Raw genomic sequence first — 72,089 nt, forward strand, 5'->3', positions numbered from 1 at the left:
ATTAAGTGACTGAGGAGTTTGAACAGTAATGCAGCCTCATCTATTGTATGACCTGAAGTAGCCACTCTGCAGCAGTTCTGAATTAGGGTAAAATGGCACACTAGGAATTTTTTCACTCTGAGGGAGTGGTACAATACACCCCCCTATTAAAAATGTACAGAAATCGCTACTATGCACATATTGTTTCAAAATGTAGAACCTCATGTTTGTCTTTAGACAGGACCTGGCAACAAAAGAACTAAAATCCTTCATTTGGTTATTACTCTTAAACTGGCCAAACACCCTAATCCAGATCCACTCATGTGGCAATCTCTCTGCCTGATTTGGCTACCCACACACTGAGCCAAATCAGACTCTAGGACAGACGATTGCATCTTTACCATCTAAGAACAATTTGAAGTTGGTGTAAATTTGTTGGCATTATATCAAAAAAAGTTGAGTTGAATTTTTGAAAATGAGTTAATTGTGAACTTAGTGTTGGAAGTGAAGAAAAACATTTACTCTACTTTAACTTCAGTTTTGGGCCTACTAGAAAGAACTGAAAAAGAACAGAGTATCCGGTGGATTTAGCTCAGGGACTCCTTGTTATTGAACTGGCCTGTAGTTATGGTTAAATCCCTAGCTGCACAAGGCCTAAGGCTAATGTCACATGGAAATGTTCTAACTTGTAAAATAAGTCTCCGATAACATGGACTGCAAGAAATTGCTTCGTTGTTCCTGGAAAAAACAAAATCATGCCTCTGTAAGGCTGGTTACAAAAGGGTCTCATTGGCCATAAAAATCATGGAGAGTTGTTTCTTATTGGGTAAAATTGCAGGCTATAGATCAGATGTCCCTCTGCATAATTAAATGCCGTACAGGTTTTCCAGGATACCACCATAACCTATAAAGAGCCAGTACTACACATAAGAACTGCTTTCAGATAAGCTATTGTTTCTCCTACTCCAGTCATGATTGAGTGCTATTCTGATATCTACCACTTAAGCAAAACAGGTGTCAGTGAGCTGCTATCTTGCTACCTTCCCATTGTTGATTGGCTGCTGGGGGGAAAGGGGGGGGGGTGTTAATATCACTCTAACTTGCAGCACAGTAGTAAAGAGTGACTGAAGTCACAAGTGACATGGCTGTGGCACCCTGGGAAATGAACATGGCTAGCCCCATGAGTCTGCCAGAGACGCTCTATTAACTGATATGGGAAAATATATACATATTTTAAAAACATAACAGGGTTCCTTTAAGGTATGGAGATAAAATTACAGAAAGACCCCCTTATCCGGAAAACCTCAGGTCCCAAGTATTCCTGTAAAAATATTGCCGTTATCCTTTATCTTTTGTTGCAGTATACTTCATACTTATGAGACTGTTGGGCTGAGGAAAATGAAGACATCAAACTAAAAATACCTTCCATAGAGATTTTTTTTTCCCACTAGTTCAGTTCCCCACTCACCCAATACATTAAGCAGTGCAATGATCTACCTTTTGCCAGAAATCTAATGTAGATGTAGCTATGTGGTGCTTCTTGTAGTGCCCCTCAGATAGCCAACTTGAAGCCCTTTAGTTATTGAATCTCATCACTCAGTCCCACCTCCAACACACAGTAATGGAAGGTAAGGGAACATTAATTGATCTGAGTTATTATTAAGTTATATTTTGACTGTAGGAGAGCAACACTGGTGTCAGGAAGAACAAGAAAAACATGATGTTATGGGTTTTTACTTCAGTAGTTTAAAGGTAGAAAGCCTTGCCAAAAAGCCAATGCACGCTCAATATATATTTACCCATATGTAACAAAAGGTACTAATTTGCCCAGCAAAAGTAACCCATAGGAAACTGTTTCCTTTAAAACAGGTGACCAGTGAATTCTACCTGGTGATTAGTTACTGCTTCTTTGCAAATTAAGTGCCTTTTATTACATAACCCCATAGTTTACAACAGGAAAAACTTACAGGGGGAACAGTAATCTTTTATTGCCCTAAACACAACTGAAGCATCTGAGCTCAATGGATGTATTTTGCAAGATACCTGAATTGAGGTAAAACATGCTGAAATGCACATGAACATAATAAGTGGGTATAGACCATAACCCTGCTTAAAAACAGGCTATTGTACCATTTTATGCTTCACTGACTGTAACTGGCTAAAAAGACTAACATAGGCACTCCTACAGCGGTTCCCCCTGCCAGGGCTGGTACAGTTTTCATTGAACAGGAGCACCAACATAGAATCTCAGGTAAGTAGTTGGCACCCCCACTGATGATACCTTTACTTCTCCTAATCCTAAATGCATCCTAATGGAAATTACTTCAGCATTCACTGGTATAGTATTTTCAAGGGTTGCATCAAAGGGCTATCTCTCACATTCACCACTTGATAACTATGCCTGTAAAGTTCATGAACTGTATTTTCACTTTAAAATAAAATATTCCCCATATTGCATAAAACAGCCATGGAAAAGACTGCCTAAAATCCAAAAGAATCTCTCTTCTGTCTTTGTAGACATTAAAATATATAATTCCTTAATTATCAGTGTTCAAATCACTATTGAACAATAGCATTTATTATTTTATTATTTAAATACACCATACTAGAGCAAATGTCTCTGAAAATATCACAAATAAAAGATTTCTTCAATCAGCAAGTAGGTGAAAATTTCTACACAATAGCAGATTCTCTCCCCGCCCATTCCCTTTTTTTTTTTTTTTTGCTGTGGGAAGTAGCAACAAGACAAAAACAAACAAAAAAAATATAAAATAAAAAAATCCCACATACATGCATACATACATTGTATTTTACAGAGATACAATAAAAGTGTTTGTGATAGAGTACCACAAAAGTTACAGCTCTCCTTTATCTTATGTTCATTTGATTGAAACAGATTTCCTTACAACACGTAAATATACAAAGAGCAATTAGAATGTTGTCAAGATAGAACAGAGGGTGCAAACTCTGGTCAGTTATTGGTGAGAAGGGTAGAAAGTCTTCTTGTAATTAGCTTCATCAGTCATTTACCCCTCCCAAAGAAATCCTCTGGTGAATCTCTTATTTTATTCAAGAGTCTCTCCCATAAGCCCAGGTTTATGGCGTCCTTAATGTTCAACAGTCAATTTGAAACACCAAAAAATGTGTGTGGAGGGCAACGGAGAATAGAGAAGGTGCAATGGCATGAGGCTGGCACTAGTGCTAGCTACAAAGGTGACTTGTCTACTGCAGACACATGGGATCCATCTGCGATGAACAGAATCTGAGATGAAGGCACGCATTCTGTATTACTGGGACACTTTAACAGACCTGCAAATGAGAGAGAGAACATATTAAGTATACAAATCTGTAAGGTAACTAAAGCTAACATAATAATGCATCAACATGTGCAGCGAAACATTTAAACACATGTTTGAACAGAGTTGTGCTTCAGATATTAGCAGGTTTTTTTGTATTTAAGTCTAGCAGGAAAAGCAGAGTAAACTGCATAAACCTTAAATTTCTTAAAGGATATATTTACCATCCCTCATAAGTAATTACAGTTGCAATTTATATTCCCAAGCAACTGCCAAAAGTTCATTTTGTGCACCATATAAGGGTTGCCATACACGGGGCTATAAAAACTGCCGACAGGCAGAGTCGGCAGGCTTTCAGCCTATGCACTGTGCCCTCAGATGGTCTTGCCCTAGATTGGATCAGTCTGCCCACCTCAAGGATTCTTTGCTTGGTGTCTCAAATCTCACAGCTGTTTTCCTTTCCCTGATGGCATAAGTGGGGCCAAAGTTATCCGGTAAAGCTGGTCATGTACCTACATACTTGTCTCACTTCCCACCTTCTTGCCCTAAACTTTACCATTTCTGTTTTCTGAATGTAGGAGGGCAAACATAGGTGCACTTAACATCACACTGTTCTGCGCATATGTGCCTAAAGCCTTTATTTAACTGGATTCTAAGGAAGATGTTTCCTTTACCTCACATGTTGTATGCCAGCTCCCACACATTATTAAATACTTATATGGAAACTATCCTTTCTGTGGGTTAGAATAAACTAGGCATAGGCACAATACAAACTGAAAAATAAAAAAACTGATAACATTAGGGCCATAAGTTCAGTATACCTTAAAAATAATTGTTAGGGTGGCAGCTTCTCCAAGTAGTTCAACCTGTATGGAGCACTAAAGTGTACGGCCTTTTAGAAGAACATTGATTACGGTTTGCTTTGTTCTTAGCCTGTGTGTGTGTGTGTGTGTGTGTACGTGTGTAGGTGTGTACTTGCAAAATGAAAAACATACAAAACAAAAAGGGTAGTATAATGTTCTCCTTGTAGAAACAGCACAGAACAGAAAGTACGAGAAGCACAGACAGGACTAGTTATTATAGGTACTGGTCTTATTTCAAGAGATCTAATTAAAACATCTGTTTACCTTAATGTACAAATAGCCTTTTCATGGATTTCTTAAAGAGTTTTAAAATGACATTCTAAACTTCTAGGACACGAAGTTTAAAAAAGGCCTTATGTCGCGGAATAGGATCAACCCACCCCCACTTTCCAGCTAATTAAAGTGGTGGAGGATTGGAGGTTCAATTCCCAAGAGTTGACGCTCAGTGTGAGAAAGGTAATTTGGCTGTCCAGAACAAAGAGATTAGAGAGCAGCCAGTGAGCATATTTAATAAATGAGCATCAATTGTCCTCTACTATGGACACAGACAACTCCAATTATATAACAACCAGGGAATTGCTGAGTGATATGTAAACTAGAAGATATTCCTTCTTTAACCAATACAGTGAATAGCAAAGACAAGCATGTTAATGCAACCTGGAAAAGATAACATAATACACTACATGCTGATTGATTGTACAGGTGAGGCCATTTGCCTTAACACTCTGTACGGCTGCCCCCTTGCCAAACAAACTATAACAAAGAATTTAATTAGTAAGTAAACACTTAGAAATGCTATAGCCCTGGAGATAAATGGGCAGATATAGTGATGATATACCTGAGTGACAATATGCGCACACAATGCAATCTTAATGGATTAAAGAACAATAACAAATTTTATAATTTACTCACATGCTCTTAGTAAAGAGGGCAGAATTTAGAGGTAGATAACTGGCCTTGGATGATATGTATACACATTCACATATATCAGGCATATTATATATACTTTTTTCAGGAATCCACAAAACAAAACTTAAGACACTTACAATATTCTCACAACTCATATTAACTAGAAAAAAATACTTGTACATTCATTAATGAGTATGGTATATAATGAACCTCGAAAAGCAGAATCATTTACTTTAAAAACGTTCACACTACCACACACATATTAAAATACTTTAAAATCCACTTAACAAAAAGTTATTAATTTACACAAAAATAAATATCAGGAGGGGGATAGGCATATTAAGGAAGAGTCCAGCAGGTAATTTCCTCCTAACGCATTTCATGCTTAGGGCAAAATGCATCGAAGTAGAGGCCTTCTTGGTTCCTTCTGAACAGTGTTTTTGACACAAATTAGGCCAGTTATCAATTAAACCACATTTTTCAAAGGCCAGATTTTGTCTAAAGGTGGCCACACTCGTGGCAACTTGTGATCTTTCGTGCGACCATTGGTCGCACAAAAGATCGTTCAATCGGCCACTAACGTTCAGAACTGAAATGGCAGATAAAGAGGTAGAAACAATAGGATTTCTACCTCCTCCTGCCGATTCAGCCCTGAAGGCAGATTTTGCTCAGGCGCCTTCTATGGCGAGTCGACCGATATCAGCAGCCTCCTGCGATATCGGTTGACTCGCCTACTTGCCATACACGCACCGAAGGTTTCGTACGATATTATCAGTGCGTGTATGTTCAGCTTAAGACCATTAAAAACCTGCGGAGCCTGCAGCCCAAATTGGACAGCCCTGCTCTAGAATGAGTCTTTCCATTATGAGTGGTAACAGTAATAGTACTCGATTAGGATAGGAAAAGTAATACTAAAATTTGTTTTGAAAAAGCGTAAAAGTAAATTTGAAGCTACTCTTTCACCTCATAGTGAGTGCCTGCCACAACATGGTATATTATGCCATTACAGTAAATGTTTACATTTTCAATTTGTAGTTTCTAGCGATTTGCTGCCTGCAAGCTAAAATATATATGCATGTCAAAATGCATTGTTCGCCATTATCCTTGTGCATTATTTGAATTAACACTATGATGCCAAAATTATTAAGACAGCAAATCTGAATAGGTGCTGGTAGAAAAAAAACAAAAAACAGGATATCTTTTCCCACACTGGTGTTTGCACAGTGTGATTGAAAACATGGGATGGACTATCTGCCATATTCTGTTATAAACCCCCTCTGAGGCTATGCTAAAATGCCAGTTGTGGTTACAGGCTAGATGCCCAGTTAGGCAAAATGACAGCTGTATTTTTACAGCAACTGGTGTGTGTTACTGGTAAGATCCAGTCAGCTAGGTTTTGGAGTTAATGTAATGAAAGCCACTTGGATGTGTTTTGTTTTACAGCAAGGCTGAGCTCCATTTTTTTTGCACTACAACTCCCAACATCCATCTATAGATCATGGGCTAAAGCATAATGGCATACAAGCTATGGACTCAATAAGCCACATTATTACAAAGCAAGTGGCCTTATAAGCAACATATCTGAATAAGCCATACTGTGGAACACAGCTGCTTTCCCACCATTGCTTGCTATATTGTCAAACAGAATCCTTTTTTACATTTTAAAAACCATAAATGTGCAGTTATTAGGCCACAATACACGTACATTGTTTTTAATTCTACCATTTTTTTAAATTAGAAGCTACCGTATTCCACAAGAATGTTCTTCTCATACACACAGGCACAAAAAAAAAAAACACGCATACAATCTTCTTACATTAATGAAGTTTCTATTGCAAATCTATAGTATACCAGTAACTGAAGTATGCCCTATTTGTTAGAATGCTATAATTCAGTGCAGCATGATTGCTTGGGTTAATGATGAAAAAGTCAAATACGCTATCAGAGCTGATGGAAAAATCTATCACCAATTTGAAATTAAAATTCATACGTGGTCAATAAGATTTACTATCCATGCAAGTGGTGCTGTAAAGAGTAAATGAATCAATGTCATCAATACATAATCAGTATGAAAGATGATGTGAATAAAATTATGTGCAGGAGTTGAGCGATTTTTTCCCTTTCTGAACCAGTGTGGAATGAACAGACTTCACAGAAGGCTGTGACAGTAATTGTTACAAATTAGACACAGCAGTTATCAAAATGCACTCACTAGCATAGCAATAAGACTTATTAGGAAAATGAAAATAGATCTTAAACAATTTGGTGCTGGAGAGATTGTACAACTGTTGATCAGATTGTCTTGGTTTGAATGCATCCCATTCATTACTGAGAAATGAAAAAAAAAAAAAAAATATGTACATAGATGCAAATTTAGAAGCCTCACTGTAAGATTTATTGTACTTGAGCATAACCATTAGCAAGTACTACATTTTCATTATATTTGTAGACCACCATTCAATAAGCAAAGGTTGTTCAACAAGCACTATGGCATATTTTAGAGAGGAAAAAAAATATGACAAATGTTCTAGAGACTTTATATAAAAATATGCTCGGAAGGCAGCTAATGCCTATTACAGTAGTAGAAAAATCTATTGCTAGTTATAAACAAACTACTAATCCTAGCAATTATTTACATTCATTATAATCCTGTGAAAAATAAAAGGTTTATGTTTATCATTTATAATTTGAATCCATTCAGAGAAATGGAAGTTTAAGATGTAGATTTAAGGGGAATATAACCCCATTTCAGGGTAATAGCACATGGTACATTTTGTTATCCACGCTAAATATTCTCCAGTATGGACGACAAAACATCAGAAAATAGCTCTGCACAAAAGTCAGTATAATGCTCCAGTGCCAAAACACTTGAACTGCAAAATCAAACACTTTTTTGGACTGAAGTATATAAAACAAAACTGGCAGAGATCAAAGCGCACTACACAAAGTTAAGAGAAAACTATTCCCAATTGCTGGTTGATACCAGTCGACATCAAAACGTCAGTTAGTCACTCCCCTATAGACATTGATGGACAACCACAGTAAGTATGTAAGCAAGAGATTAGAATTTGCAGTGTCAGATTTCACTGGGCAGGTAGGTCAGTATGTTTTTACCTCACGAGTGGTGAAATGCAGGGAAGCATTCTTCCGCAGACAACTGATGGGAGCCACACTGACCCAGCCAGAGCAATGGTGGCTCAAGTAAGTATGGCTGGAAAACGTGGCAGTGATTATTTTGACTGATAATCATCTGAACAGTTTTGTCCAGCATTTTGCTGCCAGCGACCTAGAAACGGTGCGGGTGGCAAAATACATTGTGTGCAGTTACCTATTATTTAGACTGATGCAAGGTAGCAAAACCATTATGATTGCAAATCAGAATAGGTGCTGGTACAGAAAAAAAGTTTCTATCACAAATCTATAGCATGCCAGTAACTGAATGGTAACTTATTGAATTGCACAGGAAAATGTAGGAAAAATAATTTTCCCATGATTCAAATATTTTAGCACTAGAGATTCAAAATGAATTCTATTGCAAAGGCATTTTCTGAAGTGTTGTCACCTGCACTGGAGGATAATTAGCATGGAAGACAAAACATACTGTGTGCCATCACTCTAAAAGTAGGCTTTACATTTCCTCCTAGATGACAGTAAAAGGTTTATAGTATGGGCAGAACATACCATGTAGGTATACTACAGTTACATAGCAGCAGAAGCAGTGTGATTGCGTTAGTAGGCATTCTACATAAATATCACTGTAAAGCCACTGTCCTATAAATGTGCATGGAGGGTATTCATGCCAGGGCAAACATTGTAACACTGTATATCTACATAGTGTGCCCACAATAAGTTAAGATGCATAAAGGTGGCCATATAAGGGCAGATTGCAGCTGCTGATTCGGGTCCTTTAGACCAGTATGGCAGCTTATCTGCCCGTGTATGGGCACCCCCGACGAGCCTACCTTACCAACATCTGCCCTAATATTGGGCAGGTTCCAATCAGATTTTTAACTGCATCAGCTCGCTGATGCTGTCCAACAGCACCTATGCCCACCATTTTAATCTGTTTTGGATTCCTATGAAGAGGATATATCTTTACTTAAATTACGGTATAGTTTAATTACAAAATGCTGTGTATGTATCATGGAGTGTGTGTATGTTTGCATTTCTATTAGTTATTAGTTAGTTTATGGATCCATGCCATAATACATAACACACTTATTTAGACTTGCAAGGCAACTAAAAATTTAGTCAAAGAATAATAATTTTACAGGAAACTGTGGCAATCATGCTGTAAGTAGGCTTATTAACAACGTACAAAGCATTCACCTTCTGGTCTGGCAGTAGTGGATTGCTCTGAAGTGAATTCAAATGACCATTGATGAGAGCTGTAGGTCTATCATGCTCGCAGAATAAACTGCCATTGATATAGTGAAACCGGTCCCCGGGGACAAGGCGATTCCGACAGGTAGAACACGTGAAACACTGCAAGTTAGAAATGTTTTAAATGGTAAATTGGATGGGAAGCATCTATTATTTAAACAATTATATCAACATAGGTTTAAATAAAATAAAAAAAATAATTTGAAATTATATTAGAAGCTTATGTTTTACATAAATAGCTAATGTGTCAAACATATCCATGGGCAGTAAACTGACAGCCATATTGTGCTATGACCTACTACTTCCAGCACTAAAAATTTTTACCACTTAAGGAAAGTGCATGAATATTCAAATACCATTTAGTCACATGCCAGAAACTAAATCCCCCTACTCCCACCCTCAGAATTTGGTATTTTGGGAATAAAAAGGAAGAGAACATACTTTAAGATGATAAACATTTCCCTGTGCCCTCATGACCAATTCGCTGGCTGGAATGGACTGCCCACAAGCGCTGCAAGCTCCGCTATTTCCAAATAACCTGTAAAAAAAAAAAAAGAAGAAAAAACCTTTAAGTCTATGTTTACATTTTTGATTTTATGCCAAACTTATATATACAGAAAATAAACAGGCAACTATTTTTAAGTTTTCATAGAGGAATAGTAAAAAGAAATATATACGTTTCCTGTATCAAAGGAAAAATATGACCTTCCTTTTCCTCACTAGGAGCCAGGAGAGTTTAATCAGAAAAATAGTGACTTATACCTCAAGAAAAATACAAAACAATTCTGTTCTACACACATTTGATCAGATTTATCAGGTTCATCATAAAAAAAAAAAAAAGATACAATTCATGACTGTGGTTTAAATGCATTGTGTCCTTGAAATTATATGAAGAACTCTTTTTGTACTTTAATCATATCTAGTGATATGAGTCATCAAAAGGGTTAAGAGGATTTGATTGTATATCTAAGAAGACATCATGCTCTGTGTATTGAAACGCCAGCAAACCTCCATCAGAGCCTAGTTTCCATTAGAAACTCACTGCTATCCAGGTTGATATATAATGTGTATGGGTTAACCTTTTCAATCATGGTGTCAACACTCCAGGTTTAGCTCTGCTCATCTCTTTCATCCTAACCTTCTCTCTCTCTCTTGATAATGAAATACTTGCTCTGACTTCCCTCTATCTGCTCCTCAGTCCACAATTTAGATTACTTCATCTCTGCTAGCAACAAACTGAATGAAATTTCGATTTGAGCAGAAAGTAATTTACCGGGATCTGGATCCATTTGTCATCATATCTCTCTGGGTGTTTGCTGTATCACTGCAGTTTTCCTATGCAATCAAATGAGACCACAACATCTGCCATAGGAGGGGCGGCTGGTGAAGGACTAAATGGGGGAAATGTGTATACATTTTTTTTTTTTTAACACATTAAACAAAACAATGGGATCTTTTATCGGGAGCCATTTTTGTTTGTATCTGGGGAAGATGCTTTAGCATCATGATAATGCAGAATAACCATAATATATAATACACAGGGAGGGACCATTAATATTAACTCACACCCTCAGTGCAAGATTAATTAAAGAAACTCCTTAACCTCAATTCTATTCTAGATAAGAGTAACTAAGAAGGAAACCGCCAAAGTCAAAGACGTGGGGAAGCTCAGCTGTGTGTCATTATCACCTTCCTAGATACATCACTAATAAGGGGGTGTTAATTCCAACAGGAATATAATAATGCTACATATGCATAAGGAGGGTGGAATGAGAGAATTCTTCCCTTCACTGGTTATGCAGAGCTGGCATTAACAGACAAGAAAATAATTCAATTGCAGAAGTCTGGGGAACATTCCACTCCACAAATACTTCTGCAACCTATTAATAAAGTCCAATGAAGTCACTGGCTTATTGGGGAAGATAGTTTAAAGGCTTTTCTCTGTGTGTAATGACTGTATCAAGGCTTTCAGGGGATGATGGGCAGTGTAGTTTGCAATACCTGAAGGGCTGCAGTTACCCAGATAAACAAGGGCTGAACTAACTTACTGCAGCACTGGAATGCCTAGATAGAGCTCCACTTATTGTTTGAAGGCAGTAACAGGCCAATCCCACTACAATCTTCCTGTTTGGTCTGCAAAATAAATGAGTGGTTGTACATAATGTGACACCACCACACATGGATGGCCAACTGCGCTGCCTGCTCATTCCCTGTTCCCAGTCAGATAAATAAGCATTTTGCAAAGCGCCTGTAGAAAGGTGCTGGCTCCTGCCATTTCCTTGCTCAGCCGATGACCTGTCAAACAGGCTTATGAGACAGACCTAGGTGATCCAACCAGCAGTTAGCAAGTGTTATTTGGACAAAAGGATGAACTTCATAGACACATATTCTTTCAAACCTAAGTTGCTATGTCATTTCAGAGAGAAGTTGGTTGAAGCAGGTACCAAACATCCTTCCCACATGGGCCTAAGTTACACAAAAAAAAACAATGCTTTGTTACCCAATATGGGGTAAATGTATAAATCCGCAGGGTCTGAACTGCAACCCTGCAGCTAAAATGCCCAGCACTCCTGATCAGCAAAAGAAAGCAGTATTTCACAAAGAATGAAGGCCTTCAGGTTGAACACTCCTTACTAACACCTGTAATGTTATCCCCATGGGCCCCAATATGTGAGGCTGAGAAGCCAGGAACATACCCTCTGCCCTGCACTAAAACCAAGATGGCCAATAAACAAACAGTGGTTGGGCAATTTGCTTGCAAATAGCTAAAGCTGGCCACAGACGTGGCGATTTTTGATCTTTCATATGACTATCAGTCGCACGAAAGATCGTTCCAACCCTCCACTGAGATTCAGGGCTGAATCGTCAGATATGGAGGTAGAAACAATAGGATTTCTACCTCCTTCAGTCGATTTAGCCCTGAAGGCAGATTTTGCTCAGGCGCCTTCAATGGCGCCCGATCAGAATCTTTTAACCGGCCCGATCGGCGAGTCGACCGATATCAGCAGCCTTCTGTGATATTGGTTGCCTTGCCGAGTTGCCATACACGCACCAAATATCATACAAAACTAGGTTTTGTACGATATTATCGGTGTCTGCCTGGCCAGATTAACTCGCCTGCAGAGATCTGGGATACATGTGCTTATCTGTTTAATTTGCACTAGAGAAATCAAAGTTAATTACCCCAAAAGGTGAGAAAGAAATATTAAAGGTAGAAAAGAGAGTCAAAATTCAGTGTCCCATTCCCTAGCTCTAATCACATGTGCTTAACAAGGGCCCCAAGGCTGGATTTTTTGCACTGCCCTTGGTGGCCAATGTAGCCAAAATCCCCACCCCCATTCCATAGACTCCACAGCCTGGATACAAAGCAGCACTGCAGGGGTTACTGTTCTTGCTTGTTCCCATTCTCCCTGCTTCCTCTGTAAGTCGTTTGGTGAACAAACTAATTGCCCGGAGTTTTCTGCATCTGATCTTGCAGGAGGCTTGTCATGTTCAAGCTACTAATTTGCTGTCGCCACTTTATTGAAAATAGCCTGTAAGTTGTTATTAAATGTATCGACTGAACGACAGGGAGAGTAGTAAAAACTGCCCCTTAAGATGGCTTTTAATAGGAAGCCCGAGAAACAAATTTTGCAGCGGCATCGATTTGGAGAGTTCAATCAAAACTCCATTTCAAAACTAATTAGTGTGAGGCCCGGGATCGCACGCTGACACGCTCCTGCAGAGCGCACTGGGGGGCGCTGGGGGGAGAGCTCGGCGCTGCTGCTCTGCACTCAGGCACGAAGGGTGTTACAGCTGCTGGGCCTGCACCAAGGATTGGGGGGACAAAAAGGGCCAGTGATTCTATTTGCAGGGGCCGCCGCCACAAATTAGAAATAGAACTGTGTATAATTTACAATAAAGATGTACCCAAGCTCGATACCAGCCCTGCATAGAACAGCCTCCTTCACCCTTTTCCCCAGCCCTACAGCTATCAGGTTGTCGCTGGCAGCAGCGCTTACATTACAAATACAAGGGGAACACTGTTGGAAAGAGCAATGGATTATGGGCAAATTTGGATTGTGGGTACTTTCAGCTTCATTCCAGAATCAACGCTGCCCCCGCTGTAATATACCTACAATGACTGCAGCTCCATAGCAGCTCTTACATCCAAGTGCTAACTCGCCAAACAAAAAGGCGGGAAAATCCTCTGTGCAGTATTTAATAGCGGCATGGGAGGGGGTTTTAGCCATTTTTTTAATAAAGATTTAATAATTGTTCTACCTGGTCTGCAGCCTGGATCTATGCTAATGGTATGATATGTACTAATGGCTGCATGTGTAGCCATTTAGTCCAGTTATCTCTGGTGCCAGGCAGGAGTGATTTGCATTTGCTCCACCTACAACTAAAAAAAAAAGTCTGTTTTTAATTGTTAATGGTAACACCAATGGTCATTTAATTTGCAACCACATGATTTTGTCTGTATACACACACCACACACTGGTCTAGCAGGCACAGCACTCCAGCCCCTATTATCTGCTGAGCGGGTTATAAATACAGGGGATATACTTTATAGTGAGGTGCAAGCATGTTCTCAAGGCAGCTATATTCAATGCTGGGCTGCCAGTCAGTATATCACAATGATGTCCACTGTTAAGCTGGCCATACATGTGGCGATCTGACGATGTTTCGCACGAAACATAGTCAGATCCGCCACACACAGTCAGGGCTGAAACAGCAGATAAGGAGGTAGAAACAATAGGATTTCTACCTCCTTCTGCCGATTCAGCCCTGACGGCAGATTTTGGTCAGGCGCCTTCTATGGCGCCCGATCAAAATTTTCTAACCTGGCCGATCGGCGAGTTGTCCGATATCAGCAGCTTCCTGCGATATCGGTCGACTCGCCGACATGCCATACACGCACCGAATATCGTACGAAACGAGGTTTCGTACGATAGTATCGGTGCGTGTATGGCCAGCTTTAAGTATTTGCACCTAATTTGCTCTCTGCTTCTTATACAAACTACACAGGTAGGGCTCATTTGCAAACACAATGCTGTGCAGAGCGGAATGTTTCCAACTACACAGCATTTTCACCTAGATATCCAGCATCTTTGAGGGCTTGCTACATTCCAAATTCCTTCCACATGAGCCACAGACTGAGGAAAACAAAATCACAAACTTTTATTGTTGAAGGCTGATGTGACAGATTTTACTTGTAATGACTTGTATTTAAAGTGAGAATATTAGAAGTTAAATCAATATCCATAGATAAGCAAATACAGTAAGTATACTTCTGCCAGGCAGCTGAGGCCCAAACATTAACAGGTGCAGTAATGCAGTAAATTCTTTACTTTGTTTTGATCCAACAGTCCTGTTAATTATTTATAAACGGAGTTTGAAATAACTGTCTCTACTCCCCCTTATAATCATAATACCTTGGATTATGCAGAAGTATAATATTAATTGTCATGCTGGGATGAGCACCGTTGTATGGTCACTTATTGCAGGCCTGGGATGCTCTTAGCTAGTTATTTATTTGCTTTAAAGGCTACAACATCCCACTGTGCTCAGTTTATGAAATGCAAGGCCCTGTAAAGTAACAGCTGTGTGTTCCACAGAGGGAGATGCCATGTTTCCTAACCTACAGGTTCCTGGGCACCCTACAATACTAGAAGGAAAAGAAACCCTTTCTGCAAATAGATTACAAAAGGGCAGCAGCACAATTAATTGTGCTGTTGCTCACTGTTACAGATTAATGGAATTCTGTATGGTTATGATACATGCAATACCACTGATATGAAACACGGCCTCCAAGTTTCAGTACCATTAACCCCCCCCCCAAGTCACTGAGAACTACAACATCCAGCATGCAACTACAGTCCTACATGTCTGTGTACCTGGCTGAAATATTAAAAAACATTGTAAGCATTATCTAATATGCTAATGGGAAATTAGAAATCGGAGACGATTATATATTGCATGCTTCAAAGGGAGTGGTTGTTATTTCATGCACAGTTGTCTGTAGCTCAAATGATTAGCCATAATTGAGCTCAGGTAAGTGACTGATGACTTCATTTGTTCTCACACAGATCCTGTTGCAAGATAGAAAATGTCTGGCACTCCAGCGCCTAAAGAGACATATCCCCCAGCATCCCCTGTCCAGCAGGGTTGCCAAGGGGATTTTGAAAAAGCTGCGGTACCATATATTTTTCTAGCCTGAACCAACTAGGACAAAAAAGGCAAATATAAATTTCTGCAATCTCCTGCTTCTATATAAACTGTGAACTTAAGATAGAATCCCTTAAAAAAAAAAAAGTACCTTTGTAACGGTCACCCTATATAGTTTAGGGCAATGGCATATATGAGAGTGGCAAGAGCCCAAAACTGATGCCTAGCATTTCATGGCTGAAAATGTTATGGGATTTTCTTGGCTGGCATAAATAAGCCCAAGGTGCCATTGAGTGTCTCAGAGTAATCTTTTAAATTCCAGTCCATGGTTCGAGGCTCAGCCCCTCGAGGCTTAAAATCCTGTTTTATTAAAGAAATCAGGTGACATGTGATCAATGGTAGCATTACAGCCTTATCCCTTTAAAACGGGACACTTATTAAATCCACTTATTGAATTCATTTCTGCAGCATTGCAGGATGAGGATTTAATGTGTCCAGTTTTAAAGGGATGATTCAGAGGACATGTAGGGGTGCAAAGTTATGAAACAGTGAGGCACTTCCAGAAAGCTACTCAGATTTTGGGGCTCATTAAATAAAAAGCCTCCATCTACTTACACTTCAAATTAATCTTTGAAGACATCAGTGAATAGACGTAGTGGTTGAGTAACAGGGATGTAAGTTGTACTGCTCTACAAGGGAGGTAGGTAGCAGAGAAATAATGATGTGTGTTGTGCTATCGTCACTCTGTATATTCCTAATATCAGAATATTTGGACACATAAATATTTCATAAAGTATGAAAACTCACTTTATCTCTATTTTAACAGCAGTATCTCTGGGGCTTTGATCACTGGCTTTGCTTATGTACAGTATCCCTATTAACAGACTGCCACAGGAACGTGCTGCAATAAAAAAAGTCAATTCCTCTTTATCAAAAGAACTAATTCACTTTCACATAATTGGACAGAATTACTTCCCGAATGTCAATTCAATTCCGCTAAGAAAATGACATACTCGGGAGCTGCAGCTGAGCAAAGCTCTTCCCATAACCTGTTGTGCCATGGGCTCTATCCTACCAACCTAATGAATTTCATGTAACAATTCCCCTCTGAAAAATATACCTTTTATCTAAGCAGTGGCGATTATTCTGTAGAGCAGCCTTAGGCTGGGAGGTGTAGTGAATATCTGGCTTTGTTGAACTACAACTTCCATCACTCCATCAATGCCAGTGGGATGCTGGGTATTGTAGGCTCCATGACTGCTGGAGATTAAACACATTCAGCCAAGCACACTTCAGACAACAGCATGTATCAAGAAATGTTTGTTTAAAAAGGACAAAGTCTCCATTTTCATTTGCGTTTGATATACGTATTTACATACCCCCTCCTATCTTTATTTCCTTTAATGAAATCACCCGAAAGAAAAGAATGGCCATTTCATGTTCTGCTAGACTACATATTGTTTGCTTAAGTTCTTTCATAATTAAAGGGAATCTCTACTTATAGGAATTAGTGTCTCCTGAGGTGTTTAACAGAAGAACTTGCTGATGCAGCAGCTCTTTATCCACTCGCCTGCTGTACGGGTGTCTCTTCATTTGTATCACACCACCAGACCTAAGAGCTACACAGGACAATATGTGAATTAAACTTTAAATATCTGTATTTGCCAGAATCTACAGAACTTTTTTTATTTTTGTAGTCAGGGCTTAATGCAGTGTCTCCTGGCAGTCATATGTTCCAATGTAAAACCATGCTAATAGGGAATTTCTGTACTGATGCAACTCTGAACCCGCACAGTAACCCCTACTAACCAGACATTTGCTAATTGCTCAGTGACTGCCCTTCTGCCCGGTGCAGAAAGAGGAGACTGCCAGATGGACCATAGGCAGCTTTAGACTTTAGTGAGGGGGGGAGTCACAAAATGCATCTCTTCACACGCGCTTCATCTGCCCATGTAGAAGGCTCAGAGGCACCTGTGTTTTTCTGCCAGTAGCAACAACACATAGGGGGCAGATTTACTAAGACACGAACGCTCCAAGCGTATTTTCGCCGAATTTTTCGCAGCCCGCTCCACTTTTTCATACGCTTGCGCGAAAAAATCGGAATGGTTTTCCCGCTGTTTACAATCGTTCGGTATGAAAATTTCATGACTTTCGGATCGCCAATACAATATTAAAGTGACTAATTGGATTTTTTCATAAGCATTTTCGTGATATTTGCGATCTTCAGGAATGTTCGTATCCAATCCGAATTTATCCCATTCGGGATTCGAACTCCCCTTTTCATGTGCCCCATAGTGTGACTTTGCCCAAAGTAATAAATGCCTGCCAATCAACTTTGTTCATTGAATTGCAGTAGGTGGACAAATTTGATTGACTGCTACATGTTACTAGAGTAAAAGTTTTGCCTATTTTGTTAACTCCCCACTGTAGGATACTAGTCTGGACAAAGGGCACCTATGCAGGTATATCTAACAACATGGGGTAAATGCAAATGATGGTTGGGTAATTTCTTCACCTCTGGAGGCAAGGCAGGACAGAACTAACGAAACGTCCACCCTAAGTAAAAGAAATTTTATTGGAATTAAAATGAACTTCCTAATAAATGTACTAGGATGTACAGGTATCAGATCCCTTATCCAAATTACAGGAAGGCCATCTCCCATAGAATTAAGTGATTAAAATAGAGTCTAATTTTTAAAAATGATTTCCTTTTGTTCTATAATAATAATAAAACAGTGCTTTGTACTTGATCCCAACTAAGACATAAATAATCCTTATTGCAGGCAAAATAACCCTACTCTTTTTAATTCATTTTGAAATGACTTTTTAGTAGACTTAAGGTATGGTAATCCAAATTACAGAAAAATCTGTTCTGGTTAATAAGCCCCATACCTGTACAATGATTTATAAAGTTATTATTATTTGTCGGTCCCTTTCTGCACTGCTGGTTCTGTGTCTTGAAACAACATAGCAGAAGTCCACTCTCCTCCAACCAAGACTCCAATTCCCACAATGCCTTGCATGCTTCTTCAGAGGTCTGTTAAGCGGCTGGCTTCTGCTACATAGTTTTCAAAGTCAGAACCACCAGGGTAATAGGACAGAAAGAGACAGATGATAAATAGTGCTTTCAGTAGCATTTATTAATACATATAACTATTTATTTTTAACCTCAACAAAATGTGGCCGCTGTATTTTATTAAAGTAAGTGACATGCCTGGGCACAAGGATAATTGATATACCATCCACAGCAGTCTTGGTTAAGCAGCTGGAATTAAAGATTGGTTTGTACACAAGAACATATCCGAAATGCTGCAGAAATTAGCCATTTGGTAAGCATTATGCCTTCATTTGTGTGAAGCTGACAGCCATGCAGCAGTATACAGGCTGCTCAATACAATACTCCCTTTTGTTCCCACTTAATTGCCTAGATGTTGCTTATCAGTCTTACAGCATTAAGGTCATTAGTAGGTCAAACCCAATTTCCCTAATGTTGGCCAGAAAGATATGTTTGCATTTCCCTTTCTCACGCTCCCTTATATAATAAGACGGAGGGACGTGCCTTTGTGGGAATGCTCGCGCCCAGGCTCTATAGGCCCCAAATATTCAATTATATCATATTCTAGAAATGGAAAGAAATCTCGCTGAATGTAAAGCTTTGTAAATGAAGGGAAGTAATTGCTTTTCAGTGGGAGCCAAGAATGAAGGCGACTGTGTAACTGTAGCCCTTTCTGCAAACTTGTTTTCACATAGTTTCTGTGAGGCTGGAGAGTTAATTATCTAACCAGGGGATTGTGCAGGACAGTGTTTGATTTAAAAGGCTGGAGGCTTTAGGTGCTCAATTAAGTAGCTATCAGTCTCAGTCTGGACTTTAATGGGCTTTTTTTTTTCCTCTCTCTTCTCCTCTTCAGCTCCAGCAATAGGGGGAAGAGACACCCCAGGTCAGGCTAATTAAAGTCAGGGGACTCCTTAATTGTGATGACAGAAATGGTTTTAGTTTTCTCTGTTCAGGTCTTCAGACCAGAGGAGATCGTTAATATTTTAGCATTTGGGGAACACAATCAATCACAAACGGCAAGATGTGCCTAATACAGAGAAGCCATTTACAATTACAGACAGATCTTTGTTTGGTGGGAGATGTGCCCATCTGAATAGCTTCACTTAATGATCTGCACAAATGTAGCATTTGTGCTACGTGTAGGTCTTGGCCAAGCGTGCCAAGGTAACCACTGTCATATTTTACGCAATATAATTAGAATGCCTAGAACTACTACAGGAAAATACATATAGATAATTACACTATGCAAAGCTCAGAAATTATACATTCACTGGATTAAGTCATTTACGTACCAAGTTATCAAAATGCAAATGTGGCAAGTGATATGGCAGCAAACACGTAATGGAGATTTAAAAAAAAAAAAAAAAATCTTTGAATTAATTTTCAGCATTGCTCCTTATCGACTCTTTTGGACATTAAGGGGTTACTAAAGCATTGACCTTTCCTATATATTATTGCTGCGGCTTTAAGCATACAAGGCATTTCAAATAAAAGGCACTGCTACTGCGATAGTATCTCGTCTTTAAGGTCACCAAAGGCATAAAAATGTACTTAAAAGATATTTGGGCTTGGGTAGTTTTGAATTTTCCATGCCGTTTGTACAGCCTGTCCTTGTGTTTAATGCAATGTGCTGCTCTGGAGAGGAAACGTAACCTCCAGCGCGCCAGGGGTTAATGAGGTGTATTAAATGCTACAGTGCGATGCCAAGAGCCAAATCCATTAAAGGTGCTTCATAGGAGCTGAAGACCAAGGCACCTTAAAAGCACTAGAAGCTATTGATACTTAGAAAAAGGCTTGTGCATAATGGCTGTGGAGCTGCATTAGAGAGAGAGAGGAGAAAAAAAAAAAAACTGCCAAATTACGCTTGGTTAATTCAGAGTAACAGATCTGCCCCCAAGTGAATTGGAGGCCTTGAATTAATTCTGTTATGACAAATCAAGATAAACGTTCCCCCTAAATTGCATGCGATTTAATTAATTTTTGAGATCCAGGTTTTTTTCCCCTCTCTCCCAGCTAATAGTTCACATGCTCCTGTGCTGTCATTGTGCTTGAGTGGGCAGACTTCAAAGTGATATTAAATAACCAACTATTAGATTTACCTAGCACGTCCTATTGGAAAAACGCCATTTAATTACCTACCCTGTTCAATTAAAGGGACAGCATTCCCTGAATATAGCAGCTTGCTGTTGATTACAAGGGAAATTAACTCTCTGCATGGTGTCTCTTGGAGACCTAGTAAACCACTGCAAAGAATGAAAAGATAAAAAAAACTACTACTCTTATACCAGTTACTAAGCAGGGACTGGAATGAAAAAGTAGACTGAATATTTACACTGAAGCCTGAACAAAAGGGAGACAGTGCTGATACCCTGGAATCTAATAGAGTGTGTGCTCTGCAGAAAAGACACCCTTTATAGCCAACCCAGAGTGTTTGGGAGCTGCCATAAAGCACACCAGGAATAAAAGAAATGCCTTTTGGTAGGGGACAGCAGTAGGTGTAGTTCCGACAGCTGAAGGGCTGCAGGTTGGATGTCCCCGATATAAACCCATTAACCTTTGGAGTGGGAGAGAACGTGCAGAACTACATAAGGTGCTTCACAGCAAAGAGAGACAAAGCTTAGGTTAAACCTTCCCAGATATGTATATACAGCTCCACGTAAGTAATGACATTTGGAAATATGCAGATTGTGGATTTGAGTAATCATCTCAGCATCTCCCCTGCTCCCAAATCCTTTTAATGTTTTCCAGTGCTCTGGCTCTTTAAGAGCCTAAAGCCTCAGTCCCGGTTAATAATCCCCTCTCTTACAGGCCAATTTTGTTAATTAAATGTTTTGTTTGCGATGCAGCTCTCATTCATTTCGGACACGTCATTCCGAGCAGATCTAAGCCAGAGCCCAGATCTCATTAGATAAAACCTATCAGGACTAAAAGAAAATGGAGGAGTCACTAATTAAAGCTTTTAATTGTGTGTATTCACTGTCAGGCTGTTTTATCTCGAATCTATGATTGTGAGCTGCATGTCAGTCTCCCACCAAAAGCACTTTCATTAATGGAAGAGAGAGGTGGATTCCCTCCCCCTTCGTGCTGGAAATGAAGGGGAAAGCAGGAGCACTTTACTTGGCCTTGTTCAGAAGGTGCTTTTCAAAGGCACAATCATATATCCTCACATCACAAGCTCCAAAGACATTTGCCCAGTGCTTTACTTTACTTCATGGCGTGCTATTAAAAACTCCAGCCCGCAAATCCATTTGTCCTTTGTCCTGCCCTGACATTACATTTTTGGCCACATAAGGGATTTGGAGAATAGGAGTTAATGGTCATTTTAGTTGCTTGGGAGGGGGGGTACAACAAATTCTACCGCAATAAAAAGCAAGGCAGGTTGGCTGGTATCCTTTGTACAAACCTGGCGCTTTATAAATACGCTTTAATAATAATCAGTGCAGTTAAAGTTTGGTTGGCCGATTTTTCCATTATTTAGGTTTAAAGCACTACTTTGCTAGGCAGCAAGATTTTCACTTGGACCAAAAATACACTTTCCAGGCTTAGGATCCCTTATGACATGGTTACATAAAATATACTGCTTTGCTCCAGCTTTTATTAAACTAGAAATCCCAGCCAAGACCAAGGACACTGGAAATCATTTGACAGCAGTGGGGATCCAGGTTTAACATGCCTTTTACAAGCTCAGATCTTTTGTATGTCACTTTAAACATGATCTAAACAGTTCTAAGCTATTCCTGAACATGACAATATGACATATACTAAATGTGTACAGTCTCCTTATCTGCACCGAGCAACTTAACTTACTATACACATTAAAAGGATTGGGCTTTACACTAAACCCAGGTATATTGCATCATACAGCTTACTGAAACAAAACACAATTTTTCCTTGGTGTAGCCAAACAAGGAGGAAGAGAAGAGGAAAACAACTATCCCAACTAAAGTGGCCATGGTACATTCTGTATGTATCTGTAGACAAAATGAAATCTAGATTTGTTGACATTACAGTACAATTGTTGCCCCAAAATGTATGGGCAATGCTACATAAAGTTAATTTGACAATAACTGGTTAATAAGCGGCATTCTAACAGGCTGCCTTGATAGGCCCTGAAGGAGTTTGTTCTCATATCCCTGCACTAATAACACACAGGTAAAAATAAATGCATGCTTTGGCCGCTTTAGAAAAAAATGTTTCGATGAAGATGCCCGCGGGATAGAGAGCACACAAACTCACAGTAATTAGTCGCAACTAGAAGTGAAGCTTTGCTTGGTGGTGTTTATTGCCACATACATCTGTAGCGTACAGTGCATCAGGACAGCGGTGTCAATTTTACCCACTTCAAACAAATGCCCTTTTTTTCAGAGTTCTGCTCCATTTAATTATAATTAAGTCAAGCTCAGAGGAGCATCAGAAGTGCCAGAAAAGTGCCACTGCACTCCCCTGCCCACTGCTTGCACTAATTGCCTAACATTCACACTTTAAAAAACCTAGAACTTTTAGTGGGGACCCTGGGTGAGAGGGTTCCAGAAGAGCATCCAAATCATAGCCATCTATCTGTTTCTAAACTACAAATCTCAACGGGATATGTATTAGATTTTCAAGGTATACACTATAAAAGCCGAAATTTGTTCACTTACGCATTTAATCACCTGATATATTAAAAAGCCAATTTCTGCTGTATTTTTTTTTTTTTTTTTTTTAGATGAAATGACTTATGAAAGAGACGGAAATGAGGAGTGGGAAGGTGCGGCGGCGCATTCAGCTGCATCAGTATATTAAACTGTTTACTTACATTAAATATCTAATCCTTCAAATGTCTTTCAGTTTAATGAGTTAAGAAGCTTGTCTGCAAAACCAACCTGTGGCTCTCGAGCTGTAACCTTCAGCACGCTCTGCTTCCTTCGTGGGCAATGATCTGGGGGTTGTAGTTAAACTACAACCATAACCTGCTCATCTACACAACAGGTTGGCTTATTTAGTTTAAAACCTGACTAAATCTAATCCAACTGACCACACATGTTCTTTGTCAGATCAGCCAATTGTACAGATCCAAATTGATTGGTGGAAGCAATGCTCAAAGCCCACTCTTTCATCCCTGAATTTGCTACTAGTGCCCACAATGACATATAATGTATCAGGATGATACCTGGCCGCCTGGGCCTATAAATAAATGAATTCATTTACTAGCATGCTCATGTTCCTGTAACAAATTCCTGAGGGTTAAAGATGAGCACCCACCTGATGTAGTCATTTCTGCAGAGGATCATCCCACTCTTGGTGTAACAAGATGTCCCGATCTCCCCAAGCTGAGCCTGGCAGCAAGAGCATTTTAAGCATCTGCTGTGCCAGTAACTATCCATGGCATAAAGCAAAAACCGATCCGCAATCTTGCCCCCGCAACCTGCGCATCTTTTCCAGGAGAGGGTGCTCGCTGTGACAGGGGGTGGCTGGGAGCTGCTACCTGGATTCACCATGATCTAAAAAACAAACAGAGCAGAGAAGAGACAGGTCATTAAGCATAGCCCAGCCAGCAGATAAGTATGTAATTAGCCCCATCCCATATGGTGCTACTGGAGTTTAATGTGAAAGAGCTGGACATTACCACTTGTTTACTCTGTTTGGGGTCAGTAGGTTCTCTCACCTAGACGGTGCCACCTAACAGATCCCGCTTAGATTAACTCCCACTCTATCTGATAGCATGTCAGAGCTTCAGGAGGTGATGGAGAAATGAGTTGCACCATTCAGATAACACATAAGTGAGGAGCTGTATGACAGACTTAATTCCCTATCTAAAGGGAAAGGAACAAAATGAATAATAAAATCACCCCAGGTTGTGTGCAGGAAATGTAGGCTGAGTGCAAACTTGCAGGGCAGGTTCTTCAAATTTCAAAGGTTTGTCTCTCGTTCTGGTGGCTGCACTAATCAATCCCTCGTTATTGTTGGATCAGCTCAAATCTCATTTAATTTTATAGGCTATCAATGGAGGCTTGCTTTGAAACAAGGATACAAATAAAAATAAATATCCCTCAGAGTCCTTATAAACCAGGTCCCCCCTCACAGTGAGTACACACTGCTAGGTCTGTAGGTGCAGCCACCTACAAACTCATTGGGGAAGGAGAACTTTTGCCTCTGCCTTTATTGAGATGTCAACATTTCTGATCTTTCCCAATCCCACCTCAGGAGGTGCAATCAACAGAATAATGAGCTCCCCCCCCCCCCCCCAACATATATTTAAACTTTAACACCACCTTCTCCTCCTCCTAGGGGCCAGGCTATTGTATCAAATTACTCAGGAGCTTCTGCTAATGCCCATTACAGGGCCTAGCACTAAAACTTGCAGCCTACAGTTATATACATATATTTATTCTTGCAAGCTAAGATCATTATAGTACAACAACATATAGATCGGGTCACTCAAAAAAAATAAACAAACAAACACTATCTTTTAACTTACAAAATACAGACATAACTCAAGGTTATGCTTTACCTCAAAGAAAAATTTCCCTACAGGCATTTCTTTTTCGTAGGGTTGGATGCACTCATCAAACTATGTACTATATCTGTCCTTGCCCCTGCCCTGTGGACATTTCAATAAATATATGACTGACCCCATGTAATGTACATGTAAAGTCAACTTTAACTGGAATAGCATGGCTCTTCTTGGGTGCACTCGGCGTTGACAACTCAGTAAAGGCAGATGCGTGAAGTTGCACACAAGTTCTGCTTCTCCAGTGACTTTTTGCTGCTGAACAGTTGAATCATGGAGAAAATAAATAGGGAGATGTATACTTTATGACGCCCTGCTAACCTGCTATACAAACACAAAAACCACTTTTGTCTCACTAATCTGTCCTTGATCAGCAATTTAAATGCAATGGGCAGACACCCTCCAAAGGCTTCCCATTTCCTGATAAAGTCAGAGAAGACACAATGGAGGCTGCTGCCTGGGTGAAGCACATCTGACTGTCAGCACACTTTCAGCAGATACAACAGGCCATTAAATGAGCTGCAAGCGGAGCCGATAAACCTGCACTTGAGGAGCCAGGTGGACATATGAAACTGCTATCACTGCGGGGTATCCAACCTGTGGCCCTTATAACAAATGCCACCCCGCAAATGTGTTTAATAGCTGAAAGGCTAAATTAACCTTGAAATCACTAACGTATTCCACAACTGATATTGATATCCTGTCTTTCGATAGTTCTGCCACATTACACAAGGCTTTACAGACACAGAATACATATGGCTGTAGAGTGATATAGAGGTGAAAGATTTTACCCCCCTCACCAATAACTAGTCCACTGATAAACAGAGCCCTTTGCCCACTGGATCCTGCAGCAGCTCAACACACAGCTTCAAAGTATGTGCCCGACCATGCTGAGCACTGCCAGTCATTAATATACCACATACCATGGAATGGGACTTTTAGGCTAATAGTGACAGAAGCCTCTGCATATCTCTCCACCCCTGAGTGATTTGCCCAGGGCAGTAAATACACCACAGAATAAGCCATAATCAGAAGTGTACCTATTAGGCTGTAACAAAACACTGAGACTTGGGAAAGAGAACCACTCTAAAAGCCATTATCCGTGGGTACCCAAATGCATCATACCTTTATGTAAATTGATTTATCTGATGCATTACTCAACAAATTGCTTTTTGTAACAATTTCATCTCCAGCCCCTAAATGAATCTGCATTTCCTGCCATGAGTCTATCAAGGGCTTTCTCTCTCCTCAACGCCTCAGATTTCTCTCTAGCAGATTCCTACTGACCTGCCCCAATCTCGCTTGCAAGGTAAATAGAGAGGGAGGTAAAAAAAGAAAAAGAAAAAGGAAACGTTAGACTGGCGCGAGGCATCCAGTAACCACATTACCCAAAGCTCTTAAGGACAAGCAATACCTTAATGCTGATTAAATCTGCTGGAGATGAATCCAGAAGGACAGAGCAGAAAGTGACTCTTCAGATAAAGCGTAAGGGAGGCTTCTCATCAAGTTTCAATGGAGTTGGAAAGGGGGGAAAGCTTTTAAGTTTAATAGGGCTGTCCATAAATTATATAGGCAGGCAATTTAGGGAAGGCAGCGCTGGCAGCTAGAGGCAACAGTTACAGCAGCGTCTCTGGCGTTTAATGGAGATCTCGATAGGGAGTGAAGGGGGGGGGCAAGGGGTTTTTGTAATTAAAAAAATGTAGATTCTTAAAGTGGATTTTAATGAGGCGGGCGAGTGGATTCCTAGGCACAAAGGAGAGAGAGGGTTCACTTTGATCTTCCTGCCACTGTTTCTTAAACTTGGGAGGGGAAGAAAAGGGCTTTGCAGGCTCCTTGCGTAGAAGAAAAGCCAGGAGGCGGGTGGCAATTTCCCAATTTACAATTGAGCCAGGGAATCCTTTCCATAGGAAATGAGAAAAAGCAGAGGAAGGGGTGGGGAAAGAGAGAGGACGAGAAATAGTTAGAAGCCCCCCTCCCTGGGTGCTTGTGCTGGCTGCCCCCCTAACTGCGACTTAATCGCTGCAACTTATATTTGTCTGTACAGACACCAGAGCAAGGTAACATTCACACAATTGTCACTATGTTTATTTTTGGTGACAATCACAGCGATTAAATCGCTCATGAGGCACTGGCACAGTCCAACCCAGATTTTAGCAGGGACACATATGTGACTTTTTATCCATGCCCCAGGTAATGACAGCTAATGGCCACGGCTACATCTCCGAGATGTTGCTTAGGGCAACTAAAAACAGTGTTTGGCTTTAGGAAGCCGGCGTGTTGCCCCTCCTACGCCCGATTTGCTAACAGGTCGGGCATCCCTACCGTAAAGTGAGCCCCCGCTTGGCTAGAAGGGAAGCCCGGTGCTTACCTTGCCCGATCCCTGGCTGTGTATAGGGATATCAAATGCCGCAAGGTCCGATCCCCTCTCGCAATGCTGTCGCTGCAGACACAGATCCAGTCAGTTCCACAAGCCCAGTCCCTCCCTTTCCTTCTCCCAGCAGCAACTTTGCTTCGGCTCAACTCGGCGCTATTCCCCCTGTGACGGGCCGGGCAGAGGGAGCGCTCGCAAGCACAATATGGAGACCGAGCAGTCCCGGCGGATCTCAGGCTCAACGATCTCGGGCTCCGGTGTCAGATAATGGAAGAAGCCGGGCTGCTACACACGACAACAGAAGCGATCTGGCAAGGCTGAGCTCTCCTGCTTCTCTCTGCCACTCTCTGCTCCCTCTACCCTGACATGTGTTACTGACAGAGCAAGAGCTCAGCGCTGCCGCCGTGTGGCTCCTCCCAGCCCAACCCCCTCGCTGATTTGATTCTATCAAAAAGTCTTGTACTATGTACGATTCCCTCTCCAAACGCGACTGTGGAAACGCTACTCGCCTTGCTAAAGCCTATGAGTAAGATTGGAGCGCCCTCTGCTGGATAACGCCGCAATACGTCTCACTGGTTTAAAAAAAATCAAGGAGGAGAAAAGAAGAAAAAGTAAAAACAAAGAAGATAGAACGGATAAAAAGATATTAACCAGAATGCATAACCGACGTGATGTATTCATCTCCAAAAGCCCCCATGTGCCAAGCAATAGTGTACTTGGGAGCTCTGCCTTGCCCTCAGTTACCTACATTCTATAACCATGCAGTAAGGCAGGGGTCCCCAACCACTGGGCCCGGGACCATTGCCGGGCCACGCTAAACTGGGCCACCTCTGGTCCCAATTGCCTGTGATCCCAACTCCATGACAACAACTTTGTGAAGACTAGGGAGCATTCTACTGATCGCGAAAAGGACCAAAGTACTAAAGCTCCATACTAAGCATCAGGGGATGTCACCACTTAAGTGGGAGTAAGAAAAGCTAGGGGGGCTGGGCGCATCTAGTTGCAGGGAAGCAAGCTCAGGTCTCCCACTGATTTTGTATTATGATGAGCTGTATTATACCCACCACCCCTGGTCCTCTGAAACATTGTCTTGCTTAAAACTGGTCTGTGGTGCAAAAAAGGTTGGAGAACATTGCAGTAACGCATAGGAATAATCCTGTTTAAAGATGTCAAGCGCAATATGAATTTAATGCAAGTAAATAAGTTAATGTGCTCCCTACCCCCCCCCCCCAAAAAAAATCAAAATAATATAACAAGCCTTAGAAGAATGGTGTAATTGCCTTAGCTAAAGGAATGAATAATAATATCAGGCAGGTTGTGTGCAGGGAGTGTAGGCTGAGTGTTGGCTGAGTGAAACTTGCAGGGCAGGTTCTTCAAATTTCAGGCGTTTGTCTCTCGTTCTGGTGGCTGCACTAATCAATCCCTCGTTATTGTTGGATCAGCTCAAATCTCATTTGATTCTGAAGGCGATCAATGGAGGCTTGCTTTAAAACAAGGAGCTAATAAATAGGAGATGTAAACTTTATGACGCCCTGCTAACCTGCTGTACAAACACAAAAACCACTTTTGTCTCGCTAATCTGTCCTTGATCAGCAATTTAAATGCAATGGGCAGACACCCTCCAAAGGCTTCCCATTTCCTGATAAAGTCAGAGGACACAATGGAGGCTGCTGCTGCCTGGGTGAAGCACATCTGACTGTCAGCACACTTTCAGCAGATACAGGGGGCCATTAAATGAGCTGCAAGCAGTGCTGATAAACCTTCATTAAGCGTTTTGTCCTATATAAACAGAGACACTGCACTTGAGGCACCAGGGGTATATAAGTAACTGCAAGCAAACTGCCATCATTGCCTGATATCCAACCTGTGGCCCTAATGCTGCCACTGAACTAACATAAAAGGACTAAATTAACTAGTAGTTGTAATAATCAGTGTCGGACTGGGAACCAAGGGGCCCACCAGAAAACCTTAGACCCTAGGACCATTTTCCAAACTATTTTCCCTCCTTTCCATGCCCAACCTCTTTATTCTCCTAGTCTCTTTTATTTACATGTAGCCCACTTTTGCGGATTCTGTGGCACTACCTTGTGGAGCACTATACTTGGCGCTACAGGAGTCCTGAGCCCCCGCTTACTATGGGGGTTTACAAGGGATTCTCCCCTAAATGGCGTGCCTCCACCCAGGGATGGTGGTGTGGATCTGTATTCCACCCCCTGGGAACTTAATAGGTTGTTATGCCCCTCTGGGCTGATAGATCTCACAACACGGTAATATGAATAAAGCAAATGAAAAGGTTTATTGGACGGACACCTCTCCAGGAGCAGCTTATCAATTGTATACAGTGCAGGGTATATCTCCATACATCTCATTGAGGACCTTCTCCTGTTGGCCTACCCAATGGTACTCGCGCTCATGTGCTCCCCTCTAGGGGCTCTCCCCGGTACTCTCGGCAAAGACACTCTCTCATAGAGTTCTCCCGGTACTCACGCTAGGACGTTACCCCACAGGGACCCACACCGGTACTCTCACTGGGCACCCTCAGATCCAGCCTCCTGGACTAGCGGTGACCTGTTCCACCTACCTAGCCACTTAGTTCCCTGCACTCCAGCCGATGTAATGCTGGGAGGTCTTAACCTCGCTACTACTCCTGGAGGGGCCATATCCGCCCATTCTAAACTAGGCTGTCCTACATATCACTCCTAGAGCGATCTATTACAGAACTCCTATCTAAGAACTATGCCCGGGGCACTCACTCCACTACTGGAGCAGTCCCTGGACTGACAAAATGTCTCCCAGCTCATGGCTGCATCCCTTTATATATCCCAGCACCCCATCTAGTGGTTGCTGGTGAGAAATGCAGGGGAAACTCCCTTTCAGCAGAAAAACATCCAGGACCACTTTTAGGTGTCTAATTCCCTAAGGCCACCCTCTAGTGCCTGTCTAAGGAGAACCCATCCCAGGGGCCCCAAATCTTGGGGATCCCTACATACATGCTAGCATCTATTCTTCCATCTATTTCTCCTCTTTCTTCCCATTCAGAAATAGGGAATGACCATGAAGCAGGACTAATGGTCAAGAGCAGGAGGCCCACTTACACTTGGGCCCACTGGGAGTTTTCCTGGTATCCTGGTGGGCCAGTCCAACACTGGTAATAATGTTATGAAAGATCCTTGAAAGTACCAACCTATTCCACAGCTGTACAACTGTCATTAGTATCCTCCCTTTCCATGACATTGTTGCATTACACTATGCTTTAGGGCTCTGGCACACGGGGAGATTAGTCGCCCGCAACAAATCTCCCTGTTCGCGGGCGACTAATCTCCCCGAAATGCCATCCCACTGGAGAAAATGTAAATCGCCGGTGGGATGGCATATGCGGCAGCGCGATTTCCTCTCAAGGCAACTTCCGCGATTTCACTGAAAATGATTTACATTTTCACCGGTGGGATGGCATTTCGGGGAGATTAGTCGCCCCCGAACAGGGAGATTTGTCGCGGCCGACTAATCTCCCCCTGTGCCAAAACCCTTGCAGGGAGAAGGGCATAAACACAAACACACATGCCTATATAGTGATACAGAGGTGAAAAAGCTTATCTGCAATATTACACTGGAGGTCTGCTACACACTGATAGCCTGCTGCAGGGACAGAATAAAGGCAGCTGTATTAGGTATGCTCTCCAATTGATTGGTCCACAGACCAAACAGACAGAGAGCCTACGAGGGGCCACAATTGTGTTTCTATTGTGATCATTCATGAAGTAAAGAGGAGCCTTGGTTCCTGATACCTTGACCACCCTCTATGTCCAGTTTTGTTAATTTGCCTTTAAGTAGACATCTTTCAGATTTTGTCTTTCACAACCTTTAGGGGCAAATTTATCAAAATCTGAATTTAGAGCTATTAATTGGGATCTCATTATTCTGATGGGATATTTTTAGAAGCATATTTGTCAAATGGTGAGTTCTAATTTTCACTCATTAATAAATACATTCCTAAAAATCCAACAGGAAGGAATAGAACATGGGTGAGTTTTTATGTATTAAGCTTTGAACTCAATGGTGACAATATTAATTAAAAAGAAAACAGGTGTTCTTTTAGGACCAATAATAGATCAGTAATTATTTTATAATTGTGTCAGGCCTAGCTATAATCAGAAAAAAGGAAAACAATATAACCAGGTAATTGAGGGTAAAATGCAGAATGCTCCTGGGCACTCTGCTCCCTTGGGTCTATGGCTTTACCTGCTGCATATATAGATTACATGCTCTTGTGGCTTCTATATTTCTGATTCCAGCCCTGCATTGCATTGGCTCTTTTCTGGTTTGGTTTTCTTTTTGACCTGCACTGGCATCTTACCTCACTCCTGTTAAGATTTTTGCCTGCACTGTGCCTCTGCTCTAAACCTCCAGCCTTTCTTCAACTCTATATTTAGTAATCCCAGGGTTTGGGTTGTCAGCTGTGACAATACTGCTCAAAGTAGTCATTTGTACTAAATATATATTAGAGATAAATAAGCAGTATACACTGAATAACTTTTCCTACCATCTGGCTTTATATGCAGTCAGATACCTATAATAAAGTACTATTGCAATTAAATGTATTAGAATAGGCCCTGGCATTTCAAATACACTAAGGCCCAAACAGAACCCCCACAGGCCCAATAAATAGTGGCTGCCTATGGCATCTTACAGAGCCCCCTATAGCATTTGCCAGATTCCATGGATTGTGAGTCCTGACCTGGTGAGTGTAAAAATAATGGCCTTCTCAGGAAGAAAACACAAGCAACTAAAACATCCCTAATTGTCTGTCATCACTTGCCACACAGACATTTAGGGGTGTTTTGTGCCTGAGCACAGAAGCAGTCAAAACACTCCATGTACCAAAGGCCTAAAGCTGTCTGTACCCCGAGAAATTGATCTGAGCTCTCAGCTCCCATACTAAGTAACTTATCCAAACAATTGTGGTCTTTGCTCAAGATGTAGTCTTGTTTGTTGTCTTGTATCGGCACAGGGTGATCAGCTGAAAATGCCAAAGAAACCACCACACTGTTATATCCATCTGATCTGATCCAGGGTCTAATCAATTGGACATATGGAGGTCAAATCACACAAATTAGATTGTTTGGCCTGTGGGAATATATATTACATTGGAAGTCACTCAAGTGTGGCTAGCTTTAATAATGTAAAAAGGGAAATACTACATATAGAGCAGGGTAAGAGATATTTATAGGAATATTTTCTCTAGCAAGCCTTATAGTCATATTCCACTATGTTTCCACTGTTGAGTACTGCCAGGCCTGCAGAGAGTCAATGTAAATGGTATAGTGAAAGGCACCAAATGTCCATATAACTGCATGGCAGGAATACCAGACTGAAGGAGAATTAATAGGCCAATACCGACACCCACAATAAAGGGATTTATCAGGAACCCTTTTCCCCTTTCATATGCTTTTCATCTGTAATACTATTTTCCTCATTTGGTTGGGCACTCCAATGCGCTGTGGCTGACAGGACCTAAACACTAGGTCAGGCACTTCCACTAGGAGCAGATGTAACTATGAATCTCCCAAGTATGGAGAGAGCACTAGAAGGAAGAGACTGCAAAAAAACAGAAAACAGTCCAGAAGGGCAGGCAACCGAATCTAAAATACAGGTGATTGAGACATATATGGAAAGCTGACAGAAACCAGGACATTAGAAAACACACAGACTCACACAAGATGAGACCTACACACACAAGTATTCCTCTATTAAACATAGTTATAAAAATAAGCATTTTGTTAAAGGGTATGGTAATATTATGTGCTAATTGTGGTGCACAGACACAGTCATTGGTGATTTCTATGCAATATTTACCCAGCAACAAGTTTTACTGTATGGTTTTATCTTGCACAGCATAATACAAATACCTTTATACCAGGGTCCAATTGAATCCCTTTTATCTTAAATAGAGTCTCTCTTGATTCAACAGCACGTACCACACAAAGCAACACCTGTCCCAGTTTCATCTGGGTCACACTCACCGGTAGTAATGCTTTGTCCCAAACAAGGATTTGTGGCCTACCTCTGGTACTTGTAAGGTAGATAATAACCAGAGCACAGATAAACTCTTTTGGGGACTTCTGTTTTTCTGCCAGAACAATGACAACAAAGGGTGAAGGGGGGGGTGTTTATACTGAGGTCATTATATTGGGGTAGGCAAGTATGGACCTAATGCCTAATGGCACCCTAGGAACATGTGCCTCTTCTGCCTTTCCTTGGTTAAAGCCCTGCATAGTATTTAATAGTGACAACTGGCTCAAACTAGTGTAGAGTACATGCACACATTAAGCATTTTGAGGCATCCCACAAAATTGCATCAGTCACACCTCCACCCCATAGCGGCAATTACTATGGAACTATGACAAAACAGACTGCATTGTGGGTAAAAACATGGTAACTTCCATCTGAAATTGCAGTTTGCACACTGTATGGCTTACATGCATGATTATAGGTCTATCATCTCTACTCACCCTACTTTTTCAGGAGTCTTCAAAATGTACTGCCATTGAAAAGCATTGAAACACACCCAAGTCAAAGGTGTCTAATTTTATTTACCTTTTATAGATAAAGTTGAATTTTAGACATTTAGACACTTATAGTATCCACTGTGCCTTTCATCTGTGTTAGACATTATTAGATTGTTATTAATGGTCATGTTACAAGCACTGAATTCCATTCCTACCAGTATATGAACATTAATATTGTCATATATAATTGTATTCTGAAGCTGCCTTTGGGTACGTGTGAATTTAAAGTAGGCTGCTCTGGATACAAATTTGAAACCCTTGTCTTAATATTTTTATTCCAAAGATTTCCAAATGTACTCACGGGAGATCTGTGCTCATTTAAAGGCATTCAGAGTTTCTAGTGGGGGAGGGGGGAGACCTGTTCTATGTTTTTGCCTGAAGTTATGTCCATAGAAATTCACCACCTCCTGGAAATATTTGCCATCCTTTAATTGGGATGTCAATAAGATATCTGTTTAACTATGCCTACCAAGCGTCCTTGTAGTGCTGTCTGGAACAAGACACGGTGAATTGCTGACCTCTTCATATCCTGAGGGGTGGCACCAAATCCTCTTCAATTAGATTTTAATGAAGAATACATGTTTGACTAAAAAAGCACCAATGATATCCTGCAGGCACACATCTACATAGATCCAATAAAGGGGCTTTATTATTTTTTATTCAACCACTTGTTAGTTTTCTCTTGACAAATTGAAACTAATGAACAGTCAGTGCCTTAACAGGCTTAATAGTCATTGGCCTTTCCCCGGGCCTTAAATCTATCCCACTACAACAGTTTCCATAACTAAATACCCACTCCTGCGGGCAGCCACATTATGCTTAATTAATAGCACTGCTCTGGCACCCTGAGAACGCTACAGTGATGAGGCTTTGGGGAGATTTGTTAACGCATAAAATGGAAAATGGCTTTATCTAAATAATAAAGGGATATTGATGTTGTTTAAATGAGACATGAATAGCAGAGGTGCATTAAGTAAAAATCCAGCACGTAATGTTTATATTGCTTTGATTACATTAGGAAGAAAAAGAACCTGTCACTTGATTCTGAAAAGGTGAGAAAGCGTTTGTCTTTCTGACTGTCCTTTTACAACAGCACCATCTTTTGGTCTTTTATGTTCAGTAGTTTCACATTCAGAATTTTTTTTTAAATATTATGGCTTCCTGAAATTGTCACATATATGTCACATATATGTCACATATATGATGTTGCACAGAAATTTCGGACAGTCAGTATCTTGGAGGTTCCAGCAAAAGTAGGCGACCAATACATGCATGCATTTGTTGCCAACACTAAGAACACATTGCTAATTGTAAGATGTTTAACACTTGCCTGTGCTCTTGGATCATTTTAAAGAAGAAATAAAGCTTAACAAAGAACTACAAATGCTGCAGGATGGGGCTCATTTATGCCGGTATGCCTTAGCAGATTTGCTAACAGCATGTACTGAGCAATAAATGCCTGTGAAAATTGTTTGTGAAGACATGACCATTGTACTACTGCCTGACAGATAAATCATAATAATGCAGTATTGCACCCAGACAGAACACCTGCTATTAACACTGGGCAAATTGGCACCTGGGCACAATAATACATTTGCTTTTATTGTTCTACCTGCACCTGACTGAAAAGCACTTATTGATTGCTTCTGGGTTACTATGCAGCGTCCATAAATGAGCCCCTTATGTTTGTGCTTCTGCACCAGAGGTCTCTGCCTCTGAAGATAAACCCCCCCCCCTTTATTTCTGCCCATTCACAGCATGCACTGGGCTGCTATATTTATACAGTGCTTTTTGCAAAATAATTTAATGATGGTGAGCTCCCTTGGACAATTTTAAAGAGTTATAGGCAGTGGCATAACAATAGAGGAGGCTGGACCCGCCAGTGGGCAAGTGGGGGAATTTTTGATTCTCCAAGTGTATAGACTTACATTTGAAGACATAGAAACTTAGTTGCCTTTTTTAATATTTCCCTGCAAGAATGACACACTGAACAGAGACATTATTCAAACCCAAGCTCTGAAAGGCAGCAGTGCTATCCTCCCAGCCACCATGCTAGTCATTCCATGCCCTTTAAATTAAAGGAACAGTAACTCCAAAAAATTAAAGTGTATCAAAATAATATATTATATACTATTGCTCTGCACTGGTAAAAGTTGTGTGTTTTCTTCAGAAAGACTACTATAGTTTATATAAACAAAGCTACTGTGTACCCATGGGGGCAGCCATTTAAATTGAAAAAAGGAGAAAAGGCACAGGTTACTAAGCAGATAACAGATAAGTAGCAGATTCCCATTGTATTTTACACAGTTCATCTGTTATCTGCTTATGTAACCTGTGCCTTTTCTCCTTTTTTCAATTTAAATGGCTGCTCACATGGCTACACAGCAGCTATTTCTATTAACTACAGTACTCTTTCTGAAGCAAACACACAACTTTTACTTTAGTGCAGGGCAACAGTACTTTAATTTTAATTATTCTAAGCTTTAAGAAAGCCCAGTTAGCAAATATCCTAGCAGATAGGATAAATGTAAGGTTTATTTATTCCAACTTAACTCCAAACATTCCCAGCAAATACTGTGCACTAACCAACATCTTTTGTTTTTTTTGTAAAGCCTTATTCGTATTTATTTTAACATTAGCACTTGCTGTAGATCCACTTACTTTTTCCCACAATGTATTGAAATGGTAGTTAAAGGAGAAGGAAAGGCTAATAAAGAGTTAATCTCAAGCTGCAGGCATACCTTCAGTTGTCTCAATAGTGCCCTTAAGTCTCCCCATATTTCTCCCATTCAGAAGATCAGAAGCCAAACAGGAAAAAAAAACGCTGAGTAGGGTAGAGAAGATTCCCATAATGCAATGCTCCTGCACTGACAATAGGACCAGATCCATAGCGTGCACATGCGCACACAGCAGGAGCGTCTGCTTGCCATGGCGATGCAGCCAACAGGAGACCCAGAAGCAAGGAGCGGTAAGCGGTGGCGGAGGATGCTAAACATGCTGACATGCACACCTGGCAGGCGACAGATGTGGGGAGTGAGTAGCAATGAGCTGAGGGGAAGGTGGGGGGGGGCAGGTGCGGGGAGCGGTGGAGGGTTTGTGGCAGGAGCGGGAGGGTTTATGGCAGGAGCGGGGAGCAGGGGGGGTTTGTGGAAGGTGCGGGGAGTGGGGGGGGGCGGCGATTCTAAACTCTGCTAAACTTTGTGACATGCAGACCCGATGCGGGGGCGGGGGGGGGGTGATGCAAGTGTCAGGCAAACATATCAAGGGAGGGGATTTTGAGCAGGTGCGGGGATCGTAGGGGGGGCTGTCTAGTGCTTTTCAGCAATAGCCCATACAGACATGCTGGACAAGATGGCGGCGCCATTCACTGAAACAAGTATGTAGGTTCTAGTATGTTTATCTCTGTAAATCTTTCATTAGGCAAGCCAGAAATATAGCGTTTTTACACAGCAATAGTAGTACTATTTAATAGTGTGCGTAATAGATTTTGACTTTCCTTGTCCTTTAATGAGTGCTATTACCACTTGAGCTAAAAGTTACCATTTGTTTTGCATAGTTTCCAATTTTCCCTAATTTCTAGGCGAAGCCTACAGCTAAGTTATTTGCAGTGGTTACCCTTCAAACAGTATATCAGGCATCATTTGTCCTGTTAACTTTTCATAGTAATAAACACAAAACCCCTGGAGGGCAAGTTATGCTTTTTAAAACTGCTTTATTTAAGCACTGTTGCGTTTTAGATCATCTGATCCCCCAGTAAATGCTGGCTCTCAGAGATGTTGTTGTTCTGTTTCTTTTCCTGTTTCTCTTCCTGACTATGAAATTGTTTGATTTTTTAAAAAACTGGCCAAATTCACAAGATGACTTCAATGATCTGTTAGCCAGCAATGATGTTTATTTCTCCTGAATAGATAACTGAAAAGGCATGCTTATAGCACTGTTATTATTCTTAGTAGTGGCCATAGCTCTGATAATTTGTGGCACATTGTACCCCCCATGTACCTGTTGTTTTTAAAGCCCAAAGGGCATTATCCATAGAAATTATTTCAGTATGATAGCTATGATAACTATGGTTTCAGAGAATATGGAGGGCCCAATAAAATATTACTGTTCTATAAATCATGAAATGCCATCCTATAATAACCAGCACTGTTGTCAGATATCACTATCACTTCTGTAAGTGCTGTTGGCAAGTGGTTGCTTGATTGAGTCAAAAGACTCCCAAAGATGAATACACTTTGCATTACACAATGCAGAACATGAAATAATAATATAGTACTTAATGTGAAAATTCACTTAGAAATGTTATAGAATATGGTCACATTTGCAGGCAATGAGAACATTGTTTTAAGTATCTTCTATAAAATAATGATATTCATTTTTATGTTTACAGTGCATATAGTAATTGTACCTCATAATATATAATAATTGTAGCGGAATGAAGGTATTTACACATTGTTTGCACTGACTCAACTCCCAGGCTATACTGCACCTCCAATATTTTTCTTTAGATGTAGCGGAAATGTCAGGGCCACAGGGAAAACAGGCTGTCTTTGAAGACCATAAAGGATTAGCTGAAAAAGGAGAATGTTATACATATATAATTATATTTCTATTAAAGCAATTATTCTGAAGTACCCTCATAGCATATGACTTCTCCTGTGTATACCCTTTCTATCATCATATTCATATTTCTGGTGCTGAAGGCTGTAATTAAACCAATCCATTAAAAAGTGTCACAATCCTGTTTTACTTGATATCCTTCACCAGAGCAGAGCTTATTTTGTAGCTATATACAGGTAGTAGGGAACCATAGTTTCAAACAGGGCTTTGTTCTTATTGGGTGATTGTTCACCAAACATTGTAATCAAGCAATCTGCTTGTATGGGTTACTGATTGGGCCACAAAGATGCATATTTATTAAATAGAGAGGTATTGTTTTGTTTGTTAATTCAAGTAGATAACCATCATAGAGTGGGAAGGACCAAAAGGAGCCAACAGGGCCTTTTCAATGCAGTAGTGTACATGTAGTGTAAAACAACCTTAAAGGGGTTCTTGACCCCTTTAACTTTTAGTATGATGTAGAAAATCCTATTCTGAGACAGTTTGCAACTGGTCTTCATTTTTATCATTTGCGGTTTTAGAATTATTTGGCTTTAAGTTCAGCAGTGCTTCAGTTTGGAATGTCAGCAGATACCTGGTTGCTAGGGTCAAATTTAATCTAGCAACTAGGCAGTGGTTTGAAAGAGAGACTGGGATATAAATAGAGGAGGACATAAATAGAAAGATAAGGAATAAAATGTAACAATAACAAAATTACAGCCTCATAGTGCAATAGTTTTTTGGCTGCCAGGGTCAGTGTCCCCCATTTGAAACCTAGTAAGGGCTCTGGCACACGGGGAGATTAGTTTCCCTGAAATCGCGGAAGTTGCCTCGAGAGGAAACTTACACGATTTCAGGGAAATCGTGCCGCCACGTATGCCATCCCACCGGTGATTTACATTTTTGCCCGGTGGGATGGAATTTCGGGGAGATTAGTCGCCCGCAAACAGGGAGATTTGTCACGGGCAACTAATCTCCCCATGTGCCAGAGCCCTAAGAGTCAGAAAAGGAAAGCTAATCATTCAAAAACTATAAATAATAAAGACCAAATGCAAAGTTGTTAAGAATAGGCCATTCTATAATTTAAAGTCAATCTAAAGGTGAACCACCCCTCTTAAAGGACAAAGCAACGCAAAATATAATTTTTGGCCTAATTAAAGAAAACAAAATTCTAAGCAGCTTTGCAATATACATTTATTAGAAATTTGTAATGATTTTTGAGTTATTTGTACATATAATTGCTATTAAAAGCAGTGTTTGCCTGTCCTTTTCTATTCTCTGCCCTGGTGGCTCTGACTATTGAAACCATGTAACACAAGCAGCAGACTGATAGACCTGCCTTGCTGGAGGAGACTGACAGTTGCAACATTGTTTAAAAAGTAACAACCAGGAGTTCAGCAAATGCTGCTATCAATAGCAATTACATTTACAAATAAATTTTAAAGCGCTACAAATTTTTAATTATTTCATATTGGAAAATTGCTTAGAATTATGTTTTCTTTTATTATGCAAAAAAATTATTTTTGAGGTTGACATGCCCTTTAAATAGAAGTTATTTATATGTCTAATAGTATTAGAGATCTCATAATACACACACATAGCAGTGCCTTAAATCCAAAAATGGGAGGCTTAGAGAATAAGTATAATAAATAAACCCTTTTTTTTTCTATCAGTAAAAGTACTCTAAACAGCCTTCAAAATGACCTACCTTTGTCCCAGCATTCTGTCTGACCTGGATCCTATGTAGGATCCTGGATCCTATATGACAGGCCAGCCTCATTTTCTGCTTGACAATTTGCAAAGGCCCCTAAGCTCAATTTCTCAACAGCTGCTCAGAGCAGCACTGAGCATGTGCACTGTCCTGGACAGTTCTAACAGAATCCAAGATGGGGATCTCCTGTTACATAGTTACATAGTTACATAGGGTTGAAAAAAGACCAGCGTCCATCAAGTTCAACCCATCCAAGTAAACCCAGCACACCTAACCCACACCTACCAATCTATACACTCACATACATAAACTATATATACAACCAGTAATACTAACTGTAGATATTAGTATCACAATATCCTTCGATATTCTGATTGTTCAAGAACTCATCCAGGCCCCTCTTAAAGGCATTAACAGAATCTGCCATTACCACATCTCTAGGAAGGGCATTCCCCAAACTCACTGCCCTCACCGTGAAAAACCACCTACGCTGCTTCAAATGGAAGCTCCGTTCCTCTAATCTATAGGGGGGGCCTCTGGTTCGTTGATTGTTTTTATGGGAAAATAGAACATCCCCCATCTGCCTATAATCCCCTCTAATGTACTTGTACAGAGTAATCATGTCCCCTCGCAAGCGCCTCTTTTCCAGAGAAAACAACCCCAACTTCAACAGTCTAACCCCATAGCTTAAATCTTCCATCCCCTTTACCAGTTTAGTTGCAGTCACTGCACTCTCTCCAGCTCATTAATATTCCTCTTAAGGACTGGAGCCCAAAACTGCACCGCATACTCAAGGTGAGGCCTTACCAGGGACCTATAAAGGGACAAAATTATGTTCTCATCCCTTGAGTCAATGCCCTTTTTTATACAAGACAGCACTTTATTTGCTTTAGTAGCCACAGAATTACACTGCCTGGAATTAGACAACTTGTTATCAACAAAAACCCCTAGATCCTTCTCCATTAAGGAAACCCCCAACACACTACCATTCAGTAGATAGTTTGCGTTTATATTATTCCTACCAAAATGCATAACTTTGCACTTATCAACATTGAACCTCATTTTCCAGTTTGCTGCCCAGTTTTCTAATTTTGTCAAATCGCTCTGCAAAGCGGCAGCATCCTGCATGGAACTTATAGTTTTGCACAATTTTGTGTCATCAGCAAAAATAGAAACAGTACTCTCTATGCCCTCCTCCAGGCCATTAATAAACAAGTTAAAAAGCAAAGGACCAAGGACTGACCCCTGCGGTACTCCACTAACCACACTGGCCCAATTAGAAAATGTTCCATTTACCACCACTCTTTGTACTCTATCCTTCAGCCAGTTCTCTATCCAATTACAAATATTATGTTCCAGGCCAATATTCCTTAATTTGATCATTAACCTTCTGTGAGGTACTGTATCAAACGCTTTAGCAAAGTCCAAGTAGATGACATCAACTGCCATTCCAGCATCGAGGTTCCTACTCACCTCCTCATAAAAGGCAACTAAATTAGTCTGGCAAGATCTGTTACGCATAAAACCATGCTGGCACAAACTAATAGTATTGTGAACTGCAATGTATTCAAGTACCCTATCCCTTATTACCCCTTCCAAAATTTTTCCTACTACTGATGTCAGACTAACAGGCCTATAGTTTTCAGGCTGAGAACGGGATCCCTTTTTAAATAACGGCACCACATTAGCAATCCGCCAGTCTCTCGGCACCATGCCAGACCTCAATGAATCCTGAAAAATTAAGTGAAGAGGTTTGGCAATCACAGCGCTCAGCTCATTTAATACCCTGGGATGAAACCCATCCGGCCCTGGACCTTTGTTTACCTTTACATGTTCAAGTCTCTTTTGAATTTCCTCCTGAGTGACCCACGCGTCAGTAGCTAAATTACTAGAACTGGGCATATTACAAGGGAAGCCTTCATTATCTGGCTCCTCAGATGTATAGACAGATGAAAAATAAGAGTTCAAAATTTCAGCTTTTTCCCCGTTCTCATCAACCAACGTACCCCCCCCGTGATAATAAAGTTCCCACCCCTTCTTGCTTCATTTTTTTACTATTCACATAATTAAAAAATAATTTTGGATTCTTTTTACTCCTAGCTGCAATATCCCTTTCCATTTCTATTTTAGCTTGCTTGATAGCTTTTTTGCATGCTTTATTTGCTTTCTTGTACCTGATGAAAGTTTCCGCTGTCCCAGCTAACTTGAATGCTTTAAAAGCACGTTTTTTCTTACCAACCTTGACACTAACACTTTTATTCAGCCATAAAGGTTTTGCTTTGCGATGCCTCTCCTTGCTTACAAGGGGAATATACTGTTGTGTATACCTGCAAAGCAATGTTTTAAAGATGTTCCATTTTCCTTCTGTGTCTAACCCCATGAAAAGCCTTTCCCAGTTGACACATTGCAGAGATGCCCTTATACTGGCAAAGTCTGCACGTCTAAAATTGAGCGTTTTAGTTACTCCCTTATAGAGCTGTCTCTGCAGCATTATCTCAAAGGAGACCATGTTGTGATCACTGTTCCCCAGATGCTCACCCACACAAATGTTAGAGATGAGTTCATTATTATTAGAAATCACCAGGTCCAAAATAGAGTCATTCCTAGTAGGTTCTTGAACTGCCTGAAATAAAAAGTTGTCATTTAGCATATTTACAAACCTACTAGGTTTGTCCTGTGACAAACTTTTGACTGGTGCAGTCTGTTTAGTATATAAAATATGGCATTTCTAGCTATATTCATCTTTAGGGTGTAGTTCTCCTTTAAAGTGGAGAGATGGATCTTGAGCAGCGATGGGCCTGAATGGCTGGGCGCCCTAGGCAACCCGGACGGATTGCCCCCCCCCCACCTGCTCATCCTCCGTGGGCACGTGCTTATGAACCGGGTTACTGGGCCGCTGGAGGGGGGTGATGCGGTAGGGGGGAAAGGGCACGGAACTAGGGGTCAGTGAAAGGAGAGGCAGGTGCCTCTTTTGCCTACCCCTAGTTCCGGCCTTGATTTTGAGATGTATAGCACTACACGTTTCAGATCTCAAGTATTCTTCCTCTGGTGCAAATCTGCACTCAGAATGCTCTCCAGTGTGTGTTGAAGCAAATTAAATACACTTTAAATGACCCCCGTTGTAAGGTCCCTTAATTTACGATTTACAAACTAGCAGTAAAAAGAGAACAAACTACGATACTATAAAAGAATTCTTTTGTATGAAATAATTTACTTATTTAAGCACTAGTATACTGACTATCGCATACATTACTACAACACTTTAAAGGAATAATCAAAGCAACTTCCTATTAAAACCCAGTATAAAAATATAGGCGGGAATGAGCAGGGACCATGAATGTGTTTTCCATATATAATGTAACCCCCCCCCCAAAAAAAAAAAAATGAATGGACTAATCTGTAACTGGGGATGGAGGTTTTGCTAAGTCTGATTGGGCCTCAGTTAGATTGCCTTTGCACCAATTAAACTTTAGTTTAAAAAAAACACAAGGGCAAAATGTAATTAGGGATGATGGAGACACTATTCCCAAATACTTACCTTGGTATTGCTGAAAGAAACAAAACAAAAGTGCTTTGATGTAGAGAACTGAGATTATAGCACTGTTTGTATTATTAACTGAAATTCTGTGATTTTCAGTCTTTTGCATTTCAAGCACGCCTTAAAGGGGGCCTATGCCCAGGTCCTACCATTTTATTAAATGGCTACAGATAATGGGAAAATATCAGTGTATCTGTCCTTCTCCCCAAACCTACCTCTAACCTCTTATATCTAGAAGAGCAAATGGCTATTCTCCCAATGTCTTACCCTAACTAGTCTCCAGATCAACCCCACAGTTTGGAAAACACTATCCTAATTAGTCTTACAACAACACCTATAAGTGAAAATAGTACTAAGATGTGTAGTGCAATTGAATTTTGTATCTAACATATAATTACTCACATTCTATGTGCATGCAGTAAAGCGCCTCAATTAAATAAATGAATGGTTCTAATATAATTTCAGATCTATGTGTAAATATCCACAGTATATTCATAACTATTTAATTGTGACTTAAATTAATTAAGCGTGTTTTAAGCATGCACAGGTTAATTCCTAGCTGTCAGGGGATGCTGGGTATTGTAGTTTCACACAGCAGCAGGCTCCTCTAAATGTTTTATAATATGTTTAGAAGGACCAGTGCTACTCTCAAAAGTATGTACAGAGTATCATTCAAAGAACCCCAACATCTGCTTTTCCTAGTTCACCCATGCGGAGAATTCATTTCTTAAAACTGTTTTCAAGCGCTTTTCCATTTACAGTATCTAAAATCCTTACGCCCAGTTGACTCTGGCAGCATATACAGTGGTGTGAAAAACTATTTGCCCCCTTCCTGATTTCTTATTCTTTTGCATGTTTGTCGCACTTAAATGTTTCTGCTCATCAAACACATTTAACTATTAGTCAAAGATAACACAAGTAAACACAAAATGCAGTTTTTAAATGAGGGTTTTTGTTATTTAGGGAGAAAAAAAATCCAAACCTACATGGCCCTGTGTGAAAAAGTAATTGCCCCCTGAACCTAATAACTGGTTGGGCCACCCTTAGCAGCAATAACTGCAATCAAGCGTTTGCGATAACTTGCAACGAGTCTTTTACAGCGCTCTGGAGGAATTTTGGCCCACTCATCTTTGCAGAATTGTTGTAATTCAGCTTTATTTGAGGGTTTTCTAGCATGAACCGCCTTTTTAAGGTCATGCCACAACATCTCAATAGGATTCAGGTCAGGACTTTGACTAGGCCACTCCAAAGTCTTCATTTTGTTTTTCTTCAGCCATTCAGAGGTGGATTTGCTGGTGTGTTTTGGGTCATTGTCCTGCTGCAGCACCCAAGATCGCTTCAGCTTGAGTTGACGAACAGATGGCCGGACATTCTCCTTCAGGATTTTTTGGTAGACAGTAGAATTCATGGTTCCATCTATCACAGCAAGCCTTCCAGGTCCTGAAGCAGCAAAACAACCCCAGACCATCACACTACCACCACCATATTTTACTGTTGGTATGATGTTCTTTTTCTGAAATGCTGTGTTACTTTTACGCCAGATGTAACAGGACATGCACCTTCCAAAAAGTTCAACTTTTGTCTCGTCGGTCCACAAGGTATTTTCCCAAAAGTCTTGGCAATCATTGAGATGTTTTTTAGCAAAATTGAGACGAGCCATAATGTTCTTTTTGCTTAAAAGTGGTTTGCCCCTTGGAAATCTGCCATGCAGGCTGTTTTTGCCCAGTCTCTTTCTTATGGTGGAGTCGTGAACACTGACCTTAATTGAGGCAAGTGAGGCCTGCAGTTCTTTAGATGTTGTCCTGGGGTCTTTTGTGGCCTCTCGGATGAGTTGTCTCTGCGCTCTTGGGGTAATTTTGGTCGGCCGGCCACTCCTGGGAAGGTTCACCACTGTTCCATGTTTTTGCCATTTGTGGATAATGGCTCTCACTGTGGTTCGCTGGAGTCCCAAAGCTTTAGAAATGGCTTTATAACCTTTACCAGACTGATAGATCTCAATTACTTTTGTTCTCATTTGTTCCTGAATTTCTTTGGATCTTGGCATGATGTGTAGCTTTTGAGGTGCTTTTGGGCTACTTCTCTGTGTCAGGTAGCTCCTATTTAAGTGATTTCTTGATTGAAACAGGTGTGGCAGTAATCAGGCCTGGGGGTGACTACACAAATTGATATTGAAATTGAAAATTGAAATTGATAAACCACAGTTAAGTTATTTTTTAACAAGGGGGGCAATCACTTTTTCACACAGGGCCATGTAGATTTGGAGTTTTTTTTCTCCCTTAATAACGTAAACCTTCATTTTAAAACTGCATTTTGTGTTCAATTATGTTATCTTTGACTAATAGTTAACGGTTTTTGATGATCAGAAACATTTAAGTGTGACAAACATGCAAAAGAATAAGAAATCAGGAAGGGGGCAAATAGTTTTTCACACCACTGTATAATAATTGAAGTTTAGATTGAAAATGTTCAATAGGTAAACACATTAGCGTCCTTATATATAATCCCAAGTATAAATCATATATCTTTTAAATTGCCTTTGATAAATAGCCGTCAGTCCTTCCAAATACAGTAAGCCATTGTCCCTCTGTTTCCCAGGATGGAAAGGAATTGGTGGCCTTTTCCTGTGATGAGATTCCATAGAGAAAGCTTTTTTTATATTCCTTATGCCAAGATAGCTGCACGTATTGCCTTTATTTTATTACCAAGCAGCAAATGACTAGAGTGCTTTTATGTATCACAGAAAAGAAGACACTGGAGCTTGTCTGTTAACATCAGAAGACAGATGCATTACTGTGGGGGTGGAAGGGTAAGCAATAATAAATAAATATATATATCTGTATATAGTTGGAGTGTAAACATTTTCACTCTGAGAGGATAATAGGCAAGTTAAATGGTAACTGCTGCTCTTTATTCTGAATGTTCCTTTGAACTTACACAAAACAGAATGAATAAATAAATTAGAAGTAAGCAATACCGGGCACCCATTATACATAATTAAATCCTATATTAAAATGTATAATATATATGATGCGTGTAGCGTAAACATAGCAGATTAATCCCTCAAGAACTGTGTGGTGGAATGGTTCATAAATACTGTTATCCTACAAGAAAAATGAAATCTTACATTTGGCTGAGCTATGCCTGATAGTGGTTAAGACTATAACAGTCACCTCAGTGCAAGTGCAAAAATAGGCGCACTCGATTTTTACACTTTGGACATTACCTTCCTCATTTGCAGAATTGCTGCAGGCCTCTGCACGCTGATTTGAAGCACAGAGACCTGCAGCTACCCACTTGAGTTCAACATTGCATGCATTCAGCAACAAAATATTCCAGAAGGGTGAGCAGGGGGGGAAGGAACCTAGGTGTCACCCCATCCCACCCTCTACTTGTCCCCATAACATGGGCATATTTTAGACTGCCTTGGTCATCCTAGGAAGAGCACAGCCACAAAGATCAGAAAGGCATGGGGAGTATCAGTATGATGTAGGATCCAATAGAAATGTTGCCAAATGCAGGGAGCAGGCAAGACATCACTTCAATAGAACACCCAGAAATCAATCTAGCCAATTGTAGTGGAACAACATAATGGAATATTTGAAAGCAAGGAAGAATGGACTTCACAGTTCACAGATCACAGTTTACCCTACAGTCTTTATTGTGAGTATATTGTTTATAGAATTAAAGTATCATCTGGAATAAATTCACATGGAAAGATCATGTATGACAGCAGGTTTTCATATAAGTAATAGTTCAATGCATACATATGATTTTTGAGCCTATATGTTTTATATCCTTTTTCCATAATTCAGTCATGAGTATCTACAGGAAGAAGGAGTAAGAACAAAAACTAAGTGCTGCAATTATGTGGTTGTCCTGAAATGTATAAGCATTAGCACAGTTGGGTTTAATGTGAAGTAGATCTGCACATTAAGCGACCTAGATGGGCAATGGTTACTAATGAGTGACAGTCAATGACTGATTAAGTTTCCTCCTGAATCATGTTCTCTTTATTCTTGCAATCACTTATGCCTACTGTGTAACCTGTTTTAACCTTTTTCTGATATATCACTGTGGATAGCTTGTCAGATAATCTAAAAAATATTAAAATATAACTAAGCTGCCATTTTGAATAACTGGGATCTTTTAAATAGATTTAAAGATGTGGGTTGTATGCAGTATTGTAAAGTTAAACAGTCTCCCTCCTTTTTTTTTGTTTTTCTGCATAGCTGACAAATAAAGCCTTGTAAGCTTACGTTGTCATTGGTACCCTGTACAAACCATACATTTAGAACACTATACTGTCACACATGCCAGACACAGACTATTTCTAGCTCCCCGGCTTTACTGAAAAATACCTTTGCATTGAGCCTGTAAGTGCACCTGCAGGTGAGGAAATTATTGTTTAGTTCAATTACCATTAGTTCCAATGCAAAGGTATCTTTCAGCATTTTGCCACCTTTCAACAAGCTAGAAAGCGTGCAGCGCCTGGGTGCAAAAGGAATCCTAAAGCTACCATTTGGTCAGGAGGTGGTGGTAGCTCCATGGTTCCTTAGTTTCAATAGATACAGCAGCACTTGATTCAGTACAGCAGGCTGGTAGGTGCCCAGCTCAACTATATGGAAATGCAAGAAGCGCATTTTGATGCAATTACCTTAAGGGTGAAGACACATGGAGCTACTATTAGCAGTTACTTGTAGTGGCTACTAAAATAGACAATGCTGATCATTTACTGATAACAGTCTCAACATATGTTTTAGCAGAGGCAATTCTCAGTATTGTCTATGGCAGAGTATTTTTTGGCCTTTAGTAGCCATGAAAAAGTAGCTGCTACTAGTAGCTCCGTGTGTCTTCACCCTTAATTGCAATAGTTTCACATGCAGCTCATTGTGGGAAAAAGCGCATGTACCATATGCCATTAACCTTATACAGGTCCGGACTGGAATTCAAATTTGAACCTGGCAATTTTAGTACACATAGGCCCAAACAGTGCCCAACCCCAATTTTGCTGGTGTTTGAGTATTCTAAAGGGCAGGAAGTAAGTTTGCTTATTTTGTTTGTGGAATAGACCTGTAAAAATGTAGGTGCTTAGCTCTCTACCACCAACAGGATTCCTGTATGTACCATGCACCATAAACCTCAGCCCTTCTCAGCCCCACTTACAGCCATGTCTGTTTACATTTATTCTCCTCTGGAATTAAATAGCAAAAAAAAAAAGCAGCATTGCTTTTTCTCCAAAGCTGGGCAATGCAAATTCTCTGCATACCAATGACTTTGCTCATTACATTTCAACTTCATTATTATTTAATACTACATGCTAATTGTCATTATTCCTTAATAATAGATGCCAATTGCGCGTTCTTTCTCTCCCATGTTAATGAACATCTGTCTAAACCATCTTCTTTTGAACCAGCAGTCTAGAAATGATGCATTATTTTTTGGGCTCCCCTATTCAGCGTGTTATTAAAGAAACAGCACAGCTAATTTGCACGCAGATAATAAATCCTCTGACAAAGTTACAGTGTTTGCCAGCACATAAAGTACACATGGATGCGGTGCCGGCCACCTAATTGCTCCTTTAACCAATGCATGCTCGAATCGTGTCACTTGTTCTCAGGCTTCCATGGCCTAATTGCTTTGCAAACTCTGAGGGAGTGCAAATCTTTTCCATACGTCTCACTTGGTAATTGAGGGATAAAATGGTTTCCAAATGTATCCTCTGTCCATTTGGAGTCTGCAGTGGATCCCTCTCGGGACTCTTTAAAGTGCAAGGGAAAGGTGATGTCAAGAGCAATCTAGCATGAGTAAATAACTGCGCCTGGATTCATTACGGGAGATGAAAGAAGAGCGGGACCCCTTCAATGCACTGGGCCCTTAGATTAGGGCATTATAGTGGGTGATAGGGGGAATAACCCCATCCCTGCCAAAACAGCCACCATCCAGTGGTTTATTGTGGTTGTTCCCCCTTAGCAGTCTGTCTTAACAAGGAAGGGTACCATCCAAGTCTCTCAAATACCAGGACAGCTAAGAAAAAAACAAACAAGAAAGAGGGAAAAGGATATCCAGAGATGATGCTGATTGTATAAAGACATTTCCACTGTGTGTACATAGTTAGAATCTCCAGAGAATTTCTACTCTGCAGTTTATTGTTCTCTACCAACCGCACAAATTAATTCCTCTTCAGTTCCTGGAGACAGGGATTTCAGCTTTTCCCTTAACCCTTTGTGTACCAGAGGGGGAACAAGCACAGCAATATGATTAAGGCTCCATGCAGGAAAATCAATTTATCCTTACATATAGCATTAGTAATTATATACAATATGTAGAATTACTAATTATACACTGTGCTTTTCGTAGAAGTTTACAGACACAGCATACTTATGTCCTTCAGAGCTTACAAACTTAGTGGTGTCTGACACACAGGTGCATTAAAAGATATGTCCAAGGGGTGGTTATCAGATATAAGGATCCAGGAAGCCATCAGGTGGGTACAACAGCAAGGAGCCCAGTAATTGTAAATGCATAAAAGTTTGTTTAGGATGGCACAGAAGGGTCTCAGATGATGATAATCTCGAATTTGATTGTGGGCCTGCTATTGGATAGTAGTGGATTTTCTCATTGCTACCCAGGACAGGCAACATAGTATTGCTATGATCAAATCTCTTGGCGTGTAATTGCCCTAAATCTCTTGTATAAACAATCATCCATGCACTTAGTTTCAGGTCATTATTTTCAGTAGGGTTTCTGATAATGCATTCTCATGGCTTGGGCTACATTGTGAATAAAAAGTATTTTGGGATATAACATACTTTTCTAATAATAATTTAGAATATTTGAAAATGTGGGCAACTGCATCTGTATTATTCATAGCACTTAAAACTCAGATGCACTCTTTCCTCTATTGCTGAACTGTTTAGAGTACTCAGTTTCAGGGACTTATAGTTCAGCAGCAACTTTAATGTTGCAGATTCAATAACCTAGATGTCATATTCCAAACACGATTGAAATGCTGAATATAAATCGCCTCCATCTTTCATTTGTTTGGAGGCAGTTCTCAAAAGAGTGCAATACAAACCTGGCATAAAATATCTTAAATAGTAATTCCTTGTATTCTTCTGCAAATACATATTTGTCTGATTTTCCCACTGCGCCGATGACTTTTCAGCAATATGCAATCACCCCCTCACCCATGAAAATAAAGAGTTGGAATTGTATACTTTTCACTAAGGAATAATTAATTTGTCTCAAGTATTCGAACAGTGAGATGCAGAGTGGCTTTGAATGGTAGCCTCAGAGGGGTAGCATTGTTTGTTCCTTCCAATCTTTAATGAGCATTAGTAAATGGCCAGGAAAAAAAAATTACCTTCTTTCAGTAACATGAGAGAGGCGAAGAATGAAGGAAGCTATTAAATCGCCAAGAGAAAAGGGACCAGTGCGTCTTCATTTCCCAGTGCTCATTTACTAGCTACTCAACAGCTCGCTGTTTGTACGGCATGAACAGAAGGGGTCCTGTACACAAGTGTGATGGTGTTTTGACTCTTTTGTGTCCATGTGCCAAATGTGACCATGTCCTACATTTTTATGTTGCTTTCCAATGGCATCTCACACCCGTCATCACATAGCCACACATGAGCACAATGGTTTAGTTAGTGCCTCTGTAATTCTCTGTGATTTGTGTGGCTAAAACTTAAGCAAGCTTGAAGAAACTGTTATGTAAAAGTGTGTGTGGGGGGGGGGGAGACATTGTTGAGAAAGCCTGTACTATGTTATATTAATCTTACAGCACTGTAAAGCAGAAATGTATTCAGGGGTGCAGGCTGGGGGTGGCATGTAAGCGTTACCCTTGTGCCCACCTAGCTTGCACATCAGCTGGTTCAAGATTCAGGATATATACTACCTACTTATGGCAGGTATAAGTAGAAGGCTGCCATGCATAGTGCTGTGCTCCATATCTTGTGCCGATGCAACACAAGGTGGAAAGTGCAGACTGTAATGAAATCCCAAAGGTGCAGGTGCTCCAAACATCGGTTGCAAGAGGTGCAATTATGTGCCCCTTGGAATTTGTAAATTATTTCTACAGACAACATTAGCTATGGTGGAACAGATATCTCTGCTATGGTTTTATTTGTAACCTTACCTTAATACAGGTACAGGTATGGGATCCCTTATCCGGAAACCCGTTATCCAGAAAGCTCTGAATTACGGAAAGCCTGTCTCCCATAGACTCCATTTTAATCAAATAATTTAGAATTTTAAAACTGATTTCCTTTTTCTCTGTAGTTATAAAACAGTACCTTGTAATTGATCCCAACTAAGATATAAATAATCATCATTGGATGCAAAACAATCCTATTGGGTTTAATTAATGTTTTATTGATTTCATAGTAGACTTAAGGTATGGAGATCCAAATTACGGAAAGACCCCTTAGCCGGAATACCCTTGGTACCAAGCATTCTGCATAATGGGTCCTATACCTGTAGCAATATGGCAGCTTTCCCTTATATCTATAAATGCAAATAGGTAGTAAAGAAATGCTTAATTAATTCAACTATGGTTTCATATTTTAAAGGTGCTTTAAGACGAAAGATTAAACCCTACTTATAAATTATTTCATCAGTCGTTTCCATTACTTGCAGTGAGTCACTAAGTCTCATATCACTTAGGTGACTTTAGTTATAGTAGCAGCTACCAATTCTTTTTTTTTCTATTATCCAACACAGTGGAGTAATCCAGTGTTTTTGTTCTCCTATAATATATACATACCTGTTTCATTCACTTACATAGTAACATAGGACTTGAGATTAAAAAGGAGCCTTAAGGTGGCCATACACGTGGCGATTTCCCATCGTACAATCGGCCACTAACTGTTCAGGGCTGAAACGGCAGATAAGGAGGTAGAAACAATAGGATTTCTACCTCCTTCTGCCGATTCAGCCCTGAAGGGAGATTTTGATGAGGCGCCCTCTATGGTGCCCGATCAAAATCTTTTGACCTGGCCGATCGGCGAGTCAACCGATATCAGCAGCTTCCTGCGATATTGGTCGACTCGCCGACTTGCCATACACGCACCGAATATCGTACGAAACAGGGTTTCGTACGATATTATCGGTGCGTGTATGGCCAGCTCTAAAGTGATACTGACATGAAATAACTACTTTTTAAAATATGAATCTACATAAAAAGTCATATTGATCATTTTTTGCTGATAGGGCTGCTTTTGTAAGTTATTGTTACTTGAAATTCCTCCTGACTGTTTTGCCAACCTGACTGTCTCTTCTCAGCCTGTCAGTTATAGCTTCTAATGCTAACGGCCTCCTGCTGCACAAATATGGCAGCCCCCTCATATTGAAGGATGGGGGATCAGATAGATAATGTAAAAGCATTGGGCAAATACTTTTAGGGCAAAATTATAAAGATTATGCAAAGATATTGTTATGAAAGGTTTCATTTCTGGTGTCAGTATCTCTTTAATCAAGCTCAAGCTTCTTGTCCAAGTGAAACTTGCCTAACTGCTTACATTTCTTCCTGACCCCAGCCCCTGCATCAGCTTTGTACTAAGGTAATTACAGTTACCTTGTATTTTCTCACTTCTTAAGGCATCCAACTAGCGATGCACCAAATCCAGGATTCGGTTCAGTATTGATCCAGGATTCGGCCTTTTTCGGCAGGGTTTGGATTAGGCCGAATCCACGGTCCTGGCCGAACCGAATCCAAATTAGCATATGCTAATCAGAATTTGGAAGGGTTAATGTCACTGCATAAACACGAAAGTGTAAAATTTTACCCTTCCAAATCCTAATTAGCATATACTAATTATGATTTGGATTCGGTTCTATATTCAGCCAAATCCCTTAACATGGATTCAGGGGTTCAGTCAAACCCGAAAAACTGGGTTCGGTGCATCCCTACATCCAACCCTTTCTTGAAGCTATAGAATGTAGCTGCCAGAGAATTGCTTGAAACACCTTTACTCCTTAAGCTAAAACGTCCTTTCTTCTAAGCTCAAGCAATGCCTTGTATCTTCTAAGGGTCTTCCACTGAATAAAGCATTAGAGAGTTGTATGGTCTCCCTGTATATTTACACATAGTTATTATATACTCCCTTAAGTGCCTCTTCTCCAGTGCAAACATTCCTAGCTTGGCCAGTATTAAATCTTAAATGAGACCTTCCATGCCCTTTATCAACTTACTGGCTCTTCTTTGGACTTTCTCTATTTGTTATGTCCATTTTGAGCACTGGAGACCAATACTACAATTTTTACCCCGGTTCCATGCATTCTGGCTAACAGGTCCCATACTGGTTCAAAAATCACCGTCAGAGAAAACATATTTAACAAAACCAAATCTATCATTGATTAAAAATGTCTTCCTAAAATGCCAGATTTCAGCAGAATTTTCAGCCCATTTAAAAGTAACTGGCTGACTAGACCTCCACCATTGCTCTTTATGAGTCTCTATTTTGAACTCTTGAATCGATAATAGTGTAATAATGTAAATATTCACATTTTATTTGCTTATACCTTGCCCACAGAAACACATCCATCTTATGTCCGCACCAAACTTATGCTCATGGGTTTTTTTTTGGCCCAAGCTTTTAACAGTGGAGTATTATTTTCTGTTCAATTATTGTGATTGCTCTGCTTCAAATGAGCTTTCTTATCGCCTCCATTATCTTGCTAAAGTTGACATTTCTGGGCTGCAGTGCAGTAAATGTAAACGAGCCTTTCAGATAAAGGATAACTGACCCTTTATCCAAGTATCAGTTGCTCTGATCATGAGTGTATCTTAAATCCCTATGGTAAACCAAGGCAGGGCTTTTGTTGATGGAGGTACAAGCATGGCAATATGGTCCAGCTGCTTGGTCTTTTTTGGCTTTAACATGGTGGCCATACATGGGCAGATTTCAGCTGCCGATTCGGGTCTTTCAGACCAGTTCGGCAGCTTATCTGCTCATGTATGGGCACCCCCAATGGGCCTACCCAACCAATGTCTGGTCTTAAATTAGCCAGATCTTGATCAGACTGCCGGTCCTCGGTCCGACTGCGTCTATGCCTTAGATGGGCATATCGGGAGAAGATCCACTCGTTTGCCAACCTTGCCAAACAAGCTGATTTTTCTGTTTATGGCCACTTTTAAGGTGGCCACACACGTGGCGATCTGACGATGTTTCGTGCGACCGCCCCACACACCGTCAGGGCTGAAACAGCAGATAAGGAGGTAGAAACAAAAGGATTTCTACCTCCTTCTGCCGATTCAGCCCTGACAGCAGATTTTGGTCAGGCGCCTTCTATAGCGCCCGATCAAAACCTTTTAACCGGTCCGATCGGCGAGTCGACCGATATCAGCAGCTTCCTGCGATATCGGTCGACTCACCGACATGCCATACACGCACCGAATATCGTACGAAACGAGGTTTCGTACAATAGTATTGGTGCGTGTATGGCCAGCTTTAGTCCTCAAATGTCATTTTATTTTTGTACATATATTTTTATTTATATAGCGCTATTTGTGTACACAGCTCTGTACGGGCCCCTTGGAAGTCAAGGACAACAGGCCATCTTTTTCCCAATCTCTGTAGTCTATTGTGACTGAAATTAAAAGGTTCCTTAAATATCACTGGGTTAGCAAAACATAAAAAAGAGGTTAGGAATATCTGCCTTCATTCTGGCTAGCCCAGGGGAGATGTGAGCAAGCAAATATCACAATATTCCTGATAGAAATAAATCAATTTTAACTGCCACAATTATATTCTACAGATTAAAATGCATCCTATTATAGGCAGTGTTAACAGCAATAAAGGATTATACAAGAAATAAATATGATGACAGCATGCATCAACCAAAAACCGCCTCTGTTTATTAGATGGTAGATATATGTATGCCAGACCTAAAAATCAGGAAAATAGTTGTTTTAGTAAGATTGGTGTTGCTCAGATTGCAAATATGAATGTGTGCAAAAGAATCTTAGATAAATATGTTCTCTTTCCTTGTATATTGAAAATTGGTATATAAAGTGGGGCAAGCAACATTTCAAGCTGACTTGCCCCAAACAAGCCCAAGCATGTGACTCTGCCATGTAACTGTAGAACATGGATATGTATTTATATAAATACCTCGTGCTCAGACATATTTTACCGCTGCTTTGCAGTTGGAAGAAAAACAGATTCTCTACAAGCTTCTGCCTTGATGCTTTTCCATCCACGAGTTCAGGCAACTTTACAAATATTTCTCTTCCATAGTGCAGTAATGAGAAAACATGTTGGAGGTTTGTTTCTTTGTCATGAAAATGTAATTCTCAAGCTGAACTCCTAATACGATGTGACAGAGTAGATGCTAACCTTCCATTAGGGTCCTGCTGACTCTTATCCATAATGCTGCAAACATGATTGGGCCATTATTTTTATTGATGTCTGCTTAACCATTTCAGCGCCAGGATGGCTTTGCCCGCATACTGAAGAAAAGACAATAAAGACATTAACAATATTTATTAATGATCTGCTTGCAAGCACAGAACATATTTTCCTTTTTAAGGGCAATCATCCATAGAGAATTGGCATATAAAATTTGCAGTATACAATCTCTGTTCAACATGAGTTGAGTCAATAGCACTTTTGGTGAGCATTCTTTTAGTCTATTGTTTTAATTAAGAAAAATCTACAGTGTTTGGTTTTGCTTGAAATAAACAGACACATCTAGTAATGGAAAAAAAATCATTTTTCCAAATTCCTGGTTCTTGCAAGGTAGGTTTTTTTGGTTACAATTTCACAAATAAACCTTTGCTTATCTTTAAGACAAAAAAGGGTGAAGGGTGAAAACAGGCAGAATGTATTTGAATCTTAAGTTCTATTTGTTTGACTTATGTTAAAAAGGGTATATACAGATATATATTGCTCCTTTGGGTGTTATATAAACATCAAGATCTAGTTGTTTGGCCTGAAATTGGCCAGATATCGATCGGCCAGGTTAAAAGATTCAGTCGTATCGGGGAGCAATGAGCATCGGCTCATTGATGTGGCCCCCGAACCGACAGCCCCATTGCCACCAATATAATTAGATCGTTTGGCTCCAGGGCCAAACGATCGAATTTAGTCTACACGTTCCCCGATATCGCCCACCTGTAGGTGGGGATATCGGGTGAAGATCCGCTCGCTTGGCGATCTCGCCAAGCGAGCGAATCTTAACGTGTATGGGGACCTTAAACAGAATACATAAGATTAAGAGTCTACAACAAATCAGGTGATTCTGGTTCTGATCCCTTTACGTATGTTTTTAATAGCCTGAAATAAATGTTTCATTGCATTTCTTTGGATTTTTAGCACTCTTTATTTTATTGTTACCTGTTCAGAAGTAGAATTGACAACGCTGAGTGGTAAGGCCGGAGCAGTCCATTTCAGCTATGGATCGTTTATATAGGAACTGCATATTACGGTACCTGGTGGTCTAGGGGGGCGGCGTGTGCACGCATCCTTCTGGTTCTATTCGCTCAGCACGCACTGTGTGATGTTATTTGTGGAGCAAAATTTAAATAAAGAGCCTGAACTGAACTTTGTCTGTTTCTTGACCATTCTTTGCCTTCCGATTTTGTACTGCGCTGATTGTTGCTGACCTTGGGCTATCCTTCGACCACACTAACCTGTTCCCCGTTCCTCCAGTCACAAGATTTGGTTACCCTGCCTGCTCTGAACTCTCGCCTTGGGTTCCTTACTATAAGTCCTGGCGGCATCTTAGTAGCGAAGGGATCCTCCCGACGGGAAACATGGCTGTTATAGGCAGAAGCGTGAGCCATAACCAGACCCTTGGCATCTGTTCTGGTTTTTGGGATACCGATCATCCATGCGTTTTACATGTATCTGAAAGGCAACAACAGTTTCTATGTTAACTTAAAACTGACTGCAAACGTCACATCAAGAGTTAAGCCTAGCATTTCCAGTATGGCCTCAGTGGGTTTCCAGTGTGGCTAGTGTGCTCTTTACTTAATGCCTACCATAAGCTGGTGGTACTGTAAGTATGTGCCCCACAACTTGAGCATCATAAATAACCCTCAAGCTAGGAGTATTTAAGGGGACATCCATGTGCCTAAAAGGAGCATGCCCCAGAAAAATTGTGTTACCTTGAGGGGCTCGTCCCCCATTTGCATTGCCATGAGTGCCAGTACCTATTTTCGTGTGCTTCCCACCTTGTGTATGCTGTACACTTTGCACTACATTTTTAGAAGCACAGATTGCTATCCAATGACACCTAAATGAAAGTCAAACAAATAATATTCATGACCTGGAAATGTCAGGGCTACCATCTGAAATCTCTTTAATATCTGGGGCCCAGTGTAGTACACTACCAATGAATACAGTTATACCTAAGGGTATTAAGTAAGGGGAGGGCATAAAGTGCAGTCTGTGTCTGTATTTTGCACTTGGCTCCATGTGTTGTAAATGAGCCCTTAGGTGCTTTCAATGGATTGAAATGCCTTTCTTGTAGTGTTAATATAGTGTTAATAATATATAACGTATTGTAAGGCATTTTCTTATGTCAATGTAGACCATATGGTTCCATATGTCATAATGTAAGTTCTATGGCCCACCTACTTTAGGGATCCAAATATGAGTAGAAGGTGAATTAAGTAGGATGTTTATGAATGTCTTTATTATAGATAAGACAAAGTAATGAATCCCAAATGTAGTAAATATCCTTGCCAAATCTGCATGGTAATTGACTGAAAATCGTCTTGAGAGTTATATGGGCTCATTTATGATGTCCAAAGAATTGTCCATTATTCTGATGCAGATTGCTGTTGTGTATGGAAGACTAGTTGCAAGGTTGCAAACACACAGCCCATAAGTGGAAAACCTGAAACTTATTGTAAACCTGTATAGCCTGGAGCTGCCTTTAGGAGCAGCTGGCACCATGCAGTTACATAGCCTATTGCACTCGGTGTGCACAACTAACAGGGGATGTACATTACAAGAACACCACAAAAATGCTGTGATAACTCAAGATTAAAAAGCTCAAACCTTACCTACCTAATCTGTATTGCTGCGCAGTAGAAACATATACACTGGAAAAACATTAGCCAAGCTAATCCACTTTCTATTGCTTTTTAGTAACATTATATCAGTTTGATTAGAAACCCTAAAGACTCATTAATCATAAGGTGATGAATGGTTGGCATAGCACAACATGGAGATTGGAAACATGTGTGCTCTACACAGTTTAATAAAAAAGAGACATTCAGTTTCTTAATAAAACAGCGAGGCAGTTCCAGAGCAGTTTGTAAGTGACCTAATTCCAGCTCTTCCTCGTCGTCCTTGCCACTTCTATTTCAAGAGTACACTTAAGAGTAATGCTTGATTATTCAGCGGGAGGCATTCCCATGCAAGATCTGGAATGCCCTGTCTGTTCTGCACCCTTCGCTCATGTCTCACATTCTAAACCCACAGCAAAACAGATGCATGGTCAGTTTATGTTAAACTACTTCTACCTGCCGTTCCTTCCCAAATAATGTAGCCTAAGTGGAAACCTTCTGGGAACATTTGATTTATTATTGTGGGGTAATGGAATCTGTGTAGACCTGCAAAAGGGATATATATATACTTTTTTTTATGAAATGGTTCTTTTCTTCCCAAACGGAGAGCATCAGAAGAGCGTAGTGAGTGATTATTTCCTGAGGGGGAATTTATGGTTAAAGAAAAAAAAACCCTTACAGAAAAACCTGCTTGTTGGCCATGGTTGCTTTAGAGAGTGTCCCCGAATCTCACAGTGTTTGACAACCTGCAGACACATTTGATGAACTGTATTCTTCTGTTAGAGACAGCCTGTCTGGGAGGAGAAAAGAGATCCTTTATCGTCTGATCAGCTATTATTGTCTTGATCTTTCATAAGCAATCTCTAATGCACGTGAATGTAATATCCTTTCACACAAGTGCCAAGAATAATAGAAATCAGTTAAACCCCCTTCCCACCAGTTATGGAAATGTCTTAATAATATAATTAGAAAAGATGGTTTGTGAATGATATGGCTAAGAAAGGGTAATCAAAATGCTTTTGCATTATCTGTCTGCTGTAAAGACCGAATCCCACAATAAATAGATCTTACCAGAGCTATCAGGAACTTTGTTATATTGAATTCTTAGTCTAAAAGAAAACATTTGGAGTATGATCTGAATTGGACTGGATAATGGTGTTTTATTTTCATAAAACATGTAAAAGGCTGTTGGGTTTGAGCCAGGAACGATTAATGCACTGATATAGCATAGAGCAAAATAAGTAGCTGGCTCAAAAATTCCTTTTTAAAGTCTAATGGCATTACCAAGAAGATAGTAATTTAATTTTGCAAGTGGACAAATGGTTCCAAGACACCAAGCTCTTTACAAGTGGAAAAAAAGAGTAAAATAAAATAAAATGGTTTCCTAATATAATACATGTATTTATTTCTAGATATTCCCATAATTTATTCTTTATGTTCACAATTGTAAATGCCTTAGTACTTTAAAGGAGATATATATGGTATTTTTCTTTTCATCTAAGAGGAAAATAAAAATGGGTACTGTTCAAGTAGAATATTGCAATTGATTATACATTTGCTTTGTGGGGAAGATATTGTTTCATTCCTTTAATACTAAATTGCACTGGCACAATGAATAATCCCTAAGACAGAAAGAGGAGCTGGGACTTCACTATATCAAATGATGTTGGGGCTTATCTCCCGTTCATGCAAATGGTAGTTACAGCGGCATCTCTTGTGGAAATTGCTACATTTATACATTAAACATTTGGGCCTAGATTTATCAAACTTCATGAAAATGTTCTGGTCTGAAAGTGCATACGGATTTCTCTTATAAAACAAAGACTAGTTATCAGGCAGCCATGTTCAGTAGGCACTGCACAGGCTATAGCCTCAGAAGGATAACAAAAATTGATGAATATATACCTTCATTTATTTAATTGCCTTCCCATTCTCTTTATCAGCTGCCTTCCAAAACACACTCAGAAATCACAGGCCCTTTTGTTCGTTTCCACAATCTGTAGAACAGGACCTGTTTATCAGAGGGTTTCCATATCCTCCTCACCAATATTCTCGCAAAGTAGGAAAAGTCCCTTCATGTTCTAACACACATGGCCTTTTAAGGTGGCTGCACAATAGCTGTACCACAGAGGAGAAGGGCAAGGAAAAGTTGAGAGTGGCTATTTAGCTTTACTTGGGCTTGTCACTATTTTCGGAAATAATACCAGCATTGATAAGCCAGATAAATAGGTGGCAACCCTGATCGTATGTTATAGTGTCTTATTGATGTGCAAGCAGCATTTAGGCAGCTATGTGCATACACTGGTGTTCCCTCACCCCTTTAAAAGGAAATTCATTAATTAGGGTAAGTTTATATTTTCTTTCCCTTAGCAAACAGCAAAGTTAATGGTCACAGGTTATTCCATGCAAAGAACATTCTTCCTTTGCATAATGATACATACACTATGGGGCGCATTCATGAAAGCACAAGTTTTAATCCCGAATGGGAAAAACTCTGATTGGATACGATAATTTCTGGAGATCGCAAATATCACGAAAATGCCTACGAAAAAAAACGTATTAGTCACGATAATATCGTATTGGCGACCCAAAATTTTTGTACCGAACGATTGTAAACAGCGGGAAAACCTTTCTGACTTTGATCCCTCAGTGCATGATTTTGGAAGCCTCCCATAGGACACAATGGCACTCTGCAGATCCAACCTGGCCCAAGGAAAGTCACGATAACAAAGCTTGAATGAATCCGAAACTTCCGTACTCGACACGTCAATACGATTTTGTCACAAATTACGAAAAAGCCGCGCAAGGTACGAAAAAGTTGCAGAAAATATGCTCGTAGCGTTCGTGCATTAATAAATGTCCCTCTATGAGTTAGAGCTTCCATGTGGTTAGCCTTTGCTATTACTGTCTTCATAGAAAAGTATAGAACAGTAGCTAGGTCAATTCTAAATAGGCAATTGTGGCTTTATATTAAGCAAAGAAAAATGCCTTGGTAATAGAAAACAGCAACACCTTTCTCTATGGGGTAAAAATCTATGAATCCCTCATGAATTTTTGAAGCATGATGAAATTTCGATAGCATTGGTGGAACTGATTTAAATGTATATAACTTCTCTGAGCTAGTGCGCCACACACCTACTAGCTAGGGATACTGGGAATTGTAGTCCAGCAGCTAGTGGGAAACCTTTGCCTGCTTTCAAACATCTGAAGCAAGGCAGATTACACTTATCTTTGTCACATACTTATTAAACTATATAAGAGTAAAAAAAATTGGAAACTGTGTCTTAACTATAATTTAAATCTTTACTGTATTTATAGGCTCATAAGGTTCCTCTATTGCTACTCCATTCTTTCAACTACAGCAATAACTTGCTCTCAGGAGCACTTAAGCTATTATATTCTATAAAAAAAAGGCATTGCTCCACAGCTGTCCCTGCTCATCCATTTTAGATTTTTTTCTTTTTAACTGAATGGAAACAACCTAAGCTCATAGTGCTGTGTATTTGGGCTCTCTACTCCTGAGATACATAACTTCCTGCTCACCAGCTGTTTAGGAACGATAGTTCCCACCATCTTCAGTCGACCTACAGACTTACTAGTGATGGCTTTCTAGTGCCTGTAACCAATCTGTGACATACTAAAAGCTGTACTTTAGTATGGCAGCAAACCAAACATGTCATGTTATCACAATTCCATTAATCATTGCTCATCCCAATAGTTTGGTCTCTAATATAAATGTTATTGTGCCACTTGCATAAAAGATACACAATGTATAACACATTGAGCAGGCTAGCATACCTATCTAAACAACAATCCTATCCTTTGTGATTGTTTTTATATTTCATGCATGCAAAAGATAAGTCTGCTTAGGCACCAGTGTCTCTATATATGCAATTATCATGGCAGAGCCCTGTAAATGAACCCTAGTATATGGAAATGATCTGATGATTTTACAATGGGTTTTGGTTCTTCGTGTTTGTTCTTATTTCTAATTAATAATCATGTAACTGCACGTAACTACTAAGATTGAAGGAATAAGAAACTTTAATGGAGCTTAACAAATCAAATAACTACCAAACAGACAGTGGTGGGCCTCAATGCAGGATTTCTTTTGGCCCTTTTGCCCCCAAATCCAGTGATAGAGATTGTGACTGATTGCCATTTGCCTACAGTTCAGCAGAAAGTCTCTAGCAATTCTATTTTCATCACTTAATGGACATTTAAAAGTCACTAATCCCCTATGGACCTGCTCAGTGGTTGCTTTCCCCTCTGCTCTTCATTATCAGAGTGCTGGGAGTCTTAACTGTGTCTCATTAGGAGATAAGCCCATGCGATTCTCTGCACTGGGTGCTTGTGGCTTTACTTACCGCAGATAGTAGTCACATTTCTGTACATACATATGTAGAACCAAAACCCATTTAGAAGTAACAGTAAGCATTAATTAGTATACAACATTTTTAGACCCAGGTTATAACCTGTATACCTGTATACCTTTTTGTTACAATAAGTTTCTGTAAGTGAATGATTAGTGATAGCGAACGAGAAAGTGTTTTACAAACTTCAGAAAATCAGGAAAAAAAGTTTATTCATAGAACAGAAATTAAAGTACTATTTACAACTACCTCACATGTTTAATAACAACGGACACAATAATATGCTTTCATATGCTGCTTAGAGATCAACTTTCCATGTATTTTATCTTGTATTACAGGCAACTATCTGCAAAACTGGTGTTTTACCTGTATGTTATTATCTGTCTTTAAGAGAGTTTTTTAACCTTTGTTTTCCATTTATCTATAAATAAAGAGGTGTATATTTACATTGTTTCTTTAAAGGTATTCCTAATTCTGCTAGCCAATTCTGCCTTTGCCTTTAAGTGCTGTTTTCTCCTTCCCACGTTTTGTCCTCCTGCTTCTCTCCTGTTAATCTAATAATCACATTACAAGAAGTCAATAGGGGCATGGTCTGAATTGGGAGATAAATAACTAATCAGTATACAAACTTACCCATCTTGTGTTTGTTGTGACTGGTTTGTTAGCAGGAGTCATTATCAGGGGGATTAACTGTGCACTGGTTATTCAGGTCTAAGTGGATAAAAGTGCAAGTTGCAAAGGTGGGTAAGGGTTGTGAATCATGTGTGGGTTTACCTACAGGTCTCTAATGTTCAGATTCTGTGTGCACATTTGTAGTACCCAATAGAGTGAACAAAAACAACAGGATCTTCAATGCAAATGTTTTCTCTTTATATAACTGCCAGAATTATTTTGAAAAGCATGACTAAAGACCTTGGCTCAGAGATGGACTGCAAATAATGTTAATCATTTCAGTGTTTTTGAATAGACCAGGAAAGCATATACAAAGCAAAGGACGATTAGGATACATATTAATGGGTAAAAGCAACTACAGTTCCCATAAAGTGCTTTCCATAGTGATCAACCCACTGCACCACAATGAATACCTCCATCCATTCAGTATAGCTCTGCACCCACAGGAAATATAACCAAACTCTGAACGCAAAGGCAATGATATACACTTAGCTCATATACAACTGTAATGACTAAAGTGGCAGAATAAATATTCCATTTGCAGTAAATGCACTGAGTGTGTATCTCGGCAGCCTCTTTGTGTCTGGAATACAGTAGTTTAGAGTTAAGGCCCACACTGTCGCTACTGTGATCACTGCGTGTAGTTTGCACCCATTCTATATATATATATAAATATATTTATAAATCTATACCAGTATTTTCTGTGTTAGTCCCTGGGCACTTGTGTATAGAACCATATGGCTCAATGGGACCAATTACTCCATATGGAAGGGATAACCAAGCCGTTCAAACTAGGAAGGTTTGGCCCTAAACTTATTTTTAATAGAGAAGAGCACTGCACTTATGGACATCCTATGTTCTATCTCCAGGGACTCCTGGCAGATCCAGCACCCTCAGATGAAAATACATTTACTTGCCTTTCTAATATTGTCTGTAAAAAAACATGTGGCATTTGTTGCATTTAAAGTACTTCCAGTGACAGCCTCTTGCTAGTAAAGAATACCAAAATATAATATAGATTCTTTTCTTTGTTACATTTTAGTTCACTTTAGATAAGACAAAATTCATGCTTATTTTGCCTTATTAACAAAAATGCCTTATATTAGCCCCCCTCTCAAGTTTCCTGTCTCTGTAAGACTGCTTGTGTGCTAGACAAGTTAGAACAGAGATCCATGTGGAACAGTGTACAGGTATGGGATCCGTTTTCCTGAAACCTGTTATCCAGAAAGTTCTGAATTACGGGAAGGCCGTCTCCCATAGACTTCATTATAAGCAAATAATTATAATTTTTAAAAATGCTTTCCTTTTTCTCTGTAATAATAAAGCAGTTAGGATCAAGTACAAGGTACTAAGATACCATTAATTCTTATTAGAAGCAGTACACTCCTCTTGGGTTTATTTAATGGTTAATCTTTCAGTAGACTTAAGGTGTGGAGATCTAAATTACAGAAAGATCCCTTATCCAGAAAGCTCCCACACCTGTACTGCCTGTAAATTAAGAGTTTACACAGTGACTATTTTATTCCATAAAGTGCTGCCAACAGAAAATGAGTGTCTCCTTTTCTAATCTCTGGGGAAGCCTGATAATCTCAGTGAATAGGCCACTGGGAGATGATCAGTTTCCCATTTACTAGAATTAAAGGATATTCCATAATTTAACAAATACTTAATGGCAACCATATTGATGTAAGAGGAATTTACTAGGCAACTGATACTAATTCCACTTTATTTACTTTCCAGCATTTTTCATTTTATTTACTTGTCACAATTACTTAATAGGGGTGCAAAATAAAAACCTGTATCTCACAGCAAAAATTACATTTCCTGATACAGGACAGGTGTGGTAAAAAAAAAAATAAACGCATTAAAATAAAATATGAAGGTCAATTGCAGATTGACTAAAGTCAGTTGAGGGTGGATAGTATTTTAAGGTAGCCATACACAGGCAGATTTAAGCTTCAGATTCAGCCCATTTAGCCCAAGTCAGCAGCTTATCAGCCCATGTATGAAGCCCTATGACGGGCCTGCCAAACTTGAAAAACGTCTGGCCGAAAATTGACCAGATGTCGATCAGGCAGGTTTAAAAATCTCATTGGGGCAAGGACCACATTGGATCATTGATGCAGTTATTGTCCCAGCTCCCATTTGTTGTGATATGATCATTTGGCCACAGGTCTAAACAATCAGATCATTCCAATATCGCCCACCCCAAGGTGTCCATATCAGGCAAATATCTTTCAATGTATGGCCGCCTTAAGGTATTTGAAATATTGATTTTTTAATAGAGATCAAATTATTTTCTTCTTATTTTTTAATACTATCTTATTCTCTCCCACCTCGGTCTTAATATTTATACATTTATTTGTCTGTGTTAGATTTATATACTAGGAAGAATTCATCCATTTGCTCATATAGCAAATGAAACAAATAATGCAAAATAATGCACACCTTAACGTTCTAGTACTGGTGCCCGTGGCATTGATAAAATAGCCCTTCTATCTTTTAAGTACAATAAAACAAATATATAATATATAATGGGTAAAACATTCTAGAATAAACTTGTATATTTTGTAATAAGAAAGCTGTCAGCGCTCTGCAGAATAAATACATCGTTCTTTTTAACAAGAACATCCATTTTAAACACATTCTACTAATCACTTCTATCTGTGTTTTATTAACTGGCATGTTGCAAACCTTAAAACATGATGGTGAACTCTGCAGAAGTTCAGTCCACTTCGATATTAGTTTCAGCAATGATGGATTGTTGAAATTAACTTTGGACTTGGAAATAGATGTGTGTGGTTTTGTGGGATGAGAATCGTAGCTGGAACTGAACAATTTTATGTTTTGATACATTAGATTCTGAGAGACATTTGACATGTTTGCAAATGCCCCCACCCGCATTTCAATAAGAGTATTTGTTTTAGTAGAACTTCGTACTTAAATTCACTGTATGAAGCTGGCATTAGGATTTTTTCCGAGGAAAGGCCCCAAGCCTGTGTTATGATGCTAAATGAAAGAAAAGTGGGTAACTGCATGCATCTTCTATTAAATAATTTACAATAAGCTTTGGATGACAATTACCAGTTTATCGTTTATTTAAAAAATTAAGATAAGAAAATATAGTTGTATCTTAGCAATCAATGTATTTTTAGTAATTATATAAATATATAGCTAAGTAACAACTGAGAGTATGCCAATGTATCACGCTGCTTAAAGCTAATGTCAAATGCAGCAGTTTAGTCACCTACGATAGATCTCTGCTATCACAGGAGACTAAGCGCTCCAAAATGCCTTTCCACCAACAACAATAGGAGTTTTCCAAAGTCACACAAAGTTGCCTGCAGGAGGGAACTTTGCACAACTTCGGAATAATAAAGCAATGCGATGGCCTTTCCATCAGCGACTCCTATTTTTGCCAGTGGAAAGGCATTTTGGAGCTGTTAGTTGCCCACGATAGCAGAATTCTATCGTGGGCGACTGAACCACTCCATCAGACATCAGCCTAAAGGTCCCCATACACGGGCCGATAGTAGCTCCCGATATCAGTCCCTTGGACCGATTCGGCAGCTAATCGGCCCGTGTATGGGCACTTCCGAGGGGAACTCCATCCAAACGTAACTTGAGTTTTTTGAAAAGTAAACATTTCAACATTTCAAGCAACTTTGCAATATACATTATTTAAAGATTATGCAGCTTTCTCATGATATTTATTATTATTATTATTTATATAGCACCATCAATTTACACAGTGCTTTACAGAATAGAGAGGTACAAAAGACAGAACAGTTAGCATGTACATATAAACAATTCACAAAAATGGTTTGCGGTTACATTGGATGAGGATCGGAGACAAGAGCTTACATTCTAAAAGGGAGGGCTGAGACATAAGGTCAGGGTAACTAGCTATTAATGTAATATTGTTCGGAACAGTTACCTAAGCCTAGTCCCCTGTTCTCCTGCTAATCTGTCTGACTGCTATAAGACTCAAATAAAATGCTACAGTAATTGACTGTCCTCAGCCTGCCTTCAGCCTGCATCCTCCAAATCCCACAATTCCCTGCACACATTATGTCAATAAAGAAAGGAATATCAGTGCAATGCATTGTGGGTTATGTAGTTCCTGCATGCTCTCTGCAAGCTGTTGAGCAGTTGTTAACATTTGTAACATCAATGTTTAGTCCCTCCTCCCCTGCTAGGTTTTTAAATGATAAAGAAAGAGGAGATCTGTTTTGCAGCTGGGTTTCAGCATATAAATATGGTATTTATTCATACCATTTGAAGGAACAGATTACAGTGATAGGTATATTAGGGGTTTCTGTTTTGTGTGGGGCTCTTTAACAAATTTTGGTGTAGAAGCCAGAGTTCCCTTTTAACTTAAATCCATAGTATTGGTGTTTTAAGGTTTAATTTTTTTAGTAGTCTCCATATGTAGCTCCATCCATTCCCCATCTAGGGTCCTGTGCCCTAATTCTTAGTATATGGTGGAAACATTTTGCCTCATTGAGAGCAGTCACATGATAAGAAAAATGTTAATTATATTTAATTAATGGGTTCTAAAAAATTATTCCTCCTGCAGTTTCACTGTGATTTCTTGTTTATATGCTGCCCCCTGCCTGTGACTTTTCTCACAAGGACCTGGCTACCTTGGGCAAATTGTTGACATAGTGTTTCCTGTAAGCGTGGCCTGCCATACTGGAAACTCAGGTACATTGGTGAGAGTTTGAGGGTGTCTTCAAAATACTGGTGGAAAGAGCAATTCATCCAGCATCTCTATGCACTGCACTTCTTCAGAACATAAAATAGTATATGGGGTTTTAACCATTCTTTAATATTTGTAGATGTATGTATATCTTTATTTATAAAGTGCTACTTATGTACGCAGCGCTGTACAGTAGAATAGATTAATACAAACAGGGGATTATTAACATAATAATAGATAAATACAAAGTACAAAAATAAATACAGATAGATACAAGATAAATACAGTTGCAATAAGTTAAGAGTCAAAGACACAAGAGGATGGAGGTCCCTGCCCCGTAGAGCTTACAATCTATATGGGAGGGTAACTTACAGACACAAATAGGCAAATACAGGTATGGGACCTGTTATCCAGAATGCTTGGGACCTGGGGTTTTAATTTGGACCTCCATACCTTAAGTCTGCTAAAAAATAATCTAAACATTAACCAAACTTAATAGGATTGTTTTGCCCCCAATAAGGATTAATTATATCTTAGTTGGGATCAAGTACAAGGTACTGTTTTATTATTACAGAGAAAAAGGAAATCATTTTCAAAAATTAGAATTATTTGCTTATAATGGAGTCTATGGGAGGCGGCCTTTCCATAATTTGGAACTTTCTGAATAATGGGTTTCCAGATAAGGGATCCCATATCTGTATCAGGCACAAGGCATGTACTGCAGGGATAACAATATAAACATATTTATCAGCTGTATTTTGCTTTGCTTGAAGTTACTGGAAAAATACCCAAATATTTAAAAATCATGATTCGCGTATTAAATGAATTTGCCATAAATCTGAGGCCACCTACACCTGCTGTTCCAGTAGTACTTCTAAGTCTGCTAAATATTTTTGCCATATGTATTTTACAAAATGTTTAAAGGACCCAATTGATAAAGTGTCAAAGTAATAAAAATAATGTTTAAAAATGTTGCAGATATTTCTGAATGCAACTATTTAATGGAAACTGAATTCAAACTTTGATATTAATCATATTTAGCATTTTCCCTATTTAAAAAAGACTTCTACAATAAATTTGCCTAAAATATTACTGCAGTTACTTTTTGAACCCACACCTGGTAAAATCCTGGTAAAATGATTTCCTCTTGTAGGTTGAGAAAATCATTTGAAAAAATGGGATTTCAGTAACATTTTACCACTAACTTAGTGACAAACGTTTTCAAGATTTATAAATAAGTTTTTTAAGATCAACTCCATTAAATTACAAAACATTAATTTATATACATAGGGCCCAAAATATTGATAGATTTTACTGAATACATTTTTTCACAGAATTTTATATAATGAACACAAAGCATAGTTCAAAGTAACCTTTTAAACATATATGATAAAAATACATTTTAGTTAGGGCAAGATAAGCATATTCGGAACCAAGTAAAGCATCTGGTGTATCATGGGTATGGTGTAATCCCAAGGTACAGAGCCTACAGCCTTAGGGCCTTATCTGGCTTGATTCCCCATGATAAATGTTGTTCAGGCTTTTCAGTGATGTGCATTCTCTGGCTGAAAGAGACCTTCTGTGTTTTCAATGACACTTTTGATTTTGAAAACCACATTAACTACATTAACCATACATTAAGTTGAATTGCTAATGCAGGTGTGTAGATAACACTGTGACTGTCTTCTGGTTATCTCCCTCTAGGTTAATCTTTCTTACCCGTGGGGCACCAGATGTTGCAAGAATAACTCCTAGCATAGCTGAACACTCATAACTGCAGGGTTGGCAGGGGTTGAGATTTTACCCAACTGGGGGACCGGGACCCTTACTATATCTCTAGATTTAACCTTTGATTACATGTAAAAAAAAAACTTGGAGTTGAAGCTCAGCTTAGCCCCACTGGTAGTGAAATTGCTAATATAGACCTGAAATATGCAGAGAATATTTTCCCCAGAGCCACATAATTAAATTGCCATGGCTTGACAGAAACCCCTAATATACTTTTCACTGTAATCTGTTCTCTCAAAAAGTATGAATAAATTCAATTCTTATAAACTGATATCCAGCTGCAAAACAGTTCTCTTTCTTCATCATTTGAAATCCTGGCAGGGGAGGAGGGACTAAAACATTGATGTTACAAATTGTAACAACTTCTCCACAGCTTACAGACAGCATGCAGAAACTAAATAACTCACAGTGCAATGCACTCCAATGTTACTTTCCTTATTGACAAATAGTAAAAAACCACTGGCACTCAGAGCTACAAGTGGGACAAGCCCTTAGAAATCTTTATTGCGGAGGTGCAACGTTTTGGGGCAAAGTGACCCCTTTTATCAAGCACTTCAGGGGTCACTTTGCCCCGAAATGTTGCACCTCAAAAATAAAGATTTCTAAGGGCTTGTCCCACTTGTAGCTCTGAGTGCCAGTGGTTTTTTACTATTTGTAATTTTGGAAGGGTGCTGATCCCTCCAGCATTGTGCACAGAGCTTCTCAAATTTTTTGGAGAGGTAGGGTGTGCGAGGAAGGTCTCCTGTTTGTCTACTTTCCTTATTGACATCATGTGTGCAGAGAATTGTGGGATTTGGAGGCTGAGAACAGTCGACTACTGTTACATTTTTTTTTAAGTCTCAAAGTAGCCAGCCAGGTCAGCAGGAGAATAGGGGGCCAGGCCTAGGTAACTGTTCCAACCCATATTATTAAATTAAATATCATGAAAATGCTGCATATTTTTTCAATTGATGTATATTGCAAAGTTCCTTGAAATTAGGTTTACTTTTTAAAAAGCTTAAGTTGTGTTTGGGTGGAGTTTCCCTTTAAGTTTTTGTTTTCTTAGGGCTGTTATGAAACTTGAATTGAAGCATTTCACTGCACCAGATTTGAGGCACATTGGGTTTTTGTAATTGTTGCCTATATATATAAGTTAGGGCCCTACAGTGATTAAGTAGTCCAGTGAAGCCTTTGCTGTGCCAAAAACGGCTATTTGGACCTGCAGTAGGACTGGTGTGCACCAAACAGTGCTACATGTGTGTTTTGTAAAGCAGGAAACTCACTGCAGATCTTCTCTGGATGAACTTACATCATCCTCATTTGGTGGTAGGTCAACACCTTTTGGAATCCCCATGTACTGGGTATTAGTATCATTACTAGCAGAGTAACAAGTAATAGCCATTCAACATAACCTTTTAAACCATTAATCATTTTTACTAACAAGTAATCAATAAAGCTCCCACATATTATGAAACACTTTCCACAGATGACAATAACTAAAAACTGTTATGAGACTTGTTTCCAGAGCAGAGAATGCAGTTCATGAATGAAGTACTTCTGCTCTATTAGGATCATAGTTTCTTTCTTTTTTGGCAACTCAGCACTTCACGGTTCTGGGGAAATATAGACATGACTGGCAGGATTAA

General features: G+C 39.7%; 1 protein-coding gene across 5 annotated transcripts; it reads right to left on the minus strand.

The window, feature by feature from the left end:
- Positions 1 to 2,496: 2,496 nt before the first annotated feature.
- Positions 2,497 to 28,022, minus strand: lmo4.1 (LIM domain only 4, gene 1). Of its 5 annotated transcripts, none has more exons than XM_012960842.3 (5): positions 27,494 to 28,022; positions 23,877 to 24,115; positions 9,872 to 9,968; positions 9,366 to 9,532; positions 2,497 to 3,288 (listed from the first exon to the last, which is right to left on the minus strand). In XM_012960842.3, the coding sequence occupies exons 2-5, from the start codon at positions 24,110 to 24,112 to the stop codon at positions 3,267 to 3,269; spliced, it is 522 nt and encodes a 173-aa protein (XP_012816296.1). In that variant the 5' UTR covers positions 24,113 to 24,115; positions 27,494 to 28,022; the 3' UTR covers positions 2,497 to 3,266.
- Between the last annotated feature and the right edge of the window lie 44,067 nt (positions 28,023 to 72,089).

Source organism: Xenopus tropicalis, chromosome 4, assembly GCF_000004195.4.
Source record: "Xenopus tropicalis strain Nigerian chromosome 4, UCB_Xtro_10.0, whole genome shotgun sequence".
In the NCBI taxonomy this organism is placed as follows: Eukaryota; Metazoa; Chordata; class Amphibia; order Anura; family Pipidae; genus Xenopus; species Xenopus tropicalis.

What these genes read in the sequence shown, in the direction of transcription:
- lmo4.1 (XM_012960842.3), bottom strand. Translation starts at nt 24,112, where the DNA reads ATGGTGAATCCAGGTAGCAGCTCCCAGCCACCCCCTGTCACAGCGAGC. An exon ending in TGCAGAAATGACTACATCAG is followed by an intron (nt 9,969 to 23,876) that starts GTGGGTGCTCAT and finishes TTTTTTTTACAG; the next exon opens with GTTATTTGGAAATAGCGGAG. An exon ending in GACCAGAAGGTGAATGCTTT is followed by an intron (nt 3,289 to 9,365) that starts GTACGTTGTTAA and finishes TCTCATTTGCAG; the next exon opens with GTCTGTTAAAGTGTCCCAGT.